General features: G+C 38.5%; 2 protein-coding genes across 2 annotated transcripts; one reads left to right on the forward strand and one right to left on the reverse strand.

The window, feature by feature from the left end:
- Positions 1–11,066: 11,066 nt before the first annotated feature.
- On the forward strand, positions 11,067–27,296 carry LOC763743 (epidermal growth factor-like protein 7). The gene is made up of 8 exons (XM_030997270.1): positions 11,067–11,104; positions 13,476–13,619; positions 14,093–14,211; positions 18,976–19,071; positions 19,602–19,724; positions 23,072–23,133; positions 25,473–25,653; positions 26,228–27,296. Exons 1-8 carry the CDS (start codon positions 11,067–11,069, stop codon positions 26,260–26,262), a joined length of 798 nt encoding a protein of 265 aa, XP_030853130.1. The 3' UTR covers positions 26,263–27,296.
- A 2,198-nt stretch (positions 27,297–29,494) lies between these two features.
- LOC580206 (limulus clotting factor C) lies at positions 29,495–53,378 on the reverse strand. The gene is made up of 12 exons (XM_030997272.1): positions 53,318–53,378; positions 45,745–45,948; positions 42,432–42,535; positions 40,774–40,894; positions 39,959–40,144; positions 39,284–39,414; positions 37,940–38,087; positions 36,870–37,012; positions 34,665–34,770; positions 33,976–34,179; positions 32,819–32,934; positions 29,495–32,216 (listed from the first exon to the last, which is right to left on the reverse strand). Exons 1-12 carry the CDS (start codon positions 53,376–53,378, stop codon positions 31,860–31,862), a joined length of 1,881 nt encoding a protein of 626 aa, XP_030853132.1. The 3' UTR covers positions 29,495–31,859.
- Between the last annotated feature and the right edge of the window lie 18,711 nt (positions 53,379–72,089).

The raw sequence follows: 72,089 nt of genomic DNA on the forward strand, positions 1-72,089 counted from the left end.
TAGCATATTTCGAAGTATCAGTAAACCATTTTTAATAGAGGGAGGGGGATGATGAAAACAAATCTGTAGATTATTTAGAAAAATTTCCCATGAATAAAGAGACGGTTCCTGGAATTTCAAACTCGCCGGCAAAAAAGAGGGGAAAACAATTTTTTTCTTTCTTTTACGTGCAATTTAAAAAAGATCTGATATTCTATACAATGTGAGATATAAAGTCAGAAATGTTGAATGGGGAGCATGACCTCTTTAGAATACAAATCATCATCATTCATTCTGTCTACTATGAATAGATGTCAATGTCGAATAAGGCATGAAGGCCGCACTGGAGTGCAATAAAAACTTCATTCCCTTCCGATTCCATTATCAAATCCAAACATATATCTCACTATTATTATGATATCACTGCCTTCAAACATACCACTCATCATCATTTATCACAACCAGACCTGTTATTTTCCCTCCCCACCTAGAGACCTGGCCAACATTTCGATACGCATCCGAGACTCCAGCGGAAGGAGAAACGAAACATGAAATAATTTTCGGCGGAGGAACTTCAAAGGGGAAAAATATGTCGTAATTCGTCTCTCATTTTTCTTTCCAGTGATTAACTAGAAACTTTTTGTGATCCCGAAGGGGCGATTTACCATGATTGCAATCGATCTGTAAAAATAATATTCCGAAAATCGAGAAATCATACACTTCCCTGGGGTATATTTCCCACATTTTTCGCGGTGTAATATACGCCCATGAAGCACGTTATTGTATACTCATACGTCACGAATGCACATCAACTTTTGACATTAGGTAGAATGTTACACTGATGAAAAATAACAAAATCCTGACAATGGTCATGTATTTTTTTCTAATGTGCCATTGCCCTTGCATGCCTGGTTTGGTTTCGTACGTTTCGTTGACTTTATTATGATGTCAATGGAAGAATTTGTTTTCGAAAGAGTGAAATACATTAGATGACTTTTGTTTACCGAATATTTCTGCCACTTGCAATACCGATCACTCTTCGCAGTCTAGATCGGGATAATCTCGTGTGACGCGATGATTTATTAAGCGCTTTTAGGTGTTTTTATAGGATTTAATATAATGGTTTTAGGAAGTACATTATTACAATCGTTGTATTCGTACATTTTCTGAATATATGACTGGTGGAGAATGACGTGAAAGAAAGGTTTTTATGATGGCTATTTCTTGAAGTCATTACTTTGTAAAGTGTCCTTTCATCATGTTTATTTGAAAACGACTTCCTCTTACCAATGAGCTATTGATAACTCCTTGCTCTAACAGGTCTAGCACCCCTCTCATATCTATGGTGGCCCTGAAGGGACATCGCGAATAGACTAAATCGTGAAAAATATGCGATAAAATTCACGATATCGTCAATTTTATCGCATATTTTTCACGAAGAAATTCACGAAATTGACGATATCGTGAACTTTATCGTGAACTTTTCACGATGAAATTGACGATATCGTGAATTTTATCGTGAAAAGTTCACGATATAAAGTTCACGATATCGTCAATTTTATCGTGTACTCTATCGTGTACTCTATCGTGTACTCTCCTGACGGGCGCTTCGTAAACAAAACCAGCCCTAGCTGGGGGAGACAGAGAGAAGGAAAAAAGGGAAAGGGAAAGAGAAGATAAAAGGAAAGAAAGAATAAGAAGAAGAAGAAAAGAGGGAAACGGGGGGGGGGGCGAAGGGCTCTTGCCTCCTCCTCACTCCCCCCCCCCTCCCCGCCAAAAAATAAATCAGAGAGAGAGAGAGAGAAGGGAAAGGGAAAGAGAAGATAAAAGGAAAGAAAGAAGAGGAAGAAGAAGAAAAGAGGAAAACGGGGGAAGGGCGAAGGACTCTTGCCCCCCCCCCCGCCAAAAAATAAATCAGAGAGAGAGAGAGAAGGGAAAGGGAAAGGGAAAGAGAAGATAAAAGGAAAGAAAGAAGAGGAAGAAGAAGAAAAGAGGGAAACGGGGGCAAAGGGCTTTTGCCTCGTCCCCCCGCCCCCCGCCAAAAAAATAAATAAGAGAGAGAGAGAGAAGGAAAGGGAAAGAGAAGAAAGAAAGAGAAAAACGAAAAAGAGGGAGAATAGAAAAGAAAGGAAAAGAAAGAAAAGAAAGGAGGCAAGAGCCCTTCGCCCCTGTTTCCCTCTTTTCTTATTCTTTTTCCTCTTCTTTCTTTCCTTTTATATTTTCTTTCCCTCTCCCTTCTCTTTCCCTTTATGGCGGGAGGGGGGAGGGGGAGGTAAGAGCCTTTCGCCCTTCCCCCGTTTCCCTCTTTCTGTCTTCTTCTTCTTTCTTTCCTTTTATATTTTCTTTCCCTTTCCCTTTCCCTTCTCTCTATCTCTCTCTCTCTCTCCTATTTATTTGTTGGCGCGGGAGGGGGAGGAGGCAAGAGCTCCTCTTTTCTTCTTATTCTTCTTCCTTTCCTTTTTTATTCTCTTTCCCTTTCCCTTCTCTCTCTCTCTCTCTCTTATTTATTTTTTGGGCGGGGGGATGCAAGAGCCCTTCGCCCCCATTTCCCTCTTTTCTTCTTCTTCTTCCTCTTCTTTCTTTCCTTTTATCTTCTCTTTCTCTTTCCCTTTCCCTTTCCCTTTCCCTTCTCTCTCTATCTCTTATTTATTTTTTTGGCGGGGGGTGGGGAGGGAGGAGGCAAGAGCCCTTCGCCCTTCCCCCGTTTCCCTCTTTCCTTCTTATTCCTCTTCTTTCTTTCCTTTTATATTTTCTTTCCCTTTCCCTTCTCTCTCTTATTTATTTTTGGCGGGGGGGGGGGGGAGGAGGCAAGAGCCCTTCGCCCTTCCCCTGTTTCCCTCTTATTCCTCTTCTTTCTTTCCCTTTCCCTTCTCTCTCTCTCTCTCTCTCTCTTATTTATTTTTTTGGCGGGGGGGGGAGAGGTAAGAGCCTTTCGCCCTTCCCCCGTTTCCCTCTTTCTTCTTCCTCTTCTTTCTTTCCTTTTATATTTTCTTTCCCTTTCCCTTCATTTCCCTTCTCTCTCTCCTTATTTATTTTTTGGCGGGGGGGGGAGTGAGGAGGAGGCAAGAGCCCTTCGCCCCCCCCCCCCCGTTTCCCTATTTTCTTCTTATTATTCTTTCTTTCCTTTTATCTTCTCTTTCCCTTTCCCTTTTTTCCTTCTCTCTGTCTCCCCCAGCTAGGGCTGGTTTTGTTTACGAAGCGCCCGTCAGGAGAGTACACGATAGAGTACACGATAGAGTACACGATAGAGTACACGATAAAATTGACGATATCGTGAACTTTATATCGTGAACTTTTCACGATAAAATTCACGATATCGTCAATTTCATCGTGAAAAGTTCACGATAAAGTTCACGATATCGTCAATTTCGTGAATTTCTTCGTGAAAAATATGCGATAAAATTGACGATATCGTGAATTTTATCGCATATTTTTCACGATTTTAATCTATTCGCGATGTCCCTTCAGGGCCACCATACATATCGTCACCACTCATCTATCTATCTTCTCTCTCGCCCTCGTCTATCTGCTTTGCGGTCTTGGTCATCTCCCTCTCCTGTTCACAACATTCAATCATTTTGAAATATTTACCGAATTCTGACCCTCATTCCCTCATATATAAAGGTTTGACCGATTGCCGGTTTCTTTAAGAATGACCCTCCCCCTTTCACTCTAGTTTTCTTCATAAATATTTCATCATTTACCTCTTGTTGGTGTGAAACCTTTTTACAATTTCCCCCCAAATCCATACCTCGCATAAACACTAAAGTTGATTTCTGGGTCCGGTCTTATAAAGAGTTGATATCAATCGCAACTATGTGCATAAGAGATGTGAGACTGCAAACCTGCGATTGATTGGAGGACTTGCGATTGATTTTGATTAATTAATCGCAACTCTTTATAAGACGGGGTCCATGTCATCCATTTTAATTGTGCATAAACTGTGTGCAAGCGCTTGGGAAAGGTTGATTTGTAGGCCTATATACTGTGAGGTTTAGGAATCAGCAAAGTAATACGAAATTGGCCAAGTCTTGCTAAAAGTCACATGCACTATACACATAAAAATGCATTTGGGACTACACAAACCAAAGAGATATTACAACATGCCATGAAGTGCAATCCACAATTATAGATGTTACTGTGTGTATTTGTCATATTTCCGAATATGAGAACATTTGAAGAGCCATCTTTTTTTAGAGCAAAATTATTTGTATGATATCCTTCCACATGAACATAAGAATAATATAAAATTCTCCAAATTATTTTCCTTTTCCCAGAACTCATGATCCTTCTCTTTAATAGAGTACAGGACGGGACAGGCCCATCGCTGAAGTAAGAATAACTAAGGAGTTACTGACTCCTTGGAATATCTATTGACAAACTGCTGGCAGGTGAATGATACCGAAACAATTGATCATAAATATGATGTATACCAATGAGTACGGAACGATTCCCCTCGGAACATCATCTCCCATCATTGTTGACCTTATGAAACCCTCAGGGATTCCACTGGAATTTGTATATGAAATATGGTATGACGGAAGAAGGAAGAGATGATGGGGGGAGTGTTAGAGTGGAGAGGGAGGGAGGGAGGGAGGGAGGGAGAAAGAGAGAGTGGGGTAGATAAACCATGGACCTTATCACAAATGGATATACATAGAGATAGAGAGGGGGTGAGAAAAATGATTGAGAGATAGACTGAGAGAGGGGAGAAGAGAGCAAAAAGAGATGGAAGGGGAGAGGAAGAGTAGTAAAAAGTAGAGTTAGAGAGAGAGAGAGAGAGAGAGAGAGAGAGAGAGAGAGAGAGAGTGATGTAGGGGGGGGGGGGGAGACAGATCCAAGAAGCCAAGCTAATTTCAGAGACTCAGATAGAGACAAAATATAGGGAGAGAGAAAGAGAGAGAAAAATATCCAGATATGAAATGTTAGGGATATGACTGGCTGTGAAAGAGCTGAAGTTCAAAAGTTCATAAACGAACCGTTATGTGGTTTTCAATAGGGAATTGATATGCCAACTGAGAGTTATTCCCGAATCAAATATTGCTCCTAATAGTCTGCTCCATAAGCGGAAATCTAAAGCCAAGGGGGCCATGAATGAATTGATTTGTTTAAGAATGTTTTTATGCTCCTTCTCTTATAGGGCGTTAAAGAGGTAAATAACTGTATTTGTGAATTCTTTCCAATTTCTTTAGTCTTATAATTCTTTGACTGATTGCTTTTTAAGAGTTGTCTGTTTTTTAAGCTCTAACGTGAAGTTCATTTTAACATGTAGCCTATTTTACCACTAATTTAAAGTCTTGTCGAAGTTTCAAATGAATGCATACTTTCATCAACAGTACGGTAGATTGAATATATCGGTAGCCCCCCCCCCCCCCCGCGCGCCTAAAAAAAAGATGAAATATAATTTTAAAAATAAGCAAACATATAAAACGATTTTGCGATAGATTTAATCGGTTTTAATCACATTTTCATTGTAGAGGGCGTATTTTTTATTTATTGAGGATCGCCTCCAATTAACTATTAGATAAAGGATTATCCGTCATAGTTGTGAGCGCTTTATTTCGGGTTCGTGGAGATTACTTACTCTAAATTATATCTTCCTTAAAACTGCCTAAATACTTGCTTTGGAGCAAACAGATTCGAACTTGAAATAAAAACAAACGAACCAAATTTAGCACGAGACATTTAATATCTTTATGTTGCCCTGTTCCCCGTTTTCAGTGAAATCAGGAAAACCACATGTACATGCCTTCCCCCGTTCCTACCCTCCCTACAGATCTAACGAATGTATCACTTTTCTTCACCTTATTTAACCTATGATGAAAGCCACAAGGTACAAACATCTAAAACTTTACAGTCAGATGCTTTCAGAAGCAGAATATCGTCCGTTGAGAGCCAGAAGGTTATGGTAAAGGAAATGCGAAAGATGTGACACACCGTTGAGAGATAAACAAGCAAACCTCACGAGAGAAAAGGCGGGAACTCTTACGCTTCAATTATTCAAAAAATTACATTCAGATGTTTTTTGTAAGAATTGTTACGTTTTTTTATTTGTTCCTTCTCATTTGATGGTCCCTACTGGGTTAAAAAAAACACAGTCATCCAATGTCACGAACTTTTGTGAGTGTGAGTACACGTTTGTTTGTTTCCTGTTGGTTTTAGAGTAGTCACTGATAGTATGACGAATACCAAAATTCCTCTAAATGTGTTACTGGTAGTCTAACTAAATGTTTGCGTATGCAAGTTCCATATCTTCTTGATTCGATTTGTATGACAACAACGGTAATATAGTGCATAAACGTTTGATTGAATTACACCATTACGGCTCCATATCCTGAGGGGTACTCCAGGGGGAGGGTCCCGGGAGGGTGGCCTGTCGAATCCAATTCCTTTGGCGGGAAATGCGAATGACAGAAAATGCTCTTATTGGAGCAGACAGACGACCAACATGAATCATGACGTCTGCATACCCTACACGAGGGTTAGCCCGGTGTCACGGTAGATATGGTTCCCCTAGCGGAATCGGTACCATGACAAACTGTCCGACGTGTTTAGTGTTCTCAACGAAGAGTAGAATTTTGCGTTTCCATCACTGAAAACGGGACGAAAATCCACTTGTGTAACAATTTAGTTTAAAGATAAATTTAAGTAAGAGTGATTGGAAAATGTTGATTTTGCTGAGCGCCAGAAGTTTCAGGTCTTTTATTATTATTATTATTTTATTATTAAAGCAAAACATGAGAATCACATATTTACAAGATTCGATAAAATGAAAAAAATACAAAATACCAAAAAAAGAATACCAACAAGAATACCCCAAAATATTGAAATATATATTAGAAGAAAAAAAAGGCAGACATATGAAAGGAGGGTCTAGTGTCAAGTCTGACATATATGAGCGCTGTACAAGAACCCACTTTAATTACTATTATTTTGTTGTAGCATATAAATATTGGTGTATTCTATTGGGTTTGTGAATTCAACAAAATGATAACGAAGACATTGTACATCTGCACCTGACTGCACCTCAACAGTACGACAATACACCTGGCGGTGGCCTGTACTGCAACTGAAGAAGAAGAAAACAATGAATGGACGTCACCAAGTTCGTCCGGCAGATTTTATGAAAGTACACAAATCTGCTTAGGAACAATATCTGTCGGGAGCACTGGTAAAGCCTGAGGCTAGAGACATGCACCTGTGCAGACTCGTAGAAAGACGACTTGAAGAAGAAAAGAAAAACGTCCCTCTAAATACGTTATATTTAACTCCTAAACTATGTTTCTAGACATTTTGTTGTTATCAGATGAAGACGATCCCAGTCGCGTAATCTTGTTTCTCCTTGGAGAAAAGGTTTGTCATAAAAATCGTGAAATTTACCGAAATCAAATCATTTTTGTTTGCAGGAGGTATGACTCCAACTGACATGTACCTGTTTTACTTAGTAATAAAGGACGGGTCAAGAAATGAAATGTCCACATTTCTTCATGTTTTATCCCTCAGTTAAAAACAATAAACGAGCACTTTAAAAAAAAGTTTAATACATTATTAACATGAAATATCTCCGCACATCTTCCCCATCCCCAGTTATAATGTTATTCTTTATATCTTAATAGGTGAGGCGGTAGCAACATCATCTGTGTCATTTTCATTTGTTGTATTAGTATCATTCTTTTCACATTTCAATCACCATTATCACCCTTGCTGTTATATTCCTCTCCCTTTTCGCCCGTGTCTTTACTTCCTCTTTTCACCTCGACCATTTATGTTGTAAATATGATCACCGTTGTACATACAACACCGTCATGAAATTGTCACTTCCGACATCGTAGGCTTATTAACTCGCGCATTTCCGCGCATGCGTATACGCTAGCAGGATGCGAGGTGAATGAAAAGAAAATATGCTCAATTGAAAGCGGAAGGGATCTCTGCTTTTGTTTGTCCTTCATTAAAAAGTGGAAATGCATATTATGGGGATAGCACGGACGGATAGGGGAGCGGGCGGGCGGTCGAACATTTTGTGACGTCATCGTTGCCCCCATCATCTGAAGTATGTTCGCTGGTTTATCCGGCGCCGCGTGTGCGCTGTTAGAGTGCATGGTGTGGCGCCACGGGTCGCAATCCGGGGAAATCGCCACTTGAATTCCGCCGCTGTCACACAGCGCGGGTGATTGACGTTCCCTTATCTAGTTGACACCTATAGGGATGAAATGAATATTGTCTGAAATAGGTCGGGTGAGAGATGTAAAGACAATCAGGGAAGATTTGAGGATGAAGAAAGTGAAGATCGGAGAGTGTTCGATTACAAACATGGACAAGAAGATGAAATGCTATGAGTCATAACATGACTCGGGACGAGAGAGAAGATGGAAAGAGACTGACATACAGAGAGAGAGAGAGAGAGAGAGAGAGTATGTGTGTGTGTGTGTAGAAAGAAAGTTGAGAAAGAGGGGGGAAGAGTGAGAGAGTGAGAAAGAGAGATGGAGAGAGAGAGCAGGAAGAAGCTCGTTGGTTAAGTGTTTACAATATTGTCTTTTACCTGCTTGTTTCAAATGACTCGAACTATTCACTCCATAACAAACTTAGCGTAGCATGTTTAGTATACACTTCACCTAAAAAAAACCGAATAAATTCATTACCATCATTATAACCTTTATGTAGTCTGACATTGAAATACAGGAAAATGAGGTTGACGTCGCTTAGCAGCAACAAACTAGTATATCATCAGAAAAGGTGTGGGTTATAATCGAATGTGCAGTCTGCGTTTTGGTTATTACTCATTCCCAGTCCTGTTTTCTTTCCTTCATTCCGAAATTGAAGTTGAAATGAAAGAGGTGAAGTCTTCGAAATATGTCTGTGAAGCATCTGCTAATAAAGCGAGGCCGGACGATCCCTATTCTTCCGCAAATTAGCAAAAACGATGCCAAAATGAGATAACAATTCGAATAATCGTCTACTTATTTGACATTTCTCGGGAAGTTTCATTGATGAGGTAGACCAGTGGTATACCCTGAGCCCAGCCATTTAGGGGGCCTCTGCTGCACATGGAAGGGGGTGGGGGCTGTATCTCATCGAGGGCGATCCCTATTATTCTGCAAATTTGACGGATTCGATACCAGGTTAAGATAACAAGTCAAGTGACCGTGTGCTTTAATATTTGAATTGTCTGGGGAAGATTCATTTATGAGATGGACCAGTGGTGTATCATGACGTCAGCAAAGAGGGAGGGGTGCGACAACAGTGTCATGGGGGGGGGGTAGTCTTACTAGTCGTATGAAATGTGAATGAACCATTGTGAAGTGATGGGTAGTATCGTCTTCCTTGCCTTCCTTCCCCCTTTCTCCTATCTTCTGTCCCCTTAATTCACAATTCGAGTGTGTGTGTGCGTGTGTGTGTGTGTTGGGGGGGGGGCACCTGGCTTGTAGGTGGATGTTGTTAAAATCAGATGAGGTTGCAAATTGAATCGTCTATTTTCTTTAACCTCATCTCTCCTTTTCGTTATCTGCCTTTTCACAATTCGATGTGGGGCACTTTCCCCTGTGCCGTCCCCGGTTCGATGGTACGAACTCGTAGTGGATGAGTCACCCGCTGATAGTTGTCAAACATGGTTAACATGGAGATGAGACAACGGTCATGCTTGGATGTTCGGTCTCCACCGATACTTCCACAACTCGCCCTTTTCTTGGCAGCCTATCTTTCCCCCTTTCTTTATTTTACTTTTATTGAAGAGCGAGAGTTCAGGCCTATGGTCAGGTCCATGAACCTTTAGGTCACCGTCCCCGTTGTTTTTGTACAAAGGTAATAGGAAAGAATAAACCAACTGCGACATATTCAGAGAGTGATTTATTGAACAATTTCTTATTTCAAAAATCTGAATATTTGCTTGAAAATGGGAGATTAGATTTGGTCATCGGGTCTCTTAACTTTAGATCACAGTCCGAGTCTTCCCGAGTCGATGCCTGGACTCTGCAAACAATGGGGCAATTTGCTCGTTGTACTGTAAGTCACGTCATTGATCGGTTGTCATCAAAACGCTTGTATCATATTACATATTCAACATTAATATCAAATATTGACTATTTTCCATCAGCTTTACTTTCACGTGGTACGTTTTTACAACTGGGTTACTTGTATCTTATTGGTTTACTCTGAATCATTTTTATACCAAGCCCAAGGGGTTTTCCTCATTTCTATCAGACACGAACTATCTTTACGTCTTCAAAAATTGAATATGACTTGAATGCGCATAATACAAGGTCAGACCAAATGAGACTGATCATCATGTCAATTTATGCACGTATACGGACCACGGCCTTGGCGAAGTTGGCGCCTACTGTTCGGAGTGCATTCACCCGAAAGTAAAATATCGACATGACCTTCATTAATATTCGGAGAGATTGACCGAACTCGTTTCACCAACTCAGCAGAATTTTGTTCGGTTTTGTTTGTAGTATGTTTTGATTTATTCGTCTATTCCCTGGGATTAGATACATAGCCTCGCGATGCGACGTTATATTGTTAGAACACGAGGTTATACATAAGCACATGAAAGAGTAAGGTTGATTGTTATTTAGCACTGAAGGGAATTGCTCCCTGAAGTGAAATTAGAGATACATTAGAAGAGATGGGTGACCTTTGACCGTAATGTAACGAGGATAACCTGTGTGTGTGTGTGTGTTCTTGAAATAATTGAACAACGTATCTTGTCTCGTAATAGATCCTTCCTATGACTATTATTTTCCTATTTTTCACGAGATAAAACTTAATTGATTCGAATCAATTTAATTGAAAAGAACATTTATTTCCTTTTCAGACATTTAGTTTGACTTGTAAACATATTGAAGACGAGGACACCGGCTTAATTGGGAATATCATACAACATCCCATTACACCATGTGTACAAACAAAAATAAGAAAATAAATATGACCACTGATGACGGGAAGGAGAGGAGAGAAAGAGATAATATATATAGATATCTTCTGTCGGGAACATGAAACAGGTTATGATTATACTCTGGAGATGGATTTAGTGGTGGCTATTTTTACCTGACTGCTAAGAAAGCATAAATGCTTGTTCGTAAGCAACAATGGGAACCGACGGCCGAAGGTTTCTCCGAGGGACCTGGTAATGAGGATTAATGCCTTACCAAAGGGCACTAGCGCATCGACTTGGTTTAGACCACTGCTCTACCTACAGAGCTATCGCGCCTCCTATTTACCACCGATTTAAGTCATTATGAAACTATAAAAAACGCATTCGGTTGTAAAAAATTTCAAAAGGAGAAAAGAGAGAACAATACAACCTTTTTCTACATATAGCCATAAAAAGAGAGGTGAAGGGGTGGGGGAGGGGTGGGAGGCAAATGAATGTGTCATAAAAACTTGGAAGGGAATAAAGTTACATTTGCCGATAAAAGTTTAGCTACAATGTGACGTTAAAAAAAGAAAAATCGCTAAATATCCGTCCATCCATCTGCCTTCCCATCCCTCTTCCCTCTCTGTCGCTCTCTCTGTCTCTGTCTCACTCTTCCTCTCTCTTTCTCTCTCTCCCCCCCCCCCCCCCCTCTCTCTCTCCCCTCTCTCTCTCTCTCTCTCTCGCTATCTCTATCTCTTTGGCTACCGAAATGCATCACGTTTGTTCATCAGATATTTCATCGGGTCATCATATTGTAACAGGATATACAAAATTTCAATCACAGTAATAACAATTCATGTTAAATTGTTTTGTTTAACTGTTTTGCAATGATGTCCTCGTACCAAAGCGGATATCGAACGTAAGGCATATTTGTTTAGCCCTGGTACTGTTGTTTTCAGTATACGTGTTATCGATTCGTGTGCAGGGTATCCAATCCTAGTTGCGATGAATGGAGACTGTTATGATTTACCGTATTTAGATCACTGATCTATATTTGTGTGTAAACGTGATTAAATAGATTGATAGCAATGTAATGATAACATAAACCATCTAAAATACATTCCCTTTTTTTGGTATAAGGGCATCGCATCTCATAGCGCCTGCGTCCGAGGATTGGAAACAAGGAAATGTTATTCACGTCTGACTCATCATCCTTTGCTTTAGCTGTGTAACTTAACAGACATGAGAAACACTGTTAATATCCCCTGTCACACTGCTGAAGAGACTCTAGACTTACCGCCAATCGACGCTAAATTCTTGGTCAATTTATAGGGATAATGTGATATTTATTCGGTCTATTATTGGTCTAAATCGACGGATACTAGGCCATTAAGGGTAATTTAAGTTTTGTTTGTCCTTGGCTATCTTTCATAAATGCAGCTTTAAGCGCAACATAAAATTATACTTGTGATGATGATGATGATGATGACTGAAAGCAGCTTAACGTTTCAAGCTAATCAGCATCGCCATTTTGTTGTTGTTGCTTGCGTTAGTTTTTTCTTCTTCTTTTTTTAAATTTTAATTTGCGCTTCAACGCAACTTTTTTTTTTATACTGGCGTCGGTCCCGTCTGTGTGACGGGGGATGAAACAGTGACACACAAATGACACAAGATATCCTAATACCACGTAACGAGACAAATTTCTGGGTGTTTTTAGCGGATTATTGGGCGGATGCATCAGGCGCCGAGTTGTTCCTGTCCCTTAGCTAGTGGTAACCAATCTGCACCCTTCGAGACCCCAAAGTTCTCGCTCTAATGATTGTCACGACAGTGACCCCTTGAAAAAGAGTGTTTTATTTGTTTGTTTGTTTAAAAACATTTATTCGATTGAGAGAGTTTTTTTTGGGGGGGGGGGGGGCGAGGTATGTTTGCTCGTATGTTTATTTTGAGAGTTTTGTTTGATTTCCTCAAATATGAATCTTCTTCCGTTTGTAAATTTACAGAATACTTTTGAACATGAGAGTTTCTAACATCGTAGATTTTTTTATATGAATATGACTGTTGTTGAAAAACGATGATGAAAGGTTGGTGAATATTGTGATGAAGACTCTATTGTAAAGAAAGATGCTCGATGATGAGGACGGGCCTGGAAGAACAGCTATTCGGAAATTGTTACCAATTTGTCTGACAGTCTGCGGTTAGTTGATGAGAGAACAAAACTGGCATTCTATGGGAGAAACAATGATATCGCACCGTAAAGCGTTGATGCTATCTCCAAGTAAACCAGGCAACAGATCAATTCTTTCTTGTTCTTCAACTGTGCAGTTATCCATTAATGAATGTGAATGGTGTGAGAAGAACGTGCCATGGAAATAACACTTAGTTTTGTTAATCGATAATAAAGCAAAATTGACTACAAATAGATCAAATTTACGCAAACAATATAGTGAACTCACAGTCAGAAGGGGCCTTTTTGTTATGTGAGGCGGTACTCAATGAATTTATTAAGCTGATACATGGGAAGTATGAATTTAACACACCATTTCTCTTAACTTTTATCATAAATTAAATACAATCTAATATTTAAACACAATTGCAAATGATTTATATGTCTTTCTGTTTATTTATTTTCTCTTCCCAGGCTGCATGTATGTCGGGAACAGCAGTCCAACCAGATTCAACAGAATGTGCTGCAGGTCGAAAGTTACTGCCAACCAACCTTCAAACATTACTTCGCTCGATGTGGTGCTCCTAATGGCGAATACAGACTGTGTAGCAGATACACGTAAGACCTTCCTTTCATCTGATCTCTTTCAATAGATCCAATCGTAACCTTTCTTTGACATTTAATCAAATTATTAAAATCAACCGTGTTTGTAAACAGAGACTTTATAAGCGCAAGGTCATTTTAGTTTTACCATGTCTGCATGGAGATACAATAACATCTAATGATTGTTCATTATATCATCCATAAACATCCCCAGTTAGACATTCGTTTGACACCAACATGGTCACGGTCACGTGATGACTACAAGGTGCAGCTTAAGCCGTAGGTGTCAATAAGGCGATGCGCCATTGGCTCAGTAGTTGTTACCACGTGACATATGAACTCGAGGCTACTATGAATGTATGAAGGCGCCATAACACGCTAGTTGATTACTGTTATAGAGCTTCAGAATGTTTTTTAACACTATAATATAACCAGTGTAAGTGGAGTATTTCTGATTATCACCATTTCGTTTCTTTCTTTCATTTTAGAACCATGTACCACATGGCTTATCGTAGGAGATACGTCCCTCCTTCACCTGTCGTGGAGCGGTATCAGTGCTGCCCCGGATGGAGACTAGCTCATAAATATGCAAAAGGATGCACAGAAGGTAAGCTTAACATTTTGTCATTGGGTCATGGGGGTCGTAGGGGGTCATGGGGGTCGTAGGGGATCATAGTTGAATGTTTGAACTGTATAGTAGTGGCGTACCGCGGGCCCAGGTAGTGTATAGGGGCGGCACCGGTCATCTTGTGTGAATGAAATGCGAATTAAAAACGCCATTTATTACTGGAAGGGTGTGGGATGGGACGTCGTGTATTTGTGTAGCTTCTGCGAATCCCTTCTCTCTCTCTCTCTCTCTCTCTCTCTCTCTCTCTCTCTCTTTAAAGGTGTTTTTCTCATTTTTCGTCATTACATTGGGGGCATGTGCCCCCTCCCCCTGTGCTCCCCTTTAGCTTCACCGCTGACTCATAAACATTCAAGTGTATATTTTTTCGTGGATCGGGCTATATGGCTATGTATCTTTTTCTATTTTGTTAGTATACGACATTAGGTCATTGGAAACCTCTGCTAGAGATAATATGAGTTGAGAACAACAAAAAAACCTTCTGGTAAAAAATATAGTACAGAAAAAACATCGATTAACAGATCTTAAGAATAAAGAATTCAACATTATATATGTGATTGCTGAAGATGTATAATGCATAGCATAGGGGAATACATCTGTGAATTGAGTGTGTCGTTTTCTAGCTTAGCTCAATGCAATAATACCATAATACAATAATTCAGTAATACAATAATAAAATATCTCTTTGTTTGTAACAAGTATATCGAACTCAAAATCTGTTGTCCTACTTCCCAGGGAATTTGAGAAAAGTTAAAAAGTTCAGGAGATATACCCTATATATCAGGGCAAGGATTTAGTAGACGAGCAGGGTAATTCAGAGACAGACGGAAAACGTACGTACGTAAATGACTGAAGCCAGAGGAGTATGGCTGCTCCTATTAATACCGAGAAAAGTCCTTTCATAGTTGCGTTCGTTTTCTCATACTTTGGTTTGTTTTGCAAAAATGTTTTTCTGCGTAAAATGGAAATGTCCACAGGGGTCGATTACTCAGGATTATACAATATGTAACGTGTGTAAATGAAACTGTATTTTGATGTTATGCCCAAAACTTTATGCAACAACTTCATGCAACAACTTTTTACTTAATGTTGCACCTGTATGCCCTGATTGAGACGTGGGCGCAGGGCTAGAAATTGGAAACTCCATCTGAACAGATTTTGTGGGATTATGAAAGATGTTATTTGTAAATGAAAATGATTGCCTTGATTTCGATGTTATGTCCGAAATTCCACATACAAAATTGTCCGCTAATATCACCACCTGCAGATTCTGAAAGATGTAGGCCAATAATTTATTTTAAAAATCCTGAACCCCCAATAAAAGGAACTCTCGCTAGAAAGAATGTACGGTATTATGATAGACATTATTTGAAAATGGAGTGGTTTGCTAGATGTTGATATCATGTCCAAATGTCACGAAAAAGTTTTACGTCAATAGTCCCACCTGTGGCTCGTGAAAGGCGTGGGCCAATAATGCTTTGTTTGCAAACTCGTTTTTGTTCAGCTCCTATAACAATGATCTCTCAACCCCTTCATAAAAGAAAGTTTGCCGTGACAACATTGTAACTGAGAAAACTCCAAGACTGATCTTCACAAAGCTCTGTAAGCTTATCAATACCAGCGCGAGTGAAAGTGATACGGAACAGAAAAATGTAGAGAGAAAAAAAAGAGGGTAGTAGTAAACAGATCTCGCGATTCTAGCACTTAGTGGAATCATTGGATATGAGGGTAGATTCGATCGAATCCACCCCACTTAGCTCGTCTTCCAGTTCCTTTTCTTTCCGCTACCGAGTTCTCAAGTTCAGATGTGTCTTTTTTGGTTTCGCGAAACACTCTAAGGGGGCAAATAGAAGGATCCTAAAATCTGGTTGGATTGTCGTTTAATCCCTGAGGAATGCGAGGAAAAACATTGTATTTGACCTTGACTAAGCCCCTTGACATGAACGAAGACGTGAACGGGTGGTTGTGTCTCTTGTGTCCCTTTCCTCTTCATCAGCCTCTCCATAATAAAATTGTAAATTTGAGAAGGGAGGGGTAGGGGTGCAGCCTTGTACCCCCTTCCTCATGGAAAACGGGATACATAATATTACCTTTTACTTTCCCACTATTTTCATTCACTAATGACCGTCGGTTTCGCTACAAAATGTTAAAAGATGTATTACAAAATTATGATTGTCTTGAATCATGCATTAAATAGAACTGAAAAGAAATATATTATGGTCTACCAGGACACAGGATCCAGCCCCTAATTGGTTTGTATTTGTGATTAAACCCCATAGCTAATTGAAAATACTCTACCTTAGGCAAGGTCCACTACCCATGTTTATCCCCCATTGTTGAAATGTGCGAGCATTACAATTACGCATGGCATAATCAGAACATGATTTATATTGGATGTACACGAGGGTATTGAAAGTGCCCTTGATTGAGTTGATTTTTCGAAAGTCTTTGCGATCACGTTAATCAAGTTTACCAATAGAAGACTTATCGGCTTTGGAGCGTTAGAATTTTTTAAGGGAATGTGTTTCTATATATCTGGACCTTATACACTTCCTATCTCTCCCCATTATGATCTCGACTCAATTGCTTCATTTTAGGAGAAAAATATAAGTAGGATATGTCGGCCTATATTTTCACCGGTAGGATTTAGATTGACCAGGGCCCCGTCTTATAACGGTTGCGATTGATTGGAATCAATCGCTTCTTGAAATTTATCGAAACTTCTATATTTTAAGTACACAGTTGCGATTGATTAAAAGTTGCGATTGATTTGAATCAATCGTAACTCTTTACAATACAGGGCCCAGGGGGGGGGGGGCATTTCATGAAACAATTAGTCGGCGGTTTTCACCGACTAATATCATGTTCACCGACAATTTAGTCAGCGCTGACTAAATTTGACCAATCACAGTCCTGGAAAATAGTCGGTGATAAAAGATTTGTCGGTGAACATGATATTAGTCGATGAAAACCACCGACTAATTGTTTCATGAAACACTCCCCAGTTCTCTATACCGTGAGCGGTGATATTCATGACGTTTAAAGGTACTATGTCCCATTTGCAGGCCAAAAAAATGAAAAAGTTAAATTCCAACTGCATTTGAAAGATAATACTAATTTAGAACTTCCCTAAAAAAGGTGGGGCTTGAAAATGTCTTCAAGTGGGAAAATAACGACTATTAGTTGTCAAATCGACTTTAGAGCTATAGAGCCCAAAAGTAATAGTCTTGATTTTCAGACAATTGTACGGAATGGTCATACATTTTATGCTGCGCAAAGATTCAATCAGTTTAATCTTGGCCATCACAAGAAGTGGGTTATTGATGTAGACAAATGCTCATGTACCCTTTACAACTCTTTTCATGTATGTTATTACCAAAGAAGAAAAAAGCCAGTCAGTCACTCAATAGTGTCTGACAGTGAAGTCTAGCAAGTAAACGGGTTTCCTTGCATAATTTGAATATGAGGACACTGCTAACGTTTAAATTTCACAGATAGGACATACATGACATATTCATAATTCCTGCAAAGTTCTACAGCATTTGAGGTTGGCTGCAAAAGGGACATAGTACCTTTAAGACCATTAGGCCTATATTTAAAATCATAATTTGCAAAATGATACATATAAGGTTAGATCAGCCTTTACAATTTGCCAGTGTGTGGCTTAACGGCCTACTTTTATTTTGATTACAACAAATTCTGAACTGTGATGTTTTGGGGATTTTATTTGAGTATTAGAACGCTAGGAATGGGTTGATTGATTTAAAACTACTGTTGGTGTGTCGTAATAATGACAAATGCAGTAGTTATGCTCGGTAACGCGTATCAATAATGTTATTACAATTGTTGAAATGAAGCAATCAATGGATTTTTCAGTACATTTAGAATATAATAGTCGTTGTTCTGTGTGTGTATGTGTGAAATACGACCAATTGTTTGAATACTAATAGTTGTACGTTGTTTAATTACCTGTAAAATTGCCTGTGTATTAAAGCACATATTACGATAATAGGATTTAAACAAAACAAGGGTCCATCTGAATAAGTAGATTCATGATATCGATACAGATTTGTATGATTTCAAGAACAAAAGTCAGCTCTATTTATCATTTTACAATTCTTGTCGAAATATTATTGGTAGTTTTTTCCAAGGTTTTCCTTTGGAGCCTTTAACAGATCGTCTGTCAAGAAACGCCACAAATACATCGTAATTTTTGTTTTAGTATGATTTAGGATAACAAAATTGACACGTTCGACTCTATTGAGTGCTAGAATGACCGTGACGTCAACTACTTCGTATTGGACAGAGCAGATCACCTTGGCCTCTCCTATAAATTATTACATTTACGTTTTTCTTATCGTAATCAAAGCTTGTGTGCGTTTTTATATCGATGTAAATCTTTTATGTAATCGTTAAACCTTGCCAGTGAAGTTGACGTACCCATTTTGTGGGCTTAATAATACTTCACAATGCCCGTTGCCCAAGATTCGTCATTTTAATTGACGTGATGCTGCGTCAATGGCCAAGGAGGTCTTCAACGGGCTGTGAGATAGTGACGAATATAATGCAGAATGATTAACGCAACACTGCGTTTAACATTCTGTCATATGGGCTAATTGACTGCAGTTGCTTGATTGGCAAAGGTGATAACGCAATCGAAAGGGCGCCCCATGTGCTACCGGTACAACCCATTATTAATGTATTATGGTAATGGTGTCCTTTTACTCTCTCTCTCATTTTTCACAGCAATCTGTACACAAGAATGCCAAAATGGCGGGCGATGTTTGAGGCCGAATGCTTGCGCATGTCCGGCAGGCTGGACTGGTCAATATTGTGAAATTGGTAAGGTTTTTTTCTATTTGTTTAATTATTTTAGTTTTCGTTTGTTCGTTTGTTTGTGTGTTGTTGTTTTTGTTTCTCGTGTATTTGTATCGTTGCTATCGTTGGTGGTTTCGGTGTGTTTATTAAATGTCCGTATCTTCCGAGTTTAAAGTTAGTATTAGCTCTTACAGTTAGCCTAACGTGAGCCTTATGATAATACTTTGGCGTACGTTATCCACGACCATGGAATATTCTTGTGTTCAAAACATATCGCCTTGAAGCCCAAACTAAATGTGGAAGTCAAGTAATGTAAAACCAGAACCTTTTGCAAATTTTACATTTGGTCCGGATGCACGAAAGTTTCACGATAGAAAAGGATCGATTGACAACTCTAACCATGTTCAATTTGTTGAAATTTTCCACACAAAACAAAACAAAACACATTGCCACGAAAGCGGCCTTAGTTAACGATTCCTTGTTTCGTAGAAGCTCACATTATGATCACAAATTTGAGATAATTTATCATCAATGTCATCTTTCTCTTCCTGCAGATATAAACGAGTGTGAAGGCACCACGCACGGTTGCCAGCAGCGATGTGAGAACACGGATGGGAGTTACGAGTGTAAATGCCAGGTTGGGTTCACATTAGCCGAGGACGGTAAAACCTGCACAGGTGAGTTGTGTTCACACATGTACGATCTCATTATGAACAAAAACCAGTCGCAAAGTGTTTAATAGTAGCAAGTTTATGGGGGTCTATTCGCTATTCATAAGGACCGCTATTCATAAGGTCCGCTATTCATAAGGACCGCTATTCATAACGTGTAAATTCCCGTACTTCCGGGTCCGCTATTCATAATGGCAAAAGAGGGTCACTATTCATAAAGAAATAAGGTTCGTTAATCATAAGGACCGCTATTCATAACGTAAGATGAGGGTCGCTATTCATAATTCATATTAAGGGTCATTAATCATAAGGACCGCTATTCATAATATGAAATCAGGGTCGCTATTCATAATACGACGAGAGGGTCGCTATTCATAATACGAAATAAGGTTTATTACTTATAAGGGTCGCTATTCATAACACGGGAAGAGGGTCGCTATTCATAATACGAAATGAGGGTCGCTATTCATAATAGGAGAAGAGGGTCGCTATTCATAATAGGAGAAGAGGGTCGCTATTCATAATAGGGAATGAGGGTCGCTATTCATAATAGGAGAAGAGGGTCGCTATTCATAATAGGAGAAGAGGGTCGCTATTCATAATAGGAAATGAGGGTCGCTATTCATAATAGGAGAAGAGGGTCGCTATTCATAATAGAAGAAGAGGGTCGCTATTCATAATAGGAGTAGAGGGTCACTATTCATAATAAGAAATGAGGGTCGCTATTCATAATAGGAGAAGAGGGTCGCTATTCATAATAGAAGAAGAGGGTCGCTATTCATAATAAGCGTAGAGGGTCGCTATTTATAATAAGAAATGAGGGTCGCTATTCATAATATGAGAAGAGGGTCGCTATTCATAAAAGGAGAAGAGGGTCGCTATTCATAATAGGAGAAGAGGGTCGCTATTCATAAAAGGAGAAGAGGGTCGCTATTCATAATAGGAGAAGAGGGTCGCTATTCATAATAGGAGAAGAGGGTCGCTATTCATAATACGAAATGAGGTTCGCTATTCATAACAGGAGAAGAGGGTCGCTATTCATAATAGGAGAAGAGGGTCGCTATTCATAATAGGAGAAGAGGGTCGCTATTCATAATACGAAATGAGGTTCGCTATTCATAATAGGAGAAGAGGGAGGGGTGGGGTAGGCCACATGGTCCCAAACATTTGAAGAAAATATTTATTGAAAACTCACATTTCTGAAGAAAGAAAGGCGTGCCTAAATAATGAACGTGTCCCATCATTCCGGTCACCAGCCCCCCCCCCTCCCCCTGCCCCCCCCCCCCCTCTCCAATTCGGCCCACCCTCCCGGCAGTATTCTCAGTATGGGCCTGCTTGGCGTACTTAATATCTCAGTGGCGTATCCTGGATAAGATCAGTCGGGGGCAGGGTGGTGGGGCAAGATTTCCAACAAGGAGGAAAATTTACGATAGGATTACATGTGTGTTATGTTTTGCTTTTTTTTCGTCACCACATGAGCGGGGGTTGGCTCTATATAATTATCAAAGATAACAGATAAAATATTATTACTTTAAAAAGAGACAACTATTCAGGGCTATATATCGCCCCCCCCCCTACAGGACCAGGAACGTAGCCGAGGGGGGGGGGCGTATTATGAATAACGACCCTCATTTCGTATCATGAATAGCGACCGTCTACTCCTATTATGAATAGCGACCCTCATTTCTTATTATGAATAGCGACCCTCATTTCGTATTATGAATAGCAACCCTCATTTCATATTATGAATAGCGACCCTTATTTCTTATTATGAATAGCGACCCTCATTTCTTATTATGAATAGCGACCCTCATTTCGTATTATGAATAGCAACCCTCATTTCATATTATGAATAGCGACCCTTATTTCTTATTATGAATAGCGACCCCCTCCTCCTATTATGAAAAGCGACCCTCTTCTTCTATTATGAATAGCGACCCTCTTCTCCTTTTATGAATAGCGACCCTCTTCTCATATTATGAATAGCGATCCTCATTTCTTATTATGAATAGCGACCCTTTACACCTATTATGAATAGCGACCCTCTTCTTCTATTATCAATAGCGACCCTCTTCTCCTATTATGAATAGCGACCCTCATTTCTTATTATGAATAGCGACCCTCATTTCTTATTATGAATAGCGACCCTTTACACCTATTATGAATAGCGACCCTCTTCTTCTATTATCAATAGCGACCCTCTTCTTCTATTATCAATAGCGACCCTCTTCTTCTATTATGAATAGCGACCCTCATTTCTTATTATGAATAGCGACCCTCATTTCCTATTATGAATAGCGACCCTCTTCTTCTATGATGAATAGCGACCCTCTTCTTCTATTATGAATAGCGACCCTCATTTCTTATTATGAATAGCGACCCTCTACTCCTATTATGAATAGCGACCCTCTTCTTCTATTATGAATAGCGACCCTCTTCTCCTTTTATGAATAGCGACCCTCATTTCTTATTATGAATAATGACCCTTATGAATAATAACCCTTATGAATAACGACCCTCATTTTGCATTATGAATAGCGACCCTCATTTCGTATTATGAATAGCGACCCTCATTTCGTATTATGAATAGCGACCCTCTTTCTGTGTTATGAATACCGACCCTTTTGTAATATTATGAATAGGGACCCTTATGAATAACGACCCCGATTTCGTATTATGAATAGCGACCCTCTTCTAATATTATGAATACCGACCCTCTTCTTTGATTATGATTAGCGGTCCTTATGAATAATGACCCTTATGAATAATGACCCTTTTCTCCAATTATGAAAAGCGGACCTTATGAATAGCGGTCCTTATCAATAATGGACCTTATGAATAGCGGACCTTATGAATAGCGGTCCTTATGAATAGCGACATTGACCCAGTTTATGAACCCCGCCTTAACTAAAAATAATGTTGTTTATTAATCGCACATCCCGACCCCATAGATAGGCCTTCGTAAATGTATGATTGATTAGAGGACTCGCATTTGGGAGAGCCTTTTCAAAATGAGGCACATGTCATGTCTGTTCAAGAGTAAGTATGATAGAAATATGTTGATTAATTACAAATTTAATTTTGAGAGTATAAAGCAAGTTGTGCCTTAATTTGAGTCTCTTTACAACAATGTGCAATTTAAAAATGATCACACTATTATAAAGACGATAGAAATGTGGATATGCTTAAAATATTACGACATTATCCTTAAAAGGGTATTTCAATCGCTTTTACTGACATTCAATTCAATCAGTATAAAAGGAAATCATGAAGACGTAAGGGGAAGTTTGATACATTTCTTTAACCAAAAAACAATCTTTGAATTCTTGTTATTTGTTGTTTTTTGTTTTCAGTTTGCCTAACCTGCACACCAGAATTCGACTTCCTACTAGCACGGGTTAATTTATTAGAAAGGGTAAGTCAATGGTTACTATGACAACGGTCGGGTGATCTCAGGCTTTCTTATCTGACCTTGACATCGAAATAAACACCATCGCAAAGACTCTCAAGAAATCAACTCAAGGGCAATTTTTAATACCCTTTGCATATTCCATAGAAATCTTGTTCAGATTTACTTAGTATGTTATATGTCATTTTAATGTTCGCACGTTTCAAAACGTAAGTGAGAAAGTTGAAATTGCCCCAGGCCAATCTGAACTTTTACCATACCAATCAACATTAGGTAGATGCGAGTCCATCTTTGTGTCATTTTTCAAGTCAATAAGAGATGCACAATCATTTTACTTTGCAAGTACGAAAAGGGTGAAAATCATGTTGGGCTTCAGTTCAACAACAGAGGGAGACATTTTCCTATGCGGAGATAGGGGATCAATTTTTCGTCACCAATCTCACCTTGTTTTAATCTTTTCACCCAACTCAACTTGTTTTAATCTAAAAAAAAATTATCTCAACTTGTTTTAATCTCAACTTCCATTAATCTCGTCACACATCTCAACTTTTTAAAATCTCGATACACAACTTGACCTGCCTTAATCTCGTCACCAATCTCGACTTGTTTTAATCTCGTCACACAACTCGTCTTGTGTTAATCTCGTCAGCCAACTCAACTTGTATTAATCTCATTTTGTTATAATCTGAACTTCCATTGATATCGTCACACATCACGACTTGTTTTGATTTTGTCACCCATCTCGACTTGCTTTAATCTCGTCACACATGTCGACTTTTTAAAATCTCGTCACACATCTCATCTTGTTTAAATCTCGTCACCCATCTCAACTTGTTTTAATCTCGTCACCCATCTCAACTTGTTTTAATCTCGTCACCCATTTCAACTTGTTTTAATCACGTCACCCATTTCAACTTGTTTTAATCTCGTCATCCATCTCAACTTGTTTTAATCTCGTCACCCTCTCAACTTGTTTTAATCTCGTCACCCATCTCAACTTTGGATAATCTCGTCACCCATCTTATTTTGTTTTAATCTCGTCACGCTCTCAACTTGTTTTAATGTTATCACTCGTCTCATCTTGCTTTAATCTCGTCGCCCATCTCAACTTGTAATCTGGCACTCATCTCAACTTGTTTTAATCTCGTCATCCTCTCAACTTGTTTTAATCTCGTCACCCATCTCAACTTGGGATAATCTCGTCACCCATCTTATTTTGTTTTAATCTCGTCACGCTCTCAACTTGTTTTAATGTTATCACTCGTCTCATCTTGCTTTAATCTCGTCGCCCACCTCAGCTTGCTTTAATCTCGTCACCCATCTCATCTTTTTGAATCTCATCACCCATCTCGACTTGTTTTAATCCCGTCGCCCATCTCAAATTGTAATCTCGTCGCCCATCTCAACTTGTAATCTTGTCACCCATCTCATCTTGCTTTAATCTAGTCACCCATCTCATCTTTTTGTATGATCGTCACCCATCTAAACTTGTCCTTATCTCGACTGGTTTTAATCTACCCACCCTCTCAACTTATCCTAATCTCATCTTGTTTAAAATCTCGTCACCCATCTCAACTTGTTTTAATCTCGTCACCCATTTCAACTTGTTTTAATCACGTCACCCATTTCAACTTGTTTTAATCTCGTCATCCATCTCAACTTGTTTTAATCTCGTCACCCTCTCAACTTGTTTTAATCTCGTCACCCATCTCAACTTTGGATAATCTCGTCACCCATCTTATTTTGTTTTAATCTCGTCACGCTATCAACTTGTTTTAATGTTATCACTCGTCTCAACTTGGGATAATCTCGTCACCCATCTTATTTTCTTTTAATCTCGTCACGCTCTCAACTTGTTTTAATGTTATCACTCGTCTCATCTTGCTTGAATCTCGTCGCCCACCTCAGCTTGCTTTAATCTCGTCACCCATCTCATCTTTTTGAATCTCATCACCCATCTCAACTTGTTTTAATCCCGTCGCCCATCTCAAATTGTAATCTCGTCGCCCATCTCAACTTGTAATCTTGTCACCCATCTCATTTTGCTTTAATCTAGTCACCCATCTCATCTTTTTGTATGATCGTCACCCATCTCAACTTGTCCCTATCTCGACTGGTTTTAATCTACCCACCCTCTCAACTTATCCTAATCTCATCTTTTTTTAAATCTCGTCACCCATCTCAACTTGTAATCTCGTCGCCCATCTCAACTTGTAATCTTGTCACCCATCTCAACTTGTTTTAATCTCGTCGCCAATCTCATCTTGCTTTAATCTCGTCACCCAGCTCAACTTGTTTTCATCACATCACTTTTATCAATATTTCTCACTTTCATCACTTCTTAGGATGTCGCCCAACTACGGCAGAATCAGTCCGCTCATGTTGCCGCCCACCAGGCGCCCGCCGCTCGGCAACCTCAAAACATCTACGCCCCACCCCCACCCAATGATCAGTATATAGCACAGATGCACCGAGTGGAATCCCTTAGTGAACAAATATCAATGCTTGAAGAGAGATTAGCAGATTGTGAGTAGAGCCATATTTTTCCCAAGTGCTATTTTATTTTGTCTTTATACAGCACGAGAACATATGATGATGTTGATGATCCACAGCACTTGAATGGCGCCATTTATCTGTTTCAAACTTTCAAAGGTGCCCGCTCCTCCAATATGTATGATATGGATATGCAATTGTCTACAGTGAAATTCTGTAAATATTTCGAGTGGTTGTTTCACATTTTTAAGAAAGATGTTTTAATATCTACCCAATTCATCAAAAACATGATGAGGTATCCAAAATATGTAAATTCCCAAGTGTACAGTACTTTATGCTGCGAAGTTGATCTCTTTCTTTGTTCGAAGTTTTCTTGAGATTTTGCTCTGGACCACCTGATGATGTCAACAGGTCCATAACTAGCATTTAAAAGAGAATAATTTTGTGTCTGTGCAGATCGTTAATAATGCACCCAGAGTAAAATGGACATGACGGAAGAAGTTTGAACGACAAATATATGTTTTGCTAATTTTCATGATATTTTCCTCTATCTCTCTCTCTCTCTCTCTCTCCCTGCCTCTCTTCTCTTCTTTTTCTATAAATACAGGTTCTTGTCGTAGACGCAACAAAGGTCTGAGATAAGCAAGGAGTATCTTTCAAGCTTCATATGCTGCTCTACACATGTTAGTCACAAAACTTTTAAGGTTATTATCCTATGCAAATTGCCACGCCCTCTATTAGCGCCTTCATACCAGTCTGGACTTCATGAAGCCACGTCTGCGCAGGTTTTTCTCTGTCCTACAACGTGTTGCAGCTAAAGTGGCGGATAAAGGTTGGATAGCCACGCCAGGACTCTGCGCGAGTCACGTTATCACGGTATCGAATAGGGTGAAATATGTCAGGAGTATGCGGTCACGCAGCGATTTAATTCTTACGAGTGGCTGTTTGAGAACCAATGAGCTTTCTTTGGAGAAATAATCATATAAATCTTTGGAATCTTACAGAGATGGTGCTTGTTTACAGCCGCAATTGACTTTATTGCAAAGGATTTTATATAGCTTTGTTTCCTCCGTCTGAGATGCCTGAAACCATTGCTGTTTGAATACGTGAGGGAAGTCCTTGTCCACCCCATTTTGCGAACAGTCTATTAACTATAATTATGTGAGTTCAATGGTACATATATGTATATTGTACCAAATATCATAGTATGGGCATTGTGAGAGAATTATCAATGATGTCTCATGTGGTCTAATTATCAAAATAAAACAACTTTTGAGCCACTAATAGTAATGATGTTACATGTTAAAAAAGAACATTTTAATTGTTTTGGGGTATAGGGCAATGCGGAGACATATGTGGTAACAATTTTCAAAAAGGTAATCATGGACAGTATATTTGATTTTCATCGCAAAATATTGTTGCACATAGATGTCGACAGGCCTTTCGGGTCATCAAAAGCCAGTTCGATGAATGTGTCACAGTGTTTGATGACATAAGTAAACTGGACTATTTAACTTTGATCCAATTAATGTTACAGTATTTAAATTTGATTTACCCTTAAAGATAAAGTTGAGTTCTGGTCATGCTTGTATGGAATCGATCGGGGAAAAGATGATCATGTAGCATATAACTATCGGTGTGTACTGCAAGGTTCTGGAGTCATCAAAATGAGAAGAAATTATGGCCCAGTCTCGCTAAAGTAACAAGCACTGTACACATAAATATATATATGGCACCACACAAACATGTGGCATAAAAGTTGGGCCTCATTTTTAAGCTGTTACTGGTCATATTTAGAGTATGAAAGCATTTGAAAAGCCATGCTGTTCAAGGAACATTTTTTCTCTGATGTTCTTCTACACTTGCATAATAACAATGATTATGCTCAAAAATTATTGTTTACCTCTCTAAAACTCAACCTTCTCTTTTATTGTGTTTTTGTTTTTCACCAAGTGGAATTGTCCAATATATTATTGAAATATGATGATGTATTAATGTTGTGCTAGTATTATGTTAAACTATGATAAAGTCTTATTTATACTAGATAACTGCAATGGCATACTTACAGACATCATAGATTAGATTATTGTTTAGTGTAAGTTTGTAGGATTGGTGGTAGATTTTACTTTTTAGACATAGTCAGATACAAATCTTTAAAAATACTAACTTAGGTTTGAAACTATTATATTATATATTTTTAATATGTTATAAAGTTAATGTAAGATAAGGGATTTACCGTGGCATTTCCTATGATATATAGTGTAATTTGTACTATAAAGATTTGCACTAACTTAACATTATTCTAGGAGAAAAATTGTTACTGTAATCTATATCTGTATTCACTCCTTACAATCTGAAACAGAGTATGTTCTTCTAACTGAAAGTAATCTGAATTGAAATGACTTTTTATTTCATTAAAATTATCCCTCTCTTTTTTTCTATAAAAATAAAAACTATTAAGATTATAAATATGCTTTTGAAAAAAGTGTTCTCTTTATATGTTAGATACAAATCTAGATCTAAAATTGTCTATCGTTAATTGGATAATAATATATACATTGTGTTAAAGTACATGTAAAAGCTCAAAAATTACATCAGCGTCCATATTATGTTGTTTTATTTCTTCGCCTTTCTCCCGATGGTAATATTTCGTGGTTGAAGTTTTTAAAAATGCGGTGAAAATGTGCTATGATATAAATGTGTAAAATATTTATTGTTTGACTGAAAGCTGTGTAAATTGAATTGTTCAAGAATGGGTGTTGGGATTGTGTTGTAACCGATTTATGCAAATATACTTCAAACGCATTTTTAATACACTACATTGACAGTTTATAGAGTTGTTATTTGTGTGTGTGTCATCGTTCTCGACCTAGCTTAGCGCATATCATACCGTGAATCATCATCATCTCTTCTTCCTCATCACGATGTTCTTTATCATTGTCACCATGCACGCGTCTGTTATCATCATCGTCATCATTATCACCACCATCATCATCATCGGCAACATCAACATCCTCATCATTATCATAATCATCATCATCATCATCATCATCATCATCTTCATCAACGTCATCCAGTGGCGGATCCAGGGGTAAAATCACGTGATTTTTACCTTTTTTGGGGTTGGGCCCCCCCCCCCCCTGGCGCTCAAGGGGGGTGCAAATTGAATTTTTTTTTGAGGATCAAAAAAAAAAAAAAAATGTGCTCACTACCCCCCCCCCCCCCCCCCCCCCCCCCCCCCCCCCCCCCCCCCCCACTGAGCGACTTTTCGGCCGGCGCGATTTTCAAATTTTCGGGAGCAAAAAAAAAAAAAGAGTTGGGCCCCCTCCCCTAAGAAATCCTGGATCCGCGCCTGACGTCATCATTATCACTACCATCATCATCATCATCATCATCAACATCATCATTATCACCACCACCGTCATCATCATCATCATCATCATTATCATCATAATCATCATCATCATCATCAATATCATCAATATCATCATCACACAACCACAACCACCACCACCACCACCACCGTCATCATTATCATCATCATTATCATCATCAGTACCATCACCATCATCGTCTCTTCTTCTATTTTCTCTTCTTCTTGTTCTTCTCCTTTTTCTTGTTCTTGTTCTTCCTCTTTCTCCTCCTCCTCCTCCTCCTCCTCCTCCTCCTCCTCCTCCTCTTCCCCCTCCTACTCTTCCTCCTTCTCCTCCTCCAATCTTCTTCTTCTCCCTCTTATATTCAGCAGCACAATCATCAATCTCCGTTATCACAATCCACATCACCATCATCATCATTGCCACCATTATTATCGCCGTTATATCAGCATCATCACCCGAGGTTTGCCACCCTACAGCCCGCAATGATAAGAAGAATATTTTGGTATATGTTACAGTTTTATTTTACAGTACATACAATGCAACGATAACGAGTTTCAAATAAATCCTCAAGACTGTGATATGATGATAATACCCTGTCCTCAACAAAATTACATAACTCTAAATTAAAGATTAAACAAATCAAGTTTTACTTCAGTTCAACGGAAAAACAGCAGTATCAGTTTAAGAAAACTAGATTTTTTTAGTAATAGATTTTGTTCAAGGATCAGTCAAAACACATACAGACAACATTTTTTTTCCGCTTTGCGATGTAACTCTTAAAATTCCGTTGGCATTGGCAGTGATTTATGACATTCTATTATACAAATTGAGAATATTTTCCAACAATAATAATTTTCTTGCCAAGTATTATCACATATCATTTGTATTTTGTATTGCAATGATAATTCGTTAGCACGATTGGTCTGCGGGTAAGGAGAGTTAGAGGTAGCAGATAGTGATATAATACTCCTTCCCTGCGTTTGATAATCAGTAGGGTAATATGTAACGTGAATTGGCAACTCAAAATGGTGGATACAGGGGGGGGGGGCGGGCGATGGGTGTTTCTCATGAGGTGCGCTCCCTACTTTAAAACTACTCCCATCGCATGAATGTAAATGCTTTGCCTGACTTGACGACTTGCAATCAACCTCTGCAGCCTATACTTAAAGAACTAATGCCTAATGAATGCAGTATTTCATTAATAGCAATTTGAATTTTAGCAGTGGCGTAGCATGGGTCGATTCATTGAAGGGGCGCTGGGATCATGGGGGAGCGGGAGACCAGCCTTACAAGATGGGTGAAATATGAATTTCCAAGCATTGAATAGGGGGAGGTGGGTGTGAGGGGGTGCTTATCATCTCCTCTTCACGTTACTTTCCCCTCTCCCTTTCATTCTTTCTTATTTTCTCCTTATATTTCTTTCCCCCTTTCTCTCTTTTTTTGCCATCGGTTGTGGGTACACGCCCCAGTGCCCCCTTAGCTACGCCACTAATCTGTAGGATATTTGAATACATTTGTGATCAGCCTTTTTTAATGTTGAAAGATGAGACCACGCATCTTTCGATATGCACCACGTCTGTTTAGACCCAAAAGGGCGTTGAATCGTAAACTTGATGCTAACGCCCTTGCAGCTCCAAGTAGATGGTTTGCTTTCTATACATTTTGCATCTCAACATCACCCATCCCATATATGATGGGGGAGGGGCATTGCAAACACGGCTGAAATGACATGAAATAATGTATTTAAGCAAAAAAGATCATTTCCTATACGCGAAACTATTTTTTTTTAAACAGCTGAACATTCAGTTTATCTTTGTGTAATCTATGCTCTTGAACAGACACAACAATCTTTTTGCAGAAGAGGGGGGGGGGGGTGCTTGGGGAGGGGCTTACACTGTATATTGTCGTCATAATTTGCTCCTCGGCATGCACATTTTACAATTGAGGTAAAAACGTAAGCATTTGACAACCAAGACAAAATTAATAAGAATGGTAACACAAAAAAGAAATTGTCATGTGTTAAACTTCGTTCTAGATACTGCATTCCATATGCACTCACAAATTTACGGAATCACAATCACTTAAAAGAATATTTGAAGATTTGTACAACTTTAGTTATATACATGTGCAATATCATATACTAAACGTCAATCTATCATTGGTACACATTTTTAGTTTGCTTCAATTCATAAATAACAAATATAAAAACAATATTTTGTAAATATATAATATTCACAACATTCAAACATTACGTTAGCTCAAGAATTTAAAATTCATCCCCTCGAACTAAATGCATCGACTTCTTGATAAATGAGAATTTGATTCTAAGAAGTTTAGAACAATGCACCCCTAAGGGTGTTGCACACTTGCATTAATACTAAATTCTCAAAAATTTGCATTTCATTATTTGTTTCATTTTATCATAAAGGGGAGGTGAATCTTGTGTAACGGTTGATTTCGTCCACGCCGTGAGATGCTCCGTCGGACAGTTTTGACTGGCATACCTATCCACTCGATCCGAGTGGGAGGAAGAATGTTGGACTCCTTCAATATTTGACCTTTAAGTTCTCATGTAGCATCGGACTTCCGGGGTTCGGCCATTTTTCGGACGCATATTCAAATGCTAGTACATGCATTTTGTTCCAGATCCTGCTCACAACATGCTTGTGACTACATGAATGCATCAGTACCACGTACTTTATAACCGGAGAGTTTTGAATGCTAGGTTTAAATGGTACGTTGCGAAGCAAGATGTCCGTCGACGACTGGCCTTGAAAAAGACAGATGAATTAATTCCACAACGTTCCATGCTTTTACGTCAACTTCAGAGTACCGGATTCCATTTTCGTAGAGAGTCAATTCTTATAATTGAACGAGCTCCGTCCCTGATTGTGTGTGGTTCGCTCTGATCACAGAATACACCCAGTTCACAAGTCTCGGTACATGCGTATAAAATGCAAATTGTCCCTCTACTGCGCAGCCTTTTCCCGCGCTCACGATGCCGACTTGGACCCATCGTTTCTGCATTCGCTGGATCCCGTCTCGACCGACCACCGAGTGAAATATGTGCCGCATCAGAGGTCCGCCGGAGTCACCGAAACAGGTATCCAGTGGTTTCCGGTTGTACCCGGCGCAAAACATGTTGATGGTGAATTGCGTTTCGTCTTCGCCTACCTCACGGAGGCTGTTGACGCAGGCTTGACGCGGACGTACGGGAATCTAGAGAAAGAATACGAAAGTTATGATTAGTATAATGCGAAAATATAATCTCCTCATGCAGCTTCTCATCAGACGAGAATTTATATTTTTTTATTTTTATATTCAGCAACTCCCGGCCCTCCTTAAATGAAACCAATCACGGAGTTACTATTCGGTTGCTTCTGATGTTTCCCACCAAAGATTCTCTTCTTTGTTTACCAAGGTATTAACAATTATTGTAAAGTTCCCTTGACAAGATGATGAGTAAGATCATAATGATACGAATCACAGCGAAATCAAACAGACAACGAAATCTACAACAATACTTTGTACTTGCAATTTTGGATCGTTTATTTTATATATGACACACACAAAACCAGAGAAAATATTCGACCTTTGATTCATGTTATCTAAACATTAGCTTTGAATAAAAACTTACAAACAACTTAATGAATACAAAATATAACATTAAGAACCTATATTTCATTTTATGTAATCCTAATAATTCAGAGGAAAATATATACTAGAGTTTACGTCATAGAACAAAATTAATACTCAGGACATGTTTCTGAAACTGATTAAAACAATGACGGACAGTGCATGCCTCTCTGAGCATTCCTTACCTGTAATTGTTGAAGGACATCTTCATAAATGGTGTACTGACTGCTATTAACTGCTACTGGTTTACTGTGGCCCCATCCTGCCACCATACCGAAGGAGTTGATAGCTACTAATCGTTCTGTAAAAGAAAAATACAGGACCAATCGATAGGATGATTAATACAATATCGTAAATGAATCATTGGTACTTCTTAACTTTCATGAGTAGACATTTTACACCAGATAAATATACAGGCAGATAGTTAGAAAGACAGACAGACAGATAGATAATAACATAATGAATTGATTAACGTCTTCCTAAATGATAATAACGTTCAGTAATAATGTTCATCTGCGTAGTAAAAGACAACTACAGAAAAATAGCTTATTAAGGGCATGAATGACCAAAGCTGTATTCTCCAATTATTGCGATTTTTCCCGCCACTGTATACATTAATTGATCCGACATGGATCCTACATTTGCCCCGCTGATATCCATTACATCAGGGGCTTTATTTCGTCAAAGATATAAGGTTCAGGCTATGTTTTCCAATGTGATTTAGGTTATGCCTCAGTCACACCGACTCCACACCGACCGTTTCTTTGATATCGGCAGCAATTTAATGATTTGTTTGGTCTGTAATGAATAAAAACCTATAAAAAAAAAGTAATCGGTCTGTAGTCGGTCTGGTGTCGGACTTGTCGGTGTGACTATCATATTCAGGCTTTGGGTTGGGGATACTGTAGTGTTCTGGTCCAAGATCGAAGTTGTGAATTCAAAGTGAAATGTTCGTTCCATATTTAAGGGTAAGGATTTCACTATACATGATCTTTTAGCGTATCGGGATGCATATAGTGTAATGTATATGGTCCTAAGACGGCCAAACGGAAGACCGGTCTGCAATAGACTAATTATTTATGAAGAAGCTAGACAAATTGGGATTAACTTATTGGCCTAATGATCTTAAAGCCCGTCTGTACTAGTTTGACCGGGGGATCAGACCTTCCTGCAAGGTCACTGACAGGTGGTTATCTCATCAAATAAGCTCTCAATTAACATAAGAAAAAGGGGATCATGGGGGACCAGGGGTCACTGATTAGGCATTGTTTGCTAAAAAGAGGGCGCAAGTAGATATAAATAGTGCAGTGGGGCTTTAAAGGATGTAAACTGTAATCTTTACCTTTGTCTGCGTCGGGACTAGTGATTTCTGGCGGCAGACATATTGCTCTAACGTACGGTCCCAAGACGGCTGGTCGGGCGAGGTGGAGCAGGGCTATGTCGTAGTCGAAATCGATGAAATCGTGCTCCTTGGGAAGGTAGAGACCGTTGATGGAGAAGACCTGTTCCCTCGGCGTACCCTGGTCCCGGATTCGGTCTGTTAGACCTGGATCAAGATAAATAATTGATGATGTAACAATCAACGATATCAAATCAACCGCCTAATTACCCTGATTAGATTGTCTACTATTTAGGGCCGAGGAATAGAAAAATAATCACTTACACTGATATTTAGATTGATTATTATTCGACTTGTTTCATGAAAACATGAAACGCATGTCATGTAATTCCCAAATGAAATCCATGACACTGAACTTACTGTACTCTCCTTAAACCACCAGCGAGGATTCAATGTTTCTTATACTTAATGACATATGTATTCACATAATATTTTTCTCTGTTTACAATTCAACTCCAGTTGAATCAGGTTTGTTGTCCCTGCAGTGTGAGTGAGATATCTTGGTGTTTTAAGAAACACAGCGATATCTAATACCCTTGATAATAACCATGACATTTCGTTTTATTCGACAAACCTTTGACAGCATCGAAAACCCACCGTTAGACAAGGCTTATAAATCCATCCATAATTACCTAATTTGACCTGAAGTCTTGTGATATCCTCGTCATACCCGAAGCAATGGCCCGCAGACATGACCCATTCATTGTCGATAACCGTACCAGCGCAAAAGAAAAACCACTGCAAGGAGAAAAGGAAAAAACATAGAGAATTAGATAATCATAGTCAAGTGTATAGATTTGTTTCCATGCTACTTTTATCAGAGATTTAGAGGGTCTACATTTTGTTCCGTTACACTCCTCAGAACATTGTCCCTTAGCTCTGGTAGAGGGAGCTCTTTACCTTTCTACCATGGTGTTCATAAATCGCAGTATTAAAGTTAACCTGTGCCGGAAGTAGAATCCTTCAGTATCACAGCATCACAGCATCATCTGCCTTTACTCTTACATGTCGATCCCCTCTACTTCTTTTGCTACATTTCTTTCTCTCCCACACTGTTACACAATAAACTCAAATGCCATTTCATGCATTTCAATTTTATATAACTATGATCATAATTCATAATTTCTCTATGTTCCTTTTATCTAACTATCCTTCTCCAGCGGAGTCATCGTAATTTAAATTGGAGGGGTGGTTCAGACTAAGTTTACTCTCCTTGTAGCAGCGCCCGACCTGACTCATTCAAGAATACATAAATAAATGTATATTTCCATCCTAGTTTTCCGTTGGCACTGTTTGCGGTTGTCCATAAAAGTTGGCAACTTGAAAGAGACGGGATGTTTGATAGGTTGGCTTTTCAGTTAGTTTTTACTTTAGAGGGTAATGTGGTTTATGGTAGACATAACCCGTGTTAGAAAAACCTCTAATTCATACAAATTAAGGTTTCCTTTAACATTTAGTCTGACCCACGTGACCCACGAATGGGCAACCCCATTTATCAGAATTTTGATAATAAAAATGCGGTGATCTCGAATAAATTGTACAGTTGTTCATTCGAATACTAATAATAATATGGGGAGTATCAAGCAGCAGTTATGAAATGCCATGAAAAGCCTTACCGTAAAATTGGCTATGTTAATTGGTTCATTTTATCTGATTACAATAATGGAAACCGGTAAAACGACTCCTTTGCCCTATTTGAGAGATGCATGTATCAAATATTTAAAACATGGATGTTTCACCTATTTTCAAATTTGCCAACCACCTAAAAGTTGTATTTGGTGACTACAGACATACTAAAGATTTTTGCCTAGCTCTCATAAGAGTAAAACGCAAGAAGCTTTAGTATATCTGTACTCGCTGTTATTCTTCGACTTTTTTCTTCTTGAATTTATTATTTATATTATGTCTGACCTGTCATACAAGAAAAGGCAAAAAAGAGTACATTTCCTTGATTCTATCAGTAGCCGACCCCTTCCTTGTTTCAAGGTTTCGCTCCCCGACCCCCACCCTTTAGCAGCCGCAGACCCCTTCCTCTTAGCAATGTTTTTCTCCCCAACTGCTAAACATTCCTATATCTTATAATTTAATTAACCCTCTTTTTATGGTTGCGATTCCTGGGTGTATTTGATGCCTATCTAACCACGGCAAGAGGCAAACATTTGGGCAAGGAAATGTATTAACGTTTCCTCCAACAAAGACATAAAAACCGCCAGTTGACTGCTCGGAAAGGGCGCTGGGATTTCCGCCAACAGAGGGGGTGATTTCCTTTCAGGTGCGAAGGTCTAAAAGCCAGCACTGTGCAATGGAAACTGTTTTTGCTTGCCCTATAGGGAACTGTCAGTTATTCCACAGAAATGATTCATATTACATCAATGAAGACAAATAACTTCCAATGAAAGCTTAGAAGAATGCTCTACATAAACTGTCATCATATAAACTGATGTTTGAAAGATTATTTTCTGGAATTTCTAAATTGACTAACGCTTTAATTTTAACGCCGTGGCGTATGTGGACAGTATGATAAAGTGATTAATACACGTAGATCAAAGAAGGTTTTGAATTTCCCTCGCGTTTGTATCCTACTCATCATTTTATAAATCACATGTAACCCTCCTCCTGCACTTACCAGCATAATAATTATTGTAATCAAAGATTCATGGCGTGTTTCGGTAGCGTTTTCAAATGTTGGATATCTCATAGAGCTGAGTGTACCTAGCAGGCCTTAGACTCAATTCAATTCTTATTGTCTTTGGGCCATTCAACTGAGAGGGGCGTGGATACGCCATCATATTTTAATGTATGATAGTCGTATTAACAATGTCGATATTATCACTTACTGAGCCGTCAGCCCTCTGCCAATATATAGCGGCTTGCCATGGCCAAGCTGCCTCGTTAGCTTCGTAACCGCCGACCACACGACCCCTTAACTTCTGGCCGATGTCGCCCGCCTTACCGCACTGAGAATAATCTTCACCAGGTACTGTGATTACAGAAAAGAAAATACGAGAAAAGTCAGAATATTGTTAATTTAGAGTGACACACAGCTGCATGCAAATAATAAATTACATTGTAATTTCTAAAGTTCAAAATCAAACATATTTCACCCTACCAAATGCAAACATATCAACCCGGGTCGAAGGAGACAATTGTCGACAACTTATGTCTTGTCTACAGCATAAGCATCTGGTTAGGATCTTCAAAGCCAAAATCTAAGTCCATGATTGAAAAAGTGACTGCAATTCTACTGTGTATGCTCTCTAATCATGACATCGATCTTCTATGATCTTTAATTTGCCAACTGATTAATTTAGTCATGAAAATTAAATAATAATCACACATAATCATTCTTAAAACGACAAGGTAATATGTTGCGGGGCTATATGTTAAAGCTTAATGGTCCTCTCGAGTTTTTGTTAATAGAACCAAGGAGTAATCAAACCTTTATAAAACAATTTTGAAGGAAACCAGCAAAAATCATTTATCATGAAAGTGAATTATCAAGAAGTAAAATATTGATTGTTATATTACGACAACTTGCTGGAAATTACAGGGATCGGCATACTTTTAATTTCTTAAAAAATAGAATTAAAATTAAACAACATTAAATTGTAAATAGTCTCTTGAGACCCAAAAGGATGTTAACTTACAGCCCTCATAGTTACCCCCCTTCTGGCTCTCAACAGAGGAAATGTGCCATTTATATCGTTAGATTCCATATTTTAAATTCTATACCTTCAGTGTAACTTTTGTTGGATTCTATGAAAATGACATATTTTGCGCTAAACAATCAAGACTACATTTAAATCATTATAATATTAACTCTCTATCTTTCTGTTGTAAGGGTGTAGCTGGGGTGTCAATCATTACAATACAGAAAGGTGGAAGAAAGGAATATACCAGTTCTTACATCTTGGTAGGAGGTCTCGTGGTTCCTCTGTGGTGGTAATGATGGTGGTAGGAATAGTGGTAGGACGTGGTGAGGTGGGTGGTGGGTCCGTCTTAGGGTAGTCGCAAGTTGGTATGTTACCAGCCCAGTCACCATACCAACAGGTAATCTGTAGAGGGAGAGAGAGGGGGGAAGAGAGGTTGAGAGACAGAGAGACGGATAGAGAACCAGGAGGGAGGGAGAGAGGGAAGGAGGAGCAGAAGGAGAAGAGGAGAGAATTACGTAGGTTGAAAAATAAATAGAGACAGAAGGAAGATAGAAAGAAGAGATGATATAATGAAAATAAAACAAAAAGACAAAAATAGATATTAGAACAGACATCATTTCTCTGATAATTTCTCCTCATTGATGTCTCAAATAACTTTACGATTGTAGCTGTGCAATTTCGAAGAAATAGATATAGCAACGTAAAAGAGAGATGATACTGAATATGATGGTGGGATGGTGGTGGTGATGCTGTTGGTGGTGGTGGTGGTGGTGGTGGTGGTGTTGGTGGACAGGTGGTGGTAGTGAATGTGGTGGTTGTGTCGATCGATTAAATGGTAATGATGTGAATACTTGGCGAAGAAAGAAAACTAATAACCACTGAATGATATTTTGTATTGCAATTTTTTTGCAATTTCAACGACCACCGGATGCAATTTTATATTAGAATTGCACTCATAAATGACAAAGAAAATACATTTATATGGAGATAAAACGTTTATCTGGCAAGAAAACAGCAGAGGCATATCATATTCACTCCGGGGCGAGACCGAGAAACAAAACCATAAATTGTCTACACCGTCTGCCATATGTATCACACCTGTGCCGGGTCATCAGAATAAAATATACCCCCGCATCACCAATATCGTCCCGACATCTTGCACTTGACACATTTATGACCTTCGACCTCTAACTTTCAATGTCAAAGGTCACACGGCAAAGAATATTCTTAGGTCTGTGCCAGTCTGGTTTTAGAATGTCAAGGATGTTCGGGGACTGTGATGTCAAACAAAGCCTTCATAATTTTAGTCACGTTTCATAGGTTTTCTTATTTAGATGTTTACTCCATTAAACTCACTTTCCACAATTACGGATAGGATGCAAACAATAATTATTCTTAGGTCATAGTACTAGTAGTAGTAGTATAAAAGTAGTGGAAGTAGTAGTAGTAGTAGTAGTAGTAGTAGTAGTAGTAGTAGTAGTAGTAGTAGTAGTAGTAATAGTAGTAGTAGTACGGTAGTGGTGGTAGTGGTAGTAGTAGTAGTAGTAGTAGTAGTAGTAGTAGTAGTAGTAGTAGTAGTAGTAGTAGTAGACACTTACTTGAGGGGGACCCTGTAGAATATAAGCTGATGAACATTCTAATGTAAGGTTTCGAGTGTGAGGTGTAATAGCACCTGATGGTGCATCCACTATCCGAAGCCCTCGTGTTAAAGGCGGCAACGCGCAATGTTCTGAAGGAAAATGAAAATAAAAATAAAAATAAAAAATGAATAATAACATAATATATCATAACTTATATTTACATGGGATATGTGATATGGTTACATTATAAATGTACAAATGTCATATAAAATGAACAAGTACAGTAGTCGAGTGCTTTAATATTTTAATGAAGATCGTGGCGCTGTGTCACAGTACTTCAATCATACTTTTATTTCACTTTTCATTCATTGCTTTCATCCATTTCAATTTTCAGTTTGAATATAATCATACAGATATTACAAAGCGATTCCACAAATAGCATTATAAAATCAAATACATTTTCATATATTTAATACGAAGAAATTGAGGATAAAAACAATAACGAATTATAAATTATATCTTTAGGGAATAAGTCACTACATATCGATGCAAATTTATATTGAAACCAGAGGGACATGCCCGCATGCAGGGAAAAGGCAATTCTTTGAGCACCTAAAAGTAGTTAATTTAATAATGGCAGTTTACAGCAAAATTAAAGTTACGAACAAATATCGAATCGAATCGAATCCTTACTTGGTGTACATCGGGGCTCTTCGGGCTCCCATTGACCACTCATGCACGTGATGGGCGAGGGAGAAGCGCGTTCGGCGAACGGCAGACACTCGAAGTCGACTTGGAAACCGTGGACGACGTGGCCCTCGGTGACGTCGGTGGAGGAGAGTTGCCCCGCCCAGATGTAAGGTATTGAACAATAATCCTCTGAAATTGGAAAGGGCAAAAAAATTGATTAATCAATTAGAAATAGAATTAACCCTGTTCGCTATTTTCACTTTGCATAATGTTAACAACTCTAATTGCGCAGGTGTGCGAAATAAAATGTATAACAAAACACAAGACACAAGGAGATGAGAGAAGATAAGGCAAGTATAAAGAGGTAACCCTGGCAGCAGGAAACAGAGAGATAGAGAGAGTGTGTGAGAGATAGATAGAGAGAGAGAGAGAGAGAGAGAGAGAGAGAGAGAAAGAGGCAGAGAGAGATAGAGAGAGAGAGAGAGAGACAGACAGACAGAGAGGGAAATAGAGAGAGAGAGGGGGATTGGATAATGAGAATGACGGAAAAGTGAATATATTATTTTAGGAGAACATTGAATATGTCGAGGGCGATTTGAAAACCGGCAGCTAGTTTCAGTCTACGAGCACGCGTCTGGAGTCTGGACTGAGACATCGAACCTGTGACACAGAAAAATAATTTTCGGGTGTGTCGCAATTTTACCACTACCGTTCTATATATTTAAGCATATCTATCCTGCTTGTCAGATATTGTTGAGACATTCCCTCCACCCATCAAAAAAAAACACTGGATCCACCATCGTCTCCAGCCTTCTTACCTCTTCCTTGTGCAATCACATCAATGTCATAGCAGAGAGGTATAAGAGGGATCCACTCTCCTGCGTTGCATTCGGTGAAGCCGTTACCCGCTACCAGGATCTTACCCGCGTCGCAGAATACCTAGGCAATCAAGAAAATAATAATGGCAAGATGTTAGGTTCTTAAACTGTATGGAAAGTTTGGTAACATCCTTCTAAGAAGTATAAGGATGTTTGTTTAAATATGCATTCACATAGATGTTTAAGTTAAAAGTGTATTTGATATTAATTTGTCCATGAAACAGGGCTTTAAGTGCCGAAGCATTGCTACCTTAGCGACCTAGAGATGTAAATAGAGACTTTTAAATACACCCTTTCCATTTCTGCTTCTTCTCTATATCCACAATATTTGCAAGATTTCGCTACAAAGTTTTGAAGTTTGGGTAGGATAAATTTCTAATAAGCCCCCCCCCCCCCCTCTTCCCGAAAAAACACTGTCTTTAAAATGTTACAAGACCTCAACATCAACATTTAACTCGAAGTAGCTCAAACCCTCCCTCTATAGCGAAGCCCATGAATATTTGACCATTGCAACCAAATTGATGATAAAGAAATAATCACTATAAGGTCTATAATCGCAGAGTTTGATTAGCTGATCATTATCTGATAGAACTGACCAGACATAAGGCAATTAAGTCAACACCTATCACTATCTCCTAAGCAGACGACCTATATCTACATAAGCTACTTATATAATTCAATTGCTTCCTACAATTTACTTTTCGCACCTCTAATGACCATTCCTTCCGCCCTTCTCTTCCTGCCACCCTGTCCAGACCAATCACTTTCTAGGATACCTGTTTTTGAGCAGCGTTCAATTTTCTTTCCATTTGACTTACTTTATCTTCTCGTCCTCCTGGATCAATATTCTATAGCCCCTTTTTCGTAGAATTACTGACATATATACATGTAGATGCCGATATTGTTGCGTTGTGGATTATTGCATATGAACTATCATGACTATAACAGATTAACAAACGTAAAGGCCCTCATCATTATTTTCTATCGCTTCAAATAAATTATGTTCACATCATAATCAAATCATCATCTATTCACAAAATTCAGAATGTTCCGAAAGCTCTGAGAGTTTTTTATAATCAATTTCAGGAAGACTTCCACGAAAAAGTGTGATACAGTTTCAATATTTTTTTTTTTTCTTTTTTTTCTTTTTTTTCTTCTAAATTGTATATCTGAACCCTCTTTCATTGTTATCTTGTTTTCCTTTCCTTTCTTTTCCCCCTTTATATATTGTTTTTCTTCTCTCTATTTTAATTTCTCTTGTCTTATAGATAGTTGAAGTGTTTGTACTTTGCTTATTTTACTTAATTTATTGTTGTGTGCTTATAATATGTTATATTTCTTTTTGTATTTGTTTTTCATTCTTTAATGGGCGATCCAACTTCACAGGTTTTCGCAACCTTCATGGAAAGCCCCGCATACAACCTTTGTAAACATAGTTAAAATTTACTGTTACTTTGTATATTTTGATTTTTATATTGCGAAATAAAATTGAATTGAATTGAATTGAATTGAATTGAATTGAATATGTTCACCGCCTTCAAAGCAGGATGAGTTGTTTTTCAAAAGGTTTTAAAAATCACTGTATCTCTTTCTCTTACCTGGCCAGAAGTACCCTGTGGGTATCTCCCATCCGTCCCCTTTTCTCTCGTGTAACCAACATAGGCTATGTTGTTCTCCTTCTTACGTAATGATGGGCACCCCTCTGCAAAGAGAAATCAAAATAAATAGAGACATTTGAATAATTTGGGACGATTATCATCATCATCACCATCCAATACCTGGGGCCCGTTTTACAAAACCTTTTTTCAACGACAAATTACAAAAATCAGTGACAAATCTGCTGATAACCAATCAGAAGCAAGGATTTCAGTAGCGTATAACACAAACTGTCGTTTGTCACGGATGACAAGTTTTGTGAAACACCCCAAGGTCTGTTTAAATACAGACAGCAGAGGTCTTGGCCTTCCATTTCTGTCTATTATCTGCAATTTGTAAAAAGCTGTTCTGAGTATTCCATAATATGTACCTCATCATTAATGTTCATCTGTTTTTCAAGTGAAATACTTTGTACTATTGTCTAATGTTTATTCCATGACAAAATCAGATTATTTATTTTCTTCCATTCAAATGATTTTATTTCTCATGCAAAACATAATACAATGAATAAGTATATTACAAACAATATATACAATGAAACGACAAATATAATAGTAATAGCACGAGAAAAGAGAAACCAACTAGAAACAGAGCTTGTTGAAGTATTAGTTCCTCAGAGGCGGTTTTACAAAACGTCTTGAAAACAAAGTATACATTGATTATCCTTTACAAACAAATACCCTTTTTGTGTTACCCCCGTCTGCCCTCCTCACTCAAACGTCCATTCTACCGCCCCTGAACGTGCTTGAATTATTTTTGATGTAACAATAATTCCAAGAGGGTCATGACCCAATGTATCTCAGGTTATCATCGGGGATTGGGAGATCGAGCACGGCACACCACGTCAATATATCAACACCGAACAGGAAATCAACTCCGGTGATGGGTTCGCAGCACGCAGGGGCGTCGCAAGACCATTTTTTAGGAGAAAAAAGGGGGCTGGGAGTCGGAACAAATTTGCCGACAAGGAAGTTAATATTTTCCAAGAAGCCAAACAAAGGGAGGGGGGGTAATCAAATGATTTTTTTTTTCTCGACTATTCAGGAAAAACAGGATTTCCACATTCGCAGTCGTTTGCCGTCAACAATATATATATATAAATATATATATATATATATATATGGGGGTTTCACACCCCATCACCCCCCCCCCTCATTTAGTAATGCCCATGAGTCTTGGGTAGCGTACCGTTTTATGTCTGTTTTTAAGATTGTTCGTTTTTTTAGAATGACCCTTACCTTCATAAAATACTGTCATTTAAATGTTTTCTTCTTTTAAAGGAAATTGCTCTGTGATTTGCGTCCCCGAAGTATTTTCGAGGGCATTGAGCATTTTTGTTTAGCTAGTAATTTAGTCTTGTCAACCCATTCCTACTCTGTCTCACCACTTCTACCATCAAAAATGATCAGTTGCTTAGAAACTGATTAGGGGTGCCCCTACCGTTCAAATAGTATAGACAGGAAGATCAGGGCATGCTTCTGATGAGCATGTTTTTTACGGGCGTATGCCGTCAGTCTACTGCTTACTCTATTTTAATAGTGGTAAACATTTGTCATGATGCCTCAAACCCCAAAGACTGATAATCGCAACACCGATCGCATCATGATCTTTATTTGGTGTCGGAAAACTTGCGATCAATCGTAAATCCTGAGCAAGAAGCCTCATGCACAGACGCTCATACTATAATGACACCTAATTAAAGTCCGTGTTTCACGATAAGATGGATAGCAACTGTCCATTAAGTTATCCATCTATCACACAAAGGGACGATATAGCTCCTTGTCTGTGATGTCGGCTGTAACTAAATTAGATTAGAAATTTATAATGAGGGTGAATGTGAACAGTGAAATAATGATGATACATGAGATGTTTGTAGATCCACAAGGACAGTGGGGCATGTTCACACAGCCATGAAAGCCGTGGTTATCCAGTATTTCTTTTCTAGACTTCTTGCTGTAGTTTTCACCAAATTAGTAGGTGACGTGTTTTGTTTTCGTTGAAAGAAGGAGAAAAAGAAGAAGAATTTATGTAGGCCTTTGTTCGCTTTTGAATCGTTTATATAGGCTACCAAAATGGAAACGGTGGCCTTTCTAGGCAGGTTCTTCAACATGGAAGCCGTGGGAGTGCCCCCTTAGAAGTACATCTTTCATTTAAAAAAAGTGAACTATGAGAGGTAGATCGTATCAATATTCATGTATTCATGATTCATTACTCCATTCCTGGAAACTGTGTAGAGAGTATGTTGTTTATAAGCTGCTTTGGATACGTCTGATGAGTTAATTATATTATGGTAAAAGTATGCTCAATACACACAGCGTTCCTCTCCTTTTCTTAAAACAAAATTCGGGCTACCCCTAGGGAGGGGCACTTTGTCTCACGCCACTAATTCGCACGTGCCCTTCTTAACTCTTTCACAGCAAAATGTTCCTTTCAATTTATACCAATTTCTGAAAGTGATGCGAGGGCGACAGAATTGTTACCGACTTCGATTTGTGTCATGTCACCACTGAGGGGAACATTCTATAATCACGAAGCTTAATGATAATGAAGACATTGGGCGTCATCTTCTAAGAAACGCGCTTCTCTGAAGAAAAAGAAAAGGAAATGCTACATCATGGTTTGCAAATGATAGTTAGGTATTTTAGAAACATCTTTATGGTTTGGGAACATTTTTAGGCACCTACTGCTTGTTTTTTAAAGGAATATCAAGACGCACGTAGTATTGATAAATGTTACTATTCTGTTCAAAAATTAGTACTTTTAATAAATACCAATCGTTAGATATATAGTAATTAACGAATCTGTGAACGTCTTTCTATGTTCAATGTGTCCCACATCCTTTTAGTGACTATCTGCTAAAATATTTTAAGGGACAGTGCAATGTTGGCTCAAATGATGTATTTTTTTGTTCTTATAGTTTAGCTATGCCGGTTCTACGTACGTCTCATTATAGGGTACGGCGAAGGTTTGCGTTTGACCATTTTATGGATATAAGGACACCGACTTGAAAATCTTAGTTTTGTCCTGTCGGTCATGAGTCTAATACAAATGTAGTATAACAACTTCATAATATTCAGGTTGTATTGTTTTATTACAGTCTAACCATATAATCAATGAACATGTTTTCTTTTATTAGTAAATTCGTACAATAAAGAGACCCAAACCATCAAATACTATATGTTTCAAGTTCAAGTGGGAAGACAGTCGTTTGCTATTATTATGCAAAGCAAAAAATTGGGAAAACCTTGGACTTACTTGGCTCACAAGTTGGCGGATCGTTAGACCATCGCCCTGCTGCTAGACAGGTAGACCAGGAACTCCCTTTGAGTACGTAGCCTCGGTTACATCTATATCTTCGTTTGATTCCCGCTACCAACTGTGTTTGACTGTAGAACGAGCTATCACCGAGTTTGTAGACCACCGAGCCATGTTGAAAGTCACGGTCGTCCTGACAGTATGCTGTTCGAAAGAAGAAAGAAGAAAGAAGAACATTTAGATTTTGCGTTGAAATGGGACGGTGGGGATGACGTAACAGTATTTGAAGTTTGAACGAATTGTATTCAGCACTTGATTAATTTTTTTCATTTACAAAGGCATGGATAAGGTGTAGGAAAAAGGCTACTGAGAGAAATAGCAATTATTTCAATTCAAATAGATCACTTAAATGCGACTTTTTTTAATTTTCAGTGAAAGTGAATAAATGAAAGAATGTAATACAGGGCTGGATTAGAATTGTAGTCTGTCACTTTTGGATGTACGGAGAACAGATTTCATAATCTTTCTTTAAAAGGATAATTGTGTAAATTTAAAATTTATACACGTAGTTATAGTAATGTTACATGACGTAGACATAATATCATGATTATGGATTTAGGAAATGTGTGGGCTATGGCTTATTCAGAAAATACAACCCGAAAATTCAACAAAAAAAGTTTGAAATCGGCCTCAGCGATTCATGACAACCTATAATATTTCTGATTACTGATTTATTATTCTCTTTCACATCAAATATTACTGGAGCATAGAGACGTTATGCTTGAAGAGCGATCTCTGATACGGTTTTCCCCGAATGAGCGGAGACTCGCGATACATCTGCTAATTACGATAACGACCCCTATCGGATGTTCGATCGACATGAATTTTAATAACGCCATTTCCCGCGCTTTCAACGGTAATCATTCGAAATGTTTCGGAAATTCCTTTTTTTTCGATTTGAGAACTCCAGGGGGGTGTTTCACAAAGATCCTAAGTAGAACTTAACACTAAGTTGGACTTAAAAATTATGGACAGCCATTGGAGCCTTAAAATGAAATATATTCAAAAGCAGAAATTCAAGTATTTTAGACTTTTTATAAATTCCACATCAAGAACATAGAATCTCCCATGATAATAGAAAATATGAATGATTTGAATCAACATTTTATGTCTTTTAAAATAACTTTTACAAAATGTTTTCAAGGATGCTAATGGCTTTCCATAATTTTTAAGTCCAACTTAGAGATAAGTTCAACTTAGGATCTTTGTGAAACACCCCCCTGGTGTCTCCGAACTTGCGGTCAGAAAGCTTTCAACGACTTTTCCCCGGCACACAAAACTAACGTTTGAATTAAAAGTTTGGAGTATATGGTCACGCCAGACTACTACTCTACGGTTATTTTTTACCATGTTTACAGTAGTCATGCTGGTAGTTCCAATTAGTAATAAATTATTACGCGTCATTTTGTTATAATTAGGGTTAGAGTACAAGTGAAGCAATTTCCTCTAACCTGTAGAAAAAACATTTTTCCTAGCGTCTGAATATCAACTTGACATTTGCAAAATGGCACCGGTTGTAAATTCCTTCACTCTTGCACTTTTTTCTTAAACGAAATGTAATTAGATAATTAAATCAAACGAATCTGTATGAATAAGAGTCGCATTATCTCACATAATTATAAAGGTGGAAATGTATTATTATTAATAATTATTGTGATAAGGACTGTTGGGTAAAGGCTTATTATCTAACGAATTATGGCACAGAAAACAGAAGATTAGCTTTATCAGGGAATTATTAGGCTGAAGCTAATGACTCCTTTGATTTATCACATAAAGCCAATAAAGTTTATACGTATTTAGGCAACGAAAATTGATAACCCGGCGATCCAAAAAAATGGTTTCCCATGGGAGGGGGGCAACCAAGCTGCAAGCGAATGTGTACGAAATGACAGAGAAGACACACTCGCATTAGCGACAGAATTTAAAAGTGTTGCGAAAAAACACTAAATACTCTTTATTGCAGAAGAGAGGTTCGATTACCGCCTACCCCCTCCCCCCTCTCCCGGCTCCGATAATGCTCTTCAACCTGAAACTGGATATGTGATATATCGGAACATTTCTCTCGGCGGATGCTATTTGACAGAGTTATGTTCATGGCCATCCTCAAATGACATATTTTATGGGTTCATGGTCGACAGAAGAAAAAAAAAGCATTAAAATAATATTTTGGAAAGGAGAATCCTTCGGGATTTCAAGTGCTGGCTGACGGTGGTGGGGTGAAAGTAGGAATATGTCAAGAGTCGATCTGTGACATTATTTGGCGGTCGTGTCCCACAGGTCGGACTATATAGGGGGCGTCGCCATAGTCGCGGTACTATTTTGAATGGGGGCAGGGAATAGGACCGCATGTTGCCAACATGTTAGGTAGATGTTTAAAAGAAATATTCCAAAATTGCGAGAGAAAAAAAATATGCTTGAATAGGATAGGGATGTCACAACCATAGCCCACTATAGCGATATCACTGTTTGCACTGTGTTTTCCATTCATCACTAATTGTTTCTTGTAGAATGTATGATTACATCGACATTATGTAAGATAGCAAGCACGAAAATTAGTTTTGCTCGGGGGAGGTGCGCTTGTGTGTGTACTCCACAAAGAAATTAAAAAATCTTTAAAAAAAAAAAAAATCATTGTATCAAAATTAAGTATTGCAAGACCTTTGTAAACCTATATTTTGTACATGTTATATTCTCATTTTCTACCTTTGACAATTTGTATTCATTTATTAATTTATGTACCACTTGTGAGATGGATCACCCTTATCTTTACGAGTGTTTCACAGGTTTCCGCATTGTCTTTGCAGATTGTCTAATACAAGCGAACAGCAACTGGTCGGTTTTGAAAGGTCGGGAAAACAGAGTAGCCCTCAAGTCCAGCCCAAAATCAAGAACACATTTTCAAATTGTCCGAAAACAAAAATCTTTCATTGCATGCGTCTCAAGTGTCCAATATCCTGAAACAAAATCAATTCACTAGAATCTTCAATTTCATTCAAAATCATCAAATGAAATTGTTTTTTGAATAGTCTTTGGACAGTTCTTTTCGGACACGGTCCCACGCGGGTGTTTCCGTGTTGGGTGTGCTGGGTCCCTGACCCGTATCATGACGCGGCCCCCTCAAATTTCGCACCCCTGTCGAAACCACCGGTTCCTCCCCTAAGCCCAACGGAGGATATCCACACCAACCGACTCAATTCAACATTTCCTCAATTTACAGTATCGTTTTAATCAATTTTAGAGGGGCACATCGGGGCAGAGAGGGAAGGAGTGAAATGACCCTTAGGAATATAGTTTTTACCAATGGCAATGCGACCTTGTTATCTAGAGTACAGCGATGACAGCGCCTCATCGCGTAAGGCAATGAAGCGGCAAAGTTTGCCAAAGCTCGTGATAGTTTTGCAAGTGCAGAATTGAGGGGGCGGTCGGGAATTAGCTGTTGACAACATAATTAAATCAGAGTCAAAACATGAGTATATTTTACAGCAATTGATATTAGATTGTTATAGTGATTACGAGGTGAGAGTGTGGAGGCGGCCTGGAACTGAATTATACAGGAAACAGAAAGTGAAAAGCTCCATTGAAGGATTAACATGCTCCTATTTTCATGCCTTTCACATCGAAGATCAAAGTTAAGAAATATAAGTACACACAGATGATAACATTCGCCTCAAATGTCCTGAATTATAGGACATGTTTATTTATAAATTCCTTGGTGATTCTTTTTTTGTACTCACATTCTACGGATTAAATATACACTGTATATATAAACGTTCCTGGAAATAAACTAGAAATGAGGCTCTCCAAAACATTCAGCATCTGCGATGTTAATGCATGAACCAATAACATAATCTCGTACGATTTAACCATCAAATTCCATGATACAACAGCCGGATTCACAAATGTAATATTTGTATGAGAAATGCAATGATTGCCATGACATTGCGAATGACCTTGCTCTAACCTGAAACTTGTCAATCATGAGTATGATTTGTTTTTTCAAGCGTGCAACAAAATTGTTGTCACAACGAGCAGTCGACATTGTCGGATCGCCCCTGCAACACATACTAGGAAACCCGTATCGTTCAGAAATTGTGCAAATGTTCGCAAATTCGTAATACTATGCTATTTTGATTCAAGGCTCATCCGCTATACCAAAATAATATCAACATTATTGCATTATCATTATTATGGTACCACATGTACATAAACTGACAATCGAATACAATTTTTTACATTATTTTATCTCGGTACGGAACATTGCCTTAATGACAACTTTATTACGTAACTGTACTGAAAGAAGAACAATTGCGCAAAGCATTACTTAATTGGAAAGAAGCCTAAAATTCCAAATTAAAACTTGGGAAGCAGACAACATGGCCCCAAGTTCCCAACCCCTTGCTTCCGGGACTAGACACATCAACAAGAGCTTGGAAGAATTAACTTGAGGGCTGATGACGATTTCAAAAAACATTTGGACTTGGCCCTGTAATCGCTTGTTGTTATTGAGTGAATAAGTATTCTAAATTGCGTATTTAACCTACATATTACACATCAGCCAAAGCTCGTAATAGATAGGAAGAAATAAAACGATGCGAACCGAAGCCAGTTATGACTTGCTTTCCTGAAGCCAGAGAAGATACCGTTCAGGAGCACGGTATCACCATGATCAACATAATCATGATGTAAGCGTCAAACCTCACCGAAAAAGACTCAGAAGGAAAGAGAAAAAGAAGTGTCAATCATTTCTACATAGATTTAAATATATATATTTATATCAATCTCTTCACGATAGAGATGCAATCTTTGAGAGTTTAAATTCCGTTAAACATTACCAAGCATTGGGAGGTCCCGATGGGGATCGGGATGAGAAGGTTGCTCGAGTTCACGTCACGTCCAGTCGTGTTTTCATTATCCCGAGTTAGAGAGGGCAAACCAGTCATTATCGGGGAAAGTCAGTGTTTAAATTTAAGTTCAGCTGATATTTCAGAACTGTGAAATGTGAACAAAGCTTATTACAATAACATTCCGTTGTGAAGAGAAAAGTGTTCTGAATCAAATTCAAAGTCACACTGTCATGTCTGGATTGTTTAGTCTGTAATTATCTCTGTGTCCACAGTGTGTCGATTGGAGAATACAGTGCGAACACAGTGTGTTCACAAAGCCAAAAATATGAAAGTGTTCTGAATCCACAGGCCACAATCTGACAAACTGGCAGTACAAGATTAGTGTGATCAGTATTTCACATCGCCAACACTGTAGCAGCGTTCAAAAAACACCCGTGCTCACACTGTCGTTCACTGTGGTGTTCACTGTGTAATAATCTATGTGACCACAGTGTGTCGCATAAATGGAAATTAGTGTAAATACGGTGTTACAACATAGCTAACACTAAATCCATTATGTGCTATATGGTCACGTATACTGTGATGCATTCACATTGTGCTCTGTGGCCACAGTGTAGCAAAATATGCTGCGCTGTGTGGGAGTAGTGTAAACATAAGTGTTCCAAATCCACAGTGTGGTAATACTGCATATGACAGTGTTTTCCAGACAGGGCTTTACAAATCAGTAATAGTACTAGTATAAAGGTCAATAATATAGTATTAATGACTGCTTTGAGAGAAATAGTTGTTTTATACGCTCAAGGGAAGGTTAGAATTGTGCTATTGCCCCGAGGCGTGCCGAGGGCAATAGCCCAATTGTAACCTTCCCGAGAGCGTATAAAAACAACTATTTCTCGAATATTAAAGCAGTCATTAATACTTTTATATGCCGAAAACAAAAGAGTCAACTAATGACACCACCTTGGCCTTTCTCTAGTTTATCTGCACGGTTGTCTTTTATGAGTGTATCTTTGAGAGTAGACTAGATCTAGATTCTAGTCTAAGCAAGATATTTTTACAATTTTTGGGGTGGGCCGGCCCTGTGGGAAGTAGAGAGAAGAACCTGCGCTTTCATATGACACCTCACTTATTGAGTATCACCTTCAGGATCACAACAGATAAAGGTTTGAATCTCGAATTGAAAAAAAAAACTTGACTTTTTTTGCATGATCGAGCAATGCACGTAGACTGCATAGAAACTGCATTGCGTGTAATCTCTATGGGAAGAATGTAGCACACAACATCGGGTGCGCGATCAGACACCCTGACAACTAGATCTATTTTCGTCTACGTCTATGCTGGTACTCCATTTTCAAACGAACATGTTTATGGATAATTTCACGTACCCTTTTTGTTGTTCTTGCTGTCAGCGAGTCTTGCATTTGATAAGTTGAAATCTTGGGACAGTTTCTTTAGCCTTTTGTCTTGTTTGGAATTGTCTTGTCTTGTATGAAAATACCGACCAATTCGCACACGTACGGTATCCTCGATCGCTCAGACCATTTTTTAACATGTAAACCTATGGGGTAACCATGGAGACTGACCTATTTTCCCAATAACCATGGTTATTGGGATTTTGAACTGTTTTAACCATGGTTACTAGGAATTTTCGGGAACAGTTAAAGTTTATGAATGCAATTTCGACCGATCAGATGGCTGGATTTCTTAAGTGAGGTATATAATAAGTATTATCTTATTTTAGTGACATTATAATGAAAGCACCCTACGTATTTACTTCTTCATACCCTGAACATGGTGTAACTTTCAGCTGCTTAGTCAGACCTACTCACACTACATGAAGATCCCCGGGCACGTCACGTTGTAACTGATATGAAGGAATGGGAAGTCGTTATCAAAGCTAATAATCGATGACGAAAATGTCAACGTTGATCACCTTTTCCCGTGTTTTGTTACACTCCCGCTCTTAATTGAACAAAGTTTAAAAACCTTTTACGTTGAGAGTATAGTGATTATATCTTGCTGTTGTAAATTGAGCTGTTACATGGCTAAGTTAAGGTTTGCCCGTGTAGTCAATTGTGTTTTCATCTTCTCTCTCTCTCTGCTTTTTAGCCTTTGCTCATAGCTTTTGCATCTGTAACACTACAACCATGTATTGCTGCAATTGATATTTGTATTTGTGTTAACTGGATTTTGTCGGTATTTCTGAATAGAAAGCACAAAGTAATTTTGTTATTTCGTTTGGGGGGCGGTAACATAACAAAAATATAAATACAAATGGTATATGGACACAGTTAATGACGATAGATTTGGCAAGCGTGTTTCTTTTCTTTCTTGTATGCGTGGGGGCGCGTGTACAAAAAAAAATGGCGCCCCGTCTAGATAATCTGCCGGTTTATACATCAATGTTAAAGTATGATAGGTCTATAAACAGAGAGACCTATTGCACTGATAGTGTACTTCTTGCTCATCCCTATATAAAACCATCGACTGCACTCGACAAATATCTTTGGCGTATTGATTTTCAAGTCTCTACTTCACCCATCCACCCCCTTTAAAACGTATAATATGTTTCAGTTTCTTTCACTCTGTTGTATCTCATGGCGCCCCCTCCCGAGTTTTATCACCCTCAATTACCCATGGGAGTACACCTTGGACAGTTGCCCCCCTACTCTGGCGTTGATGAAGCTGTACCGGTGTCAAAACAGGTGCGTTCGCTTCCCCGCTTCGCATTGTGATGATGCATTTCGAGACACTCCCTTTCATATTTCAGGTCACACAGACGCATCTAACGGATATCAGGGTTCTTTCTTAATTGCTTACTTATATTAGGCAACTTTCAGATTTTGTATTTACACGCGCTCTCTCTTTCGATTTCTTTATGTCCCCTTATCTCTCTCATATACGTACACACACACACACACGCCCACATTCACTTTCTCCCTCACGTTCTTACTCCATGTCTGTCTGTATGTTTGTCTCTCTTTTTCTCTTTCAATATAATAGTATCTCATCATCTCTCTCTCTCTCTCTCATGACCACGCCCACACGCACACGCACTCACTCACCCACATTATCACTTTCTCCTTCAATTTTTTTCCCTCTGTCTGTCTCTCTCACTCTCTCTCTCCCTATCTTTCTCTCTTTCCTTATCTCCCCCATATCTCGTACGCACATGCGCGCACGCACACACACACACATCCACGCTCACACACTTGCTCTGTATATGTCTGTCTGTCTCTTAATCTCTCTCTCTCCACTTTTCTCTTTTCTTTTCACGAGCACCACTATACTACAAACTGATATATCACATGAAGTTTTGATCCAACAATTCAGTTTACAAATAAGTATTGTATAACAAGTAAACTATGTTACTTGGCTGAATGGAAGAAACATGTTGCGTATGTATCATAACATTTTCTTTTAATGGAGGCTACGTTGTACGTCTTAATAATATTAGATAGTAAATTACTCCATATTGTATAGGCGTTTGGAGGGACCAAAACGAGCCCTCTTGAGGAACAAAGGAAAAAAGACAAATTGACCTTTCTAGGGATTAACCTCCAAGTAAGGAACAGGCCCTACCTTTACAAAAACGAATGAGTACCTGGTCCCAAGACTCAGAAGATTCTGGTCTTTATGGGACCATGAACGAGCCTGAAGTAGATAATGCTATTAAAAATTGAACGAGTAGCTGGTCTCGAGACTCGGTGGGACCTGGTCTTCATGGGACCATGAACGAGCCTGAACTAAGAAATGCTATCAAAATCCGAACGAGTAGTTGGTCTCGAGACTCGGTGGGACCTGGTCTTCATAGGACCATGACAGAGCATGAACCCAGGGATGTGAGGCTGAGTGATCAAGCACACAATCCGTCATCACATCAGCGTTCAGTCATCGGGTCCGTGTAGGCGTGGAAGCACTGCGGTAGGATGCATCGTATCAAGTTCGTGGAGCGAAAATGTGGCGACTTTGAGGGGAGACAGAGGAGCGCAATGTCCTTCCGAACAAAACTTCAAAATATTAAAGATAAACTTGAGTTCTGGTAAAAAAAGAAAATGAATTCTCACAGAATCTAACGAAACTTACACTGAATGTTCAAGATTACAAATAAATGTCATGTGCCAAACAATTTTGAAAAAAAAATGTATACTGGCTGAGTAATGAGCATAGAAAGATAAGGAAATCAGGGTAGTACCAGCCCCGACACCATGTGTGTTGTCCCATATAAATCTTTCTGTGTAAGTGATTGTTACTTTACCAAGACTCTGCCAAATTTATGATGATTTTGATGACTCCAGAACCTTGCATTACACACCGTTACTTACATGCTATATGATCAACATTTCTGATCCATTCCACCCCTTTTCTTTCACAATGCAATCGCATTACCAGAACTCAAGTTTATCTTTAAGTGACGTTTTGGCCGGGTTTTGTCAAGAAACAGACAGATTTTGGTGATTTACAATAGTGTCAAAACATTTTTTTTAAATTAATACCTAAAGCCCCATGTTTTTTATTTGAAAAGTCGATCTTCGAACCTTACTGAACAATAATAATGAAAATACATTTTTGGAACGCCAGTAACAACATCGAGTCAATCGCGTTCATTTTGTCTGACATTCATGTTGCAAAGTAAATTGATTATTTTTCTGATAAACAGTGGTCATTAATTTTGAACCTTCTATATCAACAATATTTCACGCAAGGTAATTGTATTTAGGACATAACTGCTGGTTTGCTTTTCGTTGAATCGTCATTATTTATCTCAAATTTACATAATTATCACTTGCTCTTAATTTCCTCATTGTGCAGTCTTAAGTTAATACCAATGAATAGAATCATGATTGTGGGCAAGTGACATTAAAATGTTTTATATTCCATACAAATCACTAAATATAATTAAAAGCGTCCAAATTCGATAAATGGTGATTCCCCGCCCCTGCCTGAAGAATCCGAAATGTACCGCGAATGCTTCACCTTGAATCACGGTTTAATGACCCGGAAAAACATTTCTACTTCTTCTTCTGAACGTAACCTTGGTAGAAGTGAGAGAGAGAGAGAGAGAGAGAGAGAGAGAGAGAGAGAGAGAAGGAAATAGAGAGGAAGAAATAAAGTGGGACAGGACTGTCCTTGACACGGCTTTATGTATGCCAGTGACTCATTAATGACGTCATGAATACTGTTTTGTTGCGGTACCTGGTAGAAAAACGGTAGGGAGACGTAAAGAAAACCCCGGTAGCCCATATCCTGCATGAACTTTGCACGGAGTGGTATGCAATGTCCAAGAATATGTCATTTCAAACGGAAACGACCTGATTGGAGTTTAATAGTGACAACAAAGTCAACGTTTTCCCCGAGTTTTTCCACCGAATCATCGAAAAACAACCCTTCTGATCGACTCAATTAGTTTTCTTGATCTGATATAAGTTATCTCTATGTTTCACTAGCATACATATGCTTAATGACAATATGTTTTTACCCTCTTGATCTGTCTAACAATAGTTAGCCGATGATGACAGTTGAGACCTACATTGGTTATCTTCCATATTACTATTATACATGTAAAAGGGGCTAAACATTGTTCCTAAAGGCCAGGCTTCTTTTATGCCTGTAAAAATGTCTAACTTTTTGTGAACTTTGTAAATGTCAGTCAGTCAGCACATTCATCATAACATTTTCATGCACATAAGTTACATTTATGACAAGTGGAAATGGTCTACTCTGCCCCTCCCCCCTCCCCCCCCCCCCACACACACACACGTACTCACACTCAAAATGGACACATGATTAGATTTTGAAAGTAGGCCTCGTTGTATATATAAATATACAAATATAGAGACAACTTTTCATTCGTACGTACTCATACCAACCACGGCTTGGCTCAAACACCCACAAAATGTGCATTTGATTAAACACCTACGGCCATATGAATCATGTACGTCGAGACATCGTAATTACTTTAACATCTCCATAACCTTGGAAATGGAGTTGTAAACTTGAAAAGTTACAAGGAAATTAAAAGGCGCCCCAATGACAGTTATTCCCGAAGGACAGTTATTCCCGAAGGACGTGATAATGACCGGATATAGCCCCCGCATAATTAACCGTATCGGCTTGTGTAATCATCACACTCCTCATTTTGGCGGTACACGTACTTACTATAAATTATCTGTATGTCTATCGGGACGTCTATGCGATGAACACGTAAAACGATTTCACGTCTGATGTTTCATTGAAATACCGTATGAGTTTGTTGCTCTCTTCCTAAAGAAATCATGATTATTACAAAATATGGACTGCCAACGCATCGCTTTCTTTGTTTTATAATCTGTTGTATTGTATGCAGTCTAACTGGTTATTCATACATGATTGTATCTACATATCAACTGTTCTTTTGATGAAACTTTGCACAATATTACAATGTAAACAAATCTTGACCTAAAGCGTACTGAGAACTACTGTCCCTGTTAATCCATTTACCTTTCTTCTACCACAAAATTATATATATATTTTTTTTTTTCATTTTTATTTAAATTTAGACATCTTCAATTATTGTATTAATTTCTCCTTTTTCTTGATCTTGCAGTTCACAACTCTCTGCCTGATTTCAACGCCATAGCCCTAACATGTTCAATATGTTTTATGCATTTTCACACACCTTCATAATTCTTTCTCTCCATGGCCAGTTAGTCTTTCTGTCTGTTCGTTTTTACGATTTTATATTCCTCTTATTACTTCACATCTTCTTCCATTGTCATCCACAGCCTCTGTCTTTTATCCTTGATTTCTTTCTTCTTCTGATGTCTTTAACCTTGACTGCCATCCCACCCCTATCCCCAAACCCATCCAGTGTCTCATCCCTCGCCTTGGCATTCATCAGGTCTAATTCCTGTGAAATTGATGAGGCTTTAAGGATCGCGAAGGGGTGCAAAGTGATGCGACACTGGTGTGAGATGGGAGAACCAAACCCCCTGTATACCATTTCTTCAAAGCCAAGGGGTGGTATGCGAGTCACAAGTTATCCGCCCTATGTTTAAAGGTAGCGTACATTTTACTTCGGCAAAAATAATTGTTGACTTATACAGATACATTCAGGAGTGAAAAACGTGCATTCAAGAGACACGAATTCGTCCTTGGAAAGCTAAATTTGGACAGATGTTCGTAAACGAAAGCAACTGAACTTAGCTTGCATCTTCGCATACCCTTAACACATTGATTGCAAGCAAATATTAAAACAAATACAATTGTTCATGTCATCATGGTCGTACACTGTAAGCGAGGTTCAAGCGAATGAATAATGGCAAAAAAGTGATATTGTTTTTAATGGACTGAATCGTTTATGAACTCATATATTATGATTATGTGTGCCGAATTAAGGTCATTACAAGACTGATTTATTAGAATACTAGTATATCAAAGACTATTGCCTTCAAGCATATATTATAGAAAAAAATTCTATCAGACTCTTATCACTATTGAAATTGAAATTCAACTTGATTGTTTTTCAGTTCTCTCTAGCTCAATAGAACCCATTTCAAACTACTCGCATCAAAAACTTCTACGGAAAAATTACAGGGGACTTTGTGGTGCATGTTCAGAAGTGTGAAAAGGGTTAACGCTTGTCTCCTTTAACGTCAATACCCCAGTCATACCTCAAACAATAACTTGGTCATTCAGTGAAGGTAATGTGCGGTTCAATCTGTTATCAGTCTGGTGTCGATCTCGTCCGACGTGTGACCACGGATATACTATACCGGCGTAGTGTGACCGGGTCATCAAGACGCGATGAGTGCAATCAGGTGGTAATATAAGCATAGGAATGCGAAACATGAGGTACTAGGTGAAACACTTATACCACTCCAGATCTCTGGAGTGGGGTTCAGCGGTGTCCTCTTTCGCTAAAACTGGACGTCGGTCACGCCTTCGTCTTCCTCTTCATCTGGCCTGAGGCGCCAGACAGGTTGTCAAGTTGATCCGAAAGCAAGATCGAAATCGAACGCAATATTTTTGGTTCTGCATGAAAGGCACACGCTCTTATATACCATGCTACGTGCCTGAAGTGTGGTGTCTCCTATACAGGCGGGCAACCGCACCCACCCTAACCACTATTCCATATTTAGCAAGTTTAGAGATTCGAGACTCAGCTGCGCAATGCACGGTTCAGCGATAACAGACAGAGATGTACCTTTTCACTAAATGAAGATGAATCGACATATTTTGCACCGGGCTTTATTTCGTGAGACATGTAGGGTGAGTGTAGGGTTAGGGTTTCTATTAGGTTAAGGTGAACAGTAGTATTTAGTACTATTGAGTCCCAGGATGAAGTTAGAAACTCGACTATGGTATGAAATTGGCAACGGAATGTGCCGCCTGATCATAATTATATAGTACAACTTAATGAAAGGTATGACAAAAACGAGTCGACTCGATAACATTTGATATCATTCTAGCGGAGCAATAACGTGGTTATTGGTTTTTCAAAATAGTACATGACTCTGCGATGACACTCAATGGCCCTGCGAATATCCTGTTTATTTGTTGTAATCAACGTTATATCACTAATTATAAACTAACATAAACATGTCCTCGTAAAATAACAATGATCTATTTACACGTGACCAAACTTATTAAAAAGGGCATGATGTAATTAATGACCAAAATTCTAAATTCACGGATATGTTCAAAGCGATATTTGAAAGTTGCAGATAGTTTTCGTTTTTTTTGTTAATCCCCTGTTATTTTATTTTTCCTGATTGAAAGCGAACTACAAATGGTAGTGACATCGTGTAGGATTGTGGTTATTAACCCCAAAGAAAAAATAGGAGAGAGAAAGAGAGAGAAGGAGAGAGAGAGAGAGAGAGATAGAGCGAGAATAAGAGAGAGAGAGAGAGAGAGAGAGAGAGAGAGAGAGACAGAGGGAGAGAGAGACAGAGCGGTATGAAGAAGCCACTTCAACTTTAAACTCACTAAACAGTTTTTTCAAACTCTTTTTCCTTAGCTTTCCAACTTTTTAAGATAAAACTACTTACATACGACACACTTGAAAACTGATCACAATATATAGGAGACTGATGAAGTGCCCCTTTAAAGAAAATACATCTAAAAGAAAACCATCAGGGCGTGCCCCCCCCCCCCTAGATCCAGTGAGCCGATCATCTGCAGGGTGACTTAATATCATCATATATCGGTATTTTAATTCCACTGTTGACTGAGCAGATAATACGTATGCCATACACGAAGAACTGTGATTGTCATGATAGCTTATGAACACTCATCAGATAGCTAGTATTGTCTGTGTAGTGGCACAGTGAAGTATATATTCCATTAGTATTCCCTCAGTGGGAAAAGCTCTACTGCAAATTAAGCACAAACCTATTTCATTTAAGTATTTTCAAATTTAACCTAGATAACTTCAAATTTTAAAAACGTAATTATTTTAGGTATATTTTAACTTCAACTCATCAAGAAACCTTACTTTACCAAGCACTTCTCTCTTTCTTTATCTTTATCTTTCTTTCTCTCTCTCTCTCTCTCTCTCTCTCTCTCTCTCTCTCTTTCTCTCTCTCTCTCTCTCTCTTTCTTTCTCTCTCTCTCTCTCATCTCTCTCTCTCTCTCTCTCTCTCTCTCTCTCTCTGATTTGACATGTTTGATCTCACGAAAATAGAAGTCTGATGTTGATTTCGATAATTTAACCATAAGCTAATAGCATAAATACGTTTAAACAGACTAAGAAAGTCAGTCTTCATTTATCTTTCTCACGGCAAACGAGATTGTTTACTACCATTTTAGGCCGTAAAAACCGTAATTGTGTATTAATATATTTAATTGGTCGTAATCAGGATTGGTCTTGTATATATCCCGACATTAAACTGTTTCCTAAAACCGTCTTTAGAAATTGCGGGTACAATTCATTTCCTGAGATATAATCAGTGAATCAGGTCGTCAAGATTTTACGTTCTCAATAGAAGTGTAAAATAATTGTTTATACAGTAATAAATATATATTACTAAATGCAATATTTCTACAGCGTACGTGATAAGATGTTGCATAGTGACGCGTAATGGTTACACGATAATGACTAAGGAATGATTGAAAACTAATGAAAATACAAATACTCGAAAATAAATAGAATAGAATGAAATGGATGTATGAAATTTGTCTATAAGGCTGGCAATTTTTCGAAGAATTTTCGAAAATTTATAGCGCAAACATGGCACATGGAACGATACCGAAAAGTCACGTTTTGTCTTGAAATTAAGATATATGCTGTAATCATAAAAATCATTCCGTATTAGACCTTTCCGTCCACGTGACTGATTTCTTTTGACATGTTGATTACATTTCTCACCTCCAAATAAGATGTCGGACGTCCTTCATTTCCTTGCTGTTAATTGAAACAGGAACCAATTGAAAGCTATCATGTCACATTTGATATCCAAAAATGAAATACAAATGAGAATCCCAAGCTTATCGTTTGCAATATCTTTATCCCTTCACTTTTTTATGACTGCATCATAATAGATCTAAAAAGGTGAAGGTCGTTCATTAGGAAATTTTGTATAACTTAATATTTGATAAGAAGTATTTCCATAGGCGTCAAATGTCTCCTCTCTCTCTCTCTCTCTCTCTCTCTCTCTCTCTCTCTCTCTCTCTCTCTCTCTCTCTTTCTCTTTCTCTCTCTCTCTCTCTTTCCTTTTTCTTTCTCCATTTCTATCTCTGTCCCCTCGTTATTGCTGTCTCACTGTCTCTCTGTCTATTTAACACTTTAAACCACTCCCCTCTCCCTTTACCTCTCCCTCTCTCTCCCTCTGGCCTTCTCTCTCCCTGTCTCCCTCCCTCTCTTTAATTTCGTGCGTTCTGTTTCTCTTCCTTCTCTTATTATTTACATAAACCATCACACGCGGTTTTTTCCTCGTATCTTTCCATCATCATATTTTTCTAACCCTTATAAATCTGTAAAATATTCCTTCTCATTCCTCTACAATCCTTTATCACACAAAACAAAGTGTTGTAACGCACGTGCTTTGCAAGCTTGATTGACGCCAAATGACGTTCAAGTCATCATTCATTCACACTTCTTTATAAGGCACTTCAAATCTAAACTAATCAAACCAAACTAATGTCATACCCGTTCAAAAACGATCCTATGGTGTCGTTGATTAACAAAAAACGCAGAGGGGTGACTGGAAGGACCGAACGTAACCTATTTGTTACACCCTTTTGGCAACCTTATTACCCCTTCAGGAACCAACCAAAATCCTGGGACGATATTAACATTCCTCCGTGATTGTGTTATTGTCCACGGTGCCGTTATATCCATTTAGAATGACATTTATATTGTTACTGGCGACATTTCTTATTGGATATATCAAAGCTGCGGTATTATAACCAAATCGCGGATCACTCGAACAGCAACAGTAACAAATATCGTTGAATCAACGCGTCGCCTCAAATAACTATACAGTGTCATGACGAACCGCAGGGGTGACAGAGTACCAGCAAAGTGCAAGAATTATGTCAGAAATCTAAACGGGGGACAGAAATGTTCCTTCGGAGGCAGAAACTGCGATATGATATGACAGATTCGAAAAAAGAGAATGTTATTGTTTCGCAATACATTGACTGCTCTATCAAATTTCAATTTAAGAAATTGGCGTACAGCACGCGAAAGCATGGTTCGGAGAAAATTGGGGGAAAATATGCCAAGAGTTAAGAGTTGATGACCGCCACTTGAATGAGTTGAACGAAAGTCTACCCCCTATAGTGCAAACGGGGTAAATTAATTTGAAGAGTATTTCAGCTTTCCCATTTCAAAGGTAATTCAGATATTTCATGACATGGAAACAAAATATGTAATATAACATATTTGAAACATAAAAAAACAGATATATCATTTCAACTGTGGCTGCAAAATGTCAATTCTATGTAAAATAAAGTTTGAAAGGTCTGTATATTTGAATTTAATCAATATTCGTATCAATGTTGCGCTTGATAACAAGCAAAGGTTAATATGCCTATTCGTTACATTTTAAATGAAATATCATTTTTTATTCAATCACGTCTGTACTTGTAAGAACATGAATAAAAGCATTAATACAAGAATGGTATGAATGTTTGAGATGTACTATTTGAAGCAAATGCATGAAATGAAACATACTGGGTTTTTCCAAATCCTGATGAGTTATAGGAACTGATAATAAAAAAGAACGGTTCGTATGTTGAAGAAATATTTAACTTATACTCCATGTAATAATTTTAAAAATAAAACATATGAGAAAGTTTAAAAGCTTGAAGATTACTTTGTTAAAGTTTTTAAACTGTTCTAGCTTATTCCTTACAATGCATGACTGTTACCATGCTAATTAAAAACAATATCGTTATGAAAAGAAAAGAAAGATTTTTTTTCATTAAGGGACTGTACATGGGGGGGGGGGGGCTTTTGCCGTCTCCACCCAGCTATGATGGATACGCCCCTGTCTGTGAGTTCTCAAGTAACGGATCTTGAAAAGTTCAGATGGACCCATTTCATCGCTTAGATCCAAGCCTGACATGGCGACAGTCAAACACACAAAAACGCAAAGTCAGGGTTCGTCTTAAACTTAAACCAGTTATAAGGGCGGGTCGCGAGTGTTCATTCCCCCTTCTCCAAAACAGTTAATCCGAGAAAACCACGTTGCTCTCTAGATTAGGAAGTCGGGATGGATGATTCAAATTGGCACCTTTGTAGGAATGATGGGAAATGTACGTGGAAGCGTACACTTCCGCTCCAGAGGGCCTGCCAAAATCCCGATTAGGCCGAAGTTAGTGAAATGCAGAAATTAATATCTAACATCCACCTAGAATGAATGTATTTGACTTTACTTATTTCTTGGCATTGATATTTTTACGATTTGTAATTTCTAAATGAAATTTTGTCGGGTTTTTTATATCATAAAGCTCGTTGAAAATCTTCGTAACACAATGCTGAATTGACCGACTTTGTCTGTCTGCGCTGCCGTTTGAAAATTGTGACGTCAGACACAGTGCTTTGTGAATGTGAACATGGCAACGTAATGTGTAAACACAATCATTTCTGGACAATGATACACATTTCCTGGACATTCGTCCTGACGCCTACTACCACAGATAACCACTTGTATTTTGGCGCGAAACGTTACCTATGCCAGGCCAGATCCAAAAGGGCATTGCAAGTCGTATCACAAGGGTCGAAGTTAATCTCGAGTTGGGTACATATAAATAAAAAAAAATAAAAATCTCGAGTTTGGTAATGACAGTGAACTTTATGATAAATTGTTTAAATTACCGCCGTGACTGATCACTCATGTTTGCATGTTTTATTACGGATTTGCTGGAATCTACCACTGACAATCGAGGGTAACTTGATTAATGATTATAACTACAGAACCTATAAATACCTACACAGATAGATTGGCAAAGGGACGGTCGATGGTAAAAAGTCTCGCAAGAGAAATTCCTGTGCATGTTCCATCTAATTCATTCGGTATATGATAATTTACATGATTAAAAAAAAAATCCTATTCAAACTCAAAGATTGCATGAAGCTATACAATTATACTACCGTGTATAGGCCTAGTGTGAGAAATTTTCTTTTCACCATAATCTGAACCCCTGACTACCTGAAGTACCTGGGAACCGTTTAGAAGCGTCCAGAGACCACTAAAAGAACCTTGGACCACCCGTCGAAGGTTCCGCATTTCACGGGGTTTTATCAATGACCCTCATCGTTCAGGGGTTCGACGTCCTTATGGAATACCACACGAAGTCAGGCGCGAAACATTTGGGAAGATTCCATGCCGATTAAACAAAGAAATTCAGGAATTGTCGATTGCAGTTTGGGAAATAAAACTATGGGACCGAGGACAAACCTGTACATCAAAGACGGCCGCCCCGCGTAGAATGTCCTTTAAAAGACCTGTGAAATTAAACCGGTTCGGTTGACTTGCTCGTATTTTGACAAGTACAAAATGTCGGCATGGGTCTGGCCATGGACGCTGTTAACTAAATCCAAATTCAAAGACGATGAAGTTACTTTTAACAGATCGCCAAATCGTTTGATTTACAACAATACAAGAAGCCGGTGTCTTGAATAAAAGGCATTTGACACTTGGAGGCAAATGGTTGCTTTTGGGGTAACCGTGAATAGAGACCATGTTTTCTATCAAATGATTATGGTCTACTGAATTTGAACAACGTTTCGAACTAGGACCAACTGAGAGTCTTCGAAGACGAGCTGTTAAAAACATGCTCGTGACCTTAAAGACATGAAAGTACTCCACCTTTAAACAAAACGGACCTGCTGGCTCCAGAGGAACAACAAGAAGGATATGATCTATTCTTTAACTGTGCTAAAGCCAGTCCAACTAAAGACTCGTAAACGGTGACATGCTGGGAGCTCAATTTCCCATTCTAAAAGGTGTAATGTAAAGCGGAAATAATTCATAATGCCCTCATTGTCAGCCATCAAATCGTACGTTGCCGTTTTCATTCAATAGGAAATGTCTCCATAACGGCAAGATATGTTTAAATCTATTTTTACATTCAACCGGTTGTGTCTGCATGCTTTAATTCTTTCTTCATTTTGTCATAATGTTGAGCACTGTTGAAAGTGACTTTGAATCATGTAGCACACGTTGATTTTAATAGTCAGAGAAACTATTGAGTAGATCAACATACTGTACATTACATTCATTTGCACATCTGCACATCAATGCATGTGTATCCTTCTTGAGGTTAAATAGTGCCATCATATTATATTCGCAACGATAATACAATGGCACTATTATATTAACCAACGATTTAATGCACTATTTCAAGTCATTCCGAAGAGATACCACAACCGCAGCGAGCTCGACGTGATATCTCCTTTAATAGTCATACAAATCATATTAAACCCAAATGCTAAATTTTTGAAGATATGGTTTGAAAAGAAACTGCAAACTTTAGTTTTTTATATAGTTATATAGGCCTATTTACATAGAAACAGCTCAGCATTTTAGCAATATCCCAAGCCATTATATTTTCCCTTGCCTATGGGCAATTTTGAAAAAAACTATGATTTGATTTCGATTTTTAGTGCAAGACAAATCTGAGCTTCGAAAATGAATTTGCCCCCACGAAGACTACCCACCTGCGGCAGGGAATCTGGATTTCATGTGAATTAAATGTTTTGCAAAACAAGTAACTGAACTCTCTTTATTTTCAGAAAAATAATGTGCCTTAAAAATGAAATAAGACGAAAGACACAATTGATTTTCACTTTTTTTCCTATTCGCTTTGTCACTTTGAGAATATGATACGTGATAGGAAGTAGTTGTGTTTTAATAAACAGGCTCAGTTTGAGCTTATCTGGGGGCAAGAATGATCGATTTCTTTTCCTGCAATTTCCGGCATAATTCTCAGAGTAAAATCTGTCACCTGTCTTCTTAGAAAAGAATTATAGAAAGCATATCAAACTTGATGTCAAACAAATATGATACATCCATCTATCTATCTGTCTGTATATCTATCTATCTATCTATCTATCTATCTACATATCCATCCATCCATCTAACCATCGATCTGCATGTGCAGAATCTACTAGGCCTGTTTTCATCAGCTCGAGATTGCCAAATAGCCCGATATTTCTGATTTGGCAAATAATCCCGAAGTTACAAAACACGTCTTCATCAGCTCGAGACTTGACCTCGAAACTTGAAACTCGAGCTTGTGAAATTAGCTCGAGATATTTTGCAAACTGTAGACCGACATATCTTGGGATGATTATCTCGACCAAATAACCCGCTGATTGCAACTTCGGGCTGATGGAGACGCACATTAACTGGATAATTTGCGATCGGGATAGTTCAAATAGCGGGATATTTGGCAATCTCGAGCTGATGAAAACAGGCCTTGTGAATGATTTAATTCAACAGCATCGTACCCTTCTCACATAGCATCATCCGATGCGGTGACGCGTCATTGGGAAGAAACCCCTTCCTAAAGTACAGGTCCAAATCAAGAAATATGACAAACTTGCAGTTGTGAAAAAGCATCTCACTCACGTCGCTTGCAGACACGAGTCATCATGTCAAAAACTTGTGTTCATTAATGCCTGATGCATAAAAGCTGCATGCAATATTTTTAACAGAGACGGGCGGGAAATTTGTTCATGTCGATGTTAACAATGGCGTAGCAGGGGGAGGGGGAGGGCTTAACATGGGGAGGGGTGGGGACAACTGATTTGTAAATAGGTTGATAAAAAGTGAGGGAGTGGGAGTTATATTATCTTTCTGGGGCAGGAGTTGCGCCTATTAAAACTAGGTAGGGAAAAACAAATTAAAAAGAGAGGAATTAAGGCACAGTTCATTTAATATTTTAAAGCAATTATTAATTTCATATATTTTCGTATCGGGGCAATTAAAAGAGGAGAAAAAACTCGAACATCCATTTAGCATGTTTACGTTTATGGGGTTTATGGGTTATTTCATAATCGACGTTTGGAAATTGAAGACTTACAAATAGTTCAAAAATTGCCTCTAAATCGGTGAAAGATTGTCTGATCAACAGGTGCTCTGTAATTCAATAACGTTATGTTGCATAAATTCATGAGTGGCGTGGGGATGTCTCATACAAAGGGTACTATCTATGGATCTTGACTTGAAGGTATATTGATTCACCGAGCTGTTCGGGATGCGTTCAAATTTCCTTCCCGTATCAAAACATATTTTTGAAGTACAAAAAAAAAGGGAAATTCATTCGGCTTCAGGCTATCGGTATCTCTTCTTTAAACATGAACAGATTTACGTTAAGATTATTCTATTTTTTATTTCTTATTAATCCGAGTGTTAGGAAACTAAATTTAGTTTCATTTACATATTTATTTAAGCACCAAGAAAAACTACGACTTTAAGTCCTATCAGAGGGATTGGGTATTCGAAGACAAATGCCCTGAACGGAGACTGGCCCCCTGACATGCCTGACTTGGTGTCGAACTCGGGGTGTCCCTATTTTGAAACGACCGTTCCTTTCAAAGCCATCTTTAATTATGTTATGAACATTTCTGTCCATCACGAATTTTAAGGTAAAATGGAGAAATGTCGTCAGGATTTGAGAATAACAGATAGATATAGGTACACATAAAAAGAGAGCATTTATAATAAGAATCAATACAATAAAGACAAAATTGATATGAGGAGAAGAAAACAAATGAACAAGGCGAAGTAATTGACAACGAAAAAGGAAAAAAAAAAAGAAGAAAAAGAAAGGAAAAGTGGAGAACGTGAGAATGAAAAAATTAAAATACAAGGGGGCGGATGCATTAGAATATAAAAGCGGATATGAAAAAGCACACAAAAATACAAGGAGATGTGGAGGAAGATCTATAGATATCACAAGTTTTTGAGTTGCAGGAGTCACCTGTTGTCTTCAGAGTTATTACCAGTGATGACAAAGAAAGCTAGAAATAGAAACATCGGCTAGCAGACCGGAAAATAACAGTTCTGCAGCTCGCAACAAAGACATGAAGATATCTCCAACAATTGCGATGCTCAATCAGACAGATCACCGCAAATGACTTTAATCTGAGGTTTTGTTGGTCAGAAATGTCTACTTGTCTTTTTCTCACCCTCTCGTGGTCCTTGTTTACCTCTCTCTCTCTCTGTTTCTCGTAAGGTCATGGTAAAATTATTTGCACATTTTATTTTTCGATTTGTGGGACTTTTAAAGGACCTTAAAAGTTATTTGCACGAAGGGTAATAACTTTGCTGCGAAAGAAGTGCAAAGTGTTGAAATCTTGAAAACTATTCATTATCAATTTTTTTTGCAAGTGGTGTATATGGGGGAGTATATGGGGAGGGGGGGGGGGGGCTAAATAAATTCAGTTCTAAGGTCAATTTTACCTTTGATATCCAAAAACCCTCCACAACACGTTATGCCCAAGCAAGAAAATATCCCCTGACACCCCTATTAAATTCATGTTTTTATGATGACGTCGTGGTCATGTGAGAACCAAAACCAAACCATACGAATTCCAGTCATTGAAATGCGTGACCCCTTAAATCATTTAATTTCGATTTTAACAATCTCAGGTGTAACAGCTCACCTTTCTAATGATACATTCACGAACCCTACACAAAAACCTTAATAACATACGTTTAAATATTATAGTGAATCTTGAAATCCAAAACAACTCAATTTACTTGATGACGTCATACAAATATCAAACGCAGACGAATTTCTAGCTATTGAATGCGAGATGACCTTAAATTGTCAATTTCTATTCTGATACATAGACAGTGGTTCGAACACGTGACGGAAGAGGTTGAGTCCTTTGGAGGGGGAGAGGGGGGGGGTTACGTTCTTCGAAGGGGGTTAAGTCCTTTCTGCCCCCGCCCTTTGTGCCGCCCGTAAGGCCGTTCTATATTTAAATTCTGTAGAGTCATCCGCCCGAAGTCGTTTTCGCGGTCTGAACCTTAGTCAACTTTGGCACCCGATTAATTATGTTGGAGTCGTAATGAGCATGTGGCATCGGCAGTAAATGACTGAAAACATGACGCTGCTAATTCAACTCGGTCCATCCTTAACATGTCAACACCTTCTCTCAATTTTATCGCAGTTGTGGGGGCATCTTCTCTCCTCCCCCCCCCCCCCTCCCCACTCCAATCGAATGGCGAGAAAATAGGAAAATAGTGACAGATAGAGAAAAGGAGAAAGGAACGTGAAAAGAAGATGATACGACCATTCGCAAACCCACCCCTCCTCCCGATTTTTGGCCTGATAGTTTGCTTTGAATCCATCAAATAGACCGGTCCCCCCCCCCCCCCTTATTGGCTGAGCCCTCGCCACGACACTGAAGTCGATGCATTAATTCCTACACGTAATCGTAGGGATAAGCGGAGGTTACACCAAGGGGTCAAATAAACAAAATCACTTCCGTATAAAACTACAATCATTCAATTCAGAAATGAAAGTATTTCAATTTAATCGTTCGGCCTCATATTTATTTTCTTTCTTTCTTTATATATGTATCTTTTAATATTGGAGAACATTTGATCATGTCTCTGGCAGCAACTCTTAATGTATGATAAGAGAGGACAAACTTTTGATAAATAAGTTAACAAGAGATTTTGTTAGTTCTTTTGTGAACAGAAACAATTCTTTCTTGAGATAAGACAGAAGAAGTCTCAAGGATGGTCCTACATCTACCTTGACCTGGCTTAACCTCTGACCTTCACAAGTCAAGCACTTCCGCCCACGTATCTCATCCAAGATCAGTGCCCCTTTTCTTGTGGGAGGGTGGGGCGACGGGACAGAAAATCGGACTTACCGCGAGGGCTGAATTGATTACTGAGGTAACATAATTGTCTGGCGTGGTTTTCTATCTGGAGCGATTTAAATGTATCATATCCGTGACTTTGAATTGCCCCCTAAATGCTTATGATGACTGTAAATTTGAAATTTCTTGGACACACCTTGTCCACACCTTGTCACCCCCCCCCCCCCCCATGAACTGTCCAATGCCTCAGCCACTAGAAGAGGAGAGAGAGAGAGAGAGAGAGAAAGGGAGATGGGAAGGAAATGTGAAACAATATGACACAACCCTCTTCGACCCCCACTTAGAGTCTTGTTCTCGTAAAACGGGTACACCCCTAAAAAAAGAAGATAATACTAATAGTAAATACATAAATGAATAAATGAATCAATAAATCAATATTTAAATAAAAATAATAACAGTATCATTGCCTACCACAAGTGCCTACCACGACACTCGATCGTCTTATTCGCTCTCAATTCGCCCACCTAGAAATGTTGGTGCCCTCCCAACCCCCATGACAACAGCGCACCTGGGGAGGGGGAGGGGGTAGTACACCTTTGCTATGCAGCTGGTCTGATTTGTGGTTTGTATCACATTAATGATTTAACCTCCATCGCAAAGATACGCTCTTGTCAATCATCCAGTGCTCAGCGGCCATGAAGGTAAATGTTTACTTACTCTGGGATAAATGATGGGATTTCTTTTTCCTTTTCTATCGGCATTATATTTATCCTACAGCATTTTACAATGTAAAGTTCATGTCAATCATATTATGTCCGTAACAGAATGAAGTAAAGCAAAGAAAGGGTCATTTTCTATCGTTTCCATGGAAACCAAACCACTCTATTGTCCAATGGGATAAAAGGACTAGAAAGCGAAAGGTAATTTTCATGTCCATCTGCGCAGCGTGTTTCGATATAACCAGCAAACGCATTTTGACAAAACGTTCCCAGAGGCATTTGGGTTATGGGAAATTGACAGGGAGAGAAAGAGAGAAGGAAACAAAAATGGCGAAAATATATGGGAAATATTTGGATGTCTGCTCGAATAATTCGCGTCTCTGGAGTCTGCTAGAAGGGCAATTATTTTCTATTTTCCTTCTCTTTCTTGTCACGTGATAGTTTGTTTTTCATAATAGAGTGGTGTTTGACGATGAAACAGGGGCGAGGTTACGGGTAGAATAAACGGTCGATTTGTTTTCTCTATTCCCCCCACCCCCCCCCCCCCCCCCCCACCAACCACCCAACCCCCACCCCGACCCCCCCCCCGTTCATTAAAAAAAATCCTTTTATCACATTATTTTGTGTAAAAGTTTGTCTGTGTATTTGTTCATTTGTTTGGTTGTTTGTGCGTTGAAGATTTGTTTGTATACCTGTATCCCTTCATTTAAAACACTCCGATTCCGCCCCTGATAATATTTGGTAGATTGACTTGATGCATTTCTCAAACTTGTAATACGTCTCAATTTGATAACAAAATTAGGCCTATATGTTATCAAATATTCATACTTTCCATGAAAATCGAAGAAATGTCATACTTCATTGCAGAAAAAAAAGGTAGTCTAAATATTCAATATCAATAGAACCATAGCCTGGTTTCACAAAACGTAATATGACAGATAATAAAATTAGACTATTGCATAACGATTTTTTTTTTTCCTGTAACAATCATTGTCTCAATCTGATGAATGCATAGATCCACATTCCCCCGAAAAGGGTTTAAATAACGAAAATAAAACATAAATTTGTGAGCGATTCATGCTCGGCGGAGGTAATGTTTAGTGTTGTCTGCATCTATGATACATACCCTCTCTACATGTGGGTGAGAATGATACATGGTATGCAGATGTTTCTTTTATCAAAACTTTTCATTGACGAAAATTGATTAAGCGAGGAATGACGATCAAATGATGCCCTTATAAATCAGTGGCGCTTGATCAGTTCGGCGTAACAAAATTCATGGTCGCGAATTTAAAGAGAATGTTCTTTTATCAAACATCTTGCAAGATCATTATCCTGACGGGGAGGTGATTGTTACGGTCATTGGCATCTTATAACTCCCTTTCCTATTAAATATGATGTGCAATTGCATGAACACGTTTCAAACAAAATTACTTCATGAATTGATGG

The sequence above is a fragment of the Strongylocentrotus purpuratus genome, unplaced genomic scaffold (assembly GCF_000002235.5).
Source record: "Strongylocentrotus purpuratus isolate Spur 01 unplaced genomic scaffold, Spur_5.0 spur5_scaffold_4, whole genome shotgun sequence".
Taxonomy (NCBI): Eukaryota; Metazoa; Echinodermata; class Echinoidea; order Camarodonta; family Strongylocentrotidae; genus Strongylocentrotus; species Strongylocentrotus purpuratus.

Bases quoted from the DNA above. Each gene is read 5' to 3' on its own strand.
- LOC763743 (XM_030997270.1), top strand. From the start codon at position 11,067: ATGGGAACCGACGGCCGAAGGTTTCTCCGAGGGACCTG. The intron at 19,072-19,601 runs GTAAGGTTTTTT...CTCTTCCTGCAG, and splicing joins TGGTCAATATTGTGAAATTG to ATATAAACGAGTGTGAAGGC. The intron at 25,654-26,227 runs GTGAGTAGAGCC...CTATAAATACAG, and splicing joins TGAAGAGAGATTAGCAGATT to GTTCTTGTCGTAGACGCAAC.
- LOC580206 (XM_030997272.1), bottom strand. From the start codon at position 53,378: ATGCGAAGCGGGGAAGCGAACGCACCTGTTTTGACACCGGTACAGCTT. The intron at 40,895-42,431 runs GTAAGAGAAAGA...TTGATTGCCTAG, and splicing joins CACAGGGTACTTCTGGCCAG to GTATTCTGCGACGCGGGTAA. The intron at 32,935-33,975 runs GTAAAGATTACA...TTTCTTTTACAG, and splicing joins TAGTCCCGACGCAGACAAAG to AACGATTAGTAGCTATCAAC.